This window comes from Chenopodium quinoa, unplaced genomic scaffold (assembly GCF_001683475.1).
Source record: "Chenopodium quinoa cultivar QQ74 unplaced genomic scaffold, ASM168347v1, whole genome shotgun sequence".
Taxonomy (NCBI): Eukaryota; Viridiplantae; Streptophyta; class Magnoliopsida; order Caryophyllales; family Amaranthaceae; genus Chenopodium; species Chenopodium quinoa.
Genome location: NW_018745281.1, coordinates 1568268 through 1639232, shown reverse-complemented (window position 1 = coordinate 1639232; position 70965 = coordinate 1568268). Strand labels below are relative to the sequence as shown.

General features: G+C 33.7%; 8 protein-coding genes and 1 non-coding gene across 13 annotated transcripts; 5 read left to right on the top strand and 4 right to left on the bottom strand.

Moving 5' to 3' along the window:
- Positions 1 to 21077: 21077 nt before the first annotated feature.
- LOC110711779 (E3 ubiquitin ligase PARAQUAT TOLERANCE 3-like) lies at positions 21078 to 30210 on the bottom strand. Of its 4 annotated transcripts, none has more exons than XM_021890200.1 (15): positions 29148 to 30210; positions 28203 to 28302; positions 27911 to 27989; positions 27655 to 27827; positions 27504 to 27574; positions 27301 to 27366; positions 27051 to 27207; positions 26808 to 26956; positions 26041 to 26205; positions 25647 to 25961; positions 25261 to 25305; positions 24823 to 25117; positions 23275 to 23397; positions 22992 to 23067; positions 21078 to 22003 (listed from the first exon to the last, which is right to left on the bottom strand). In XM_021890200.1, the coding sequence occupies exons 1-15, from the start codon at positions 29311 to 29313 to the stop codon at positions 21272 to 21274; spliced, it is 2712 nt and encodes a 903-aa protein (XP_021745892.1). In that variant the 5' UTR covers positions 29314 to 30210; the 3' UTR covers positions 21078 to 21271. The 4 variants fall into 4 exon arrangements, with proteins under 4 accessions (XP_021745892.1, XP_021745894.1, XP_021745893.1 ...); XM_021890202.1 differs by having other exon boundaries at positions 21078 to 21997; XM_021890201.1 differs by having other exon boundaries at positions 21078 to 21997; positions 22992 to 23070; positions 29148 to 30209.
- A 1871-nt stretch (positions 30211 to 32081) lies between these two features.
- On the top strand, positions 32082 to 34284 carry LOC110711757 (glutathione S-transferase T3-like). Its single transcript, XM_021890175.1, has 2 exons — positions 32082 to 32231; positions 32940 to 34284. The coding sequence occupies exon 2, from the start codon at positions 32949 to 32951 to the stop codon at positions 34092 to 34094; it is 1146 nt and encodes a 381-aa protein (XP_021745867.1). The 5' UTR covers positions 32082 to 32231; positions 32940 to 32948; the 3' UTR covers positions 34095 to 34284.
- Positions 34285 to 34504: 220 nt separating this feature from the next.
- Positions 34505 to 35851, top strand: LOC110711566 (protein ALP1-like). The gene has a single exon (XM_021889976.1). The coding sequence runs from the start codon at positions 34505 to 34507 to the stop codon at positions 35849 to 35851; it is 1347 nt and encodes a 448-aa protein (XP_021745668.1).
- A 2315-nt stretch (positions 35852 to 38166) lies between these two features.
- On the top strand, positions 38167 to 40987 carry LOC110711518 (probable aquaporin SIP2-1). Its single transcript, XM_021889923.1, has 3 exons — positions 38167 to 38608; positions 40036 to 40296; positions 40398 to 40987. The coding sequence occupies exons 1-3, from the start codon at positions 38315 to 38317 to the stop codon at positions 40557 to 40559; spliced, it is 717 nt and encodes a 238-aa protein (XP_021745615.1). The 5' UTR covers positions 38167 to 38314; the 3' UTR covers positions 40560 to 40987.
- A 463-nt stretch (positions 40988 to 41450) lies between these two features.
- Positions 41451 to 44763, bottom strand: LOC110711517 (magnesium-protoporphyrin IX monomethyl ester [oxidative] cyclase, chloroplastic-like). Its single transcript, XM_021889922.1, has 5 exons — positions 44200 to 44763; positions 43108 to 43172; positions 42589 to 42916; positions 42332 to 42430; positions 41451 to 41867 (listed from the first exon to the last, which is right to left on the bottom strand). Exons 1-5 carry the CDS (start codon positions 44647 to 44649, stop codon positions 41604 to 41606), a joined length of 1206 nt encoding a protein of 401 aa, XP_021745614.1. The 5' UTR covers positions 44650 to 44763; the 3' UTR covers positions 41451 to 41603.
- Positions 43329 to 43400, top strand: TRNAC-GCA. Its single transcript has one exon. It is a non-coding gene; the product is annotated as a tRNA-Cys (tRNA).
- A 792-nt stretch (positions 44764 to 45555) lies between the features above and the next one.
- On the bottom strand, positions 45556 to 50992 carry LOC110711516 (probable protein S-acyltransferase 4). Its single transcript, XM_021889921.1, has 6 exons — positions 50436 to 50992; positions 49189 to 49362; positions 48466 to 48771; positions 47353 to 47574; positions 46419 to 46897; positions 45556 to 46046 (listed from the first exon to the last, which is right to left on the bottom strand). The coding sequence occupies exons 1-6, from the start codon at positions 50487 to 50489 to the stop codon at positions 46022 to 46024; spliced, it is 1260 nt and encodes a 419-aa protein (XP_021745613.1). The 5' UTR covers positions 50490 to 50992; the 3' UTR covers positions 45556 to 46021.
- Positions 50993 to 55519: 4527 nt separating this feature from the next.
- On the top strand, positions 55520 to 56152 carry LOC110711564 (zinc finger MYM-type protein 1-like). The gene has a single exon (XM_021889975.1). The coding sequence runs from the start codon at positions 55520 to 55522 to the stop codon at positions 56150 to 56152; it is 633 nt and encodes a 210-aa protein (XP_021745667.1).
- On the bottom strand, positions 56153 to 62807 carry LOC110711706 (probable protein S-acyltransferase 3). 2 transcript variants are annotated; one of them, XM_021890122.1, is made up of 7 exons: positions 62253 to 62807; positions 60432 to 60611; positions 60045 to 60347; positions 58592 to 58813; positions 57899 to 58154; positions 57681 to 57799; positions 56153 to 56732 (listed from the first exon to the last, which is right to left on the bottom strand). In XM_021890122.1, the coding sequence occupies exons 1-6, from the start codon at positions 62394 to 62396 to the stop codon at positions 57711 to 57713; spliced, it is 1194 nt and encodes a 397-aa protein (XP_021745814.1). In that variant the 5' UTR covers positions 62397 to 62807; the 3' UTR covers positions 56153 to 56732; positions 57681 to 57710. The 2 variants fall into 2 exon arrangements, with proteins under 2 accessions (XP_021745814.1, XP_021745815.1); XM_021890123.1 differs by having other exon boundaries at positions 56153 to 56726.
- Between the last annotated feature and the right edge of the window lie 8158 nt (positions 62808 to 70965).

Sequence of the window (70965 nt, the reverse complement as noted above, 5' to 3'; positions counted from 1 at the left end):
ACTAAAATAAGTAAATATATTAGTTATAGATATTTTAGCTAAAAATAAGTCACAAGAAGAAAATAATTGATTTGATCAAATAATATTATAATTTTAGCTATAACGCCTATTAAATAAGTAAATATAAGCGAAATGATAGCTAAGAAAATCTAAAATTAGGGATTAAATTTAGGGCTTACATTAGCCTTTTGAAAAGTGACTACTACAAGCCTAATGACGTGGCATAATTTGTTTGGATGTTATAAGTCATGTCATCTTTGACTTTTCAAAGCTTTTTTTTTTTAATTAAAATTCATTTTTTTTATTTATAATTTTTTTTTTAATTTTCGAAAATTATATTTTTTCATTTTTGATTTTTTTAATTTTAATTTCTTAGTTAATATCAGAAAATCAAAATAAAATTAAAAAATTAAAACAGAAATTGTTCTTCATTTTCTTCATCCAAAATCAAAACTTTCATGCAAATTTGTCACTATGATTCACTAATTCGTTCAATGTTTCACTGTGAAGTTCGATCTTTAATTTCGTTCATCAATTCGTTTTGTAGCATTTTGAATTTTTCAGTTTTTGACTTTTAGGTTTTTGTTCTTTATAAATCTCAACCAAAATCGCATTATTACGTATTTGTTAAGGATGATCAATTACCCGCATAAGTGTTTGGCTATATCGCGGTGGCTAGTGGCATGGTGGTTAGGCTGAATGATTGGTGTTCTTTCGAATGTGTGATTAGAGAAGACAACTATTCGTTTTTTGTTTTCGTCCCTGTTTGATCCGTAAAAATGGAAATAATTTGTCACGAACTTGTTTGTGGCTTAGGTAATGACCTTATTATATTATGGACATGACTATACTGCTAATAATTATACACTCACACATGGATATTAAGAAAATTATAAGTGAGTTATGCTCTGTATATTAAGTAAATTAAGGATATTTTTTATTTTAACACATGACAAAACCCGAAAATGGGTTTTAACACCTCAAAAAAAAAGTTTTATTTTAACACTAGACATATGTTACGAAAATGGTTTTTACCACCATTTAACGGTTTTCGTCCAAAAATTCCGTTAAGTGGGGTCCATAGTGACACGTGTCACCATTTTACTTGTTTTCAAAAAATAAAAAATAAAAATAAATAAAAATAAAACAAAAAGAAAAAAAAGATTTTTTTTTTTAAAAAACTCAAACAACCAGAAGGCAGCCACCAACGGTGGCCCTTCTCCCCGACCAACTCCCAAACGACCCTCTCTCGGCCCCCCGCCACTGGATTTCGCCATCGAACTTGACCGAATCTGCCCTACACCAGAAATCAGCGTACCCTCGCTTCTCGTAGCCCAAAAATCGGGAACCACCACCGAAAATCATGCCCAGAAAACGGCGACGAATTTCAGGGGTGGTGGTTTTGGGGCTGAGCAACCTTCCTTCCCCAAAAACGGCGACGAATTTGGCCATTAACGGCTGAAATCGACCGGTTTTGGGGCTGAGTGGCCTTAACCGGCCGATTTCGACCATCAACGGCCATATTCGTGGCCGGTGATGGCGGTGGTCGGGCTAGGGTGGTTTAGGGCTGCGAGAAAAGGGTGTAGATGGGTTTAGGTCGGTCGGTGAGGGAGAGGGAGGTGGTGCGCCGGTGGTTGCATCGGCGGCTGTGGGTCAAGGTGAAGAAGAAGGTGGCAGTGGTGGGGCTAGGGTGGCTGGGTAGTTTTAGGTTTTTTTTTCGTTTTTGGCTAATAATAAAGCGACATGTGGCTCATGACCCCGATTAACGGATTCCCAAACGGAATAAGTTAAGTGGTGGTAAAAACCATATAGTTTTTGTCAGGTGTTAAAATAAAAGTTTTTTTTTGGGGTGTTAAAAACTATTTTCGGGTTTTTGTCAGGTATTACAATAAAAAATATCCGAAAATTAATGATTAATTTTTGCATTTTATGTTAAAATTAATGGAAAAAAAAAAGTTAATTATCTATTTTTTTGGTTTTCTCTTGATTGGAAACCGCTAAGTCAAGTGGCGATTTTGTACTGAATTGTAAAAAAAAAAAAAGCGGTTTTATGCTTTAGATGATGACGTGAAGTATAATTTGGGAAATTATAAAAGAGGAGTTGTATAGTTGGCTACATTTTCATTCAATAAGTAAAATAATAATTGGGCATAGTTTTAAAGTAGAAACCTTGTAGGAGAATTTTTTTTAGAAGGTAAACCTTTCCAAAATGTTATTACTAGCTAGTAGTAGGTTTAGAAGATGTATGTGAAAACCTAATTTTTAAGGGAGGTAGAATTTTTTAATAGTAATTGCAGTTGTTTAGGAATAAAAAAGATAGTAGGTGTTATATTTGGCAAATTATTCATAGAAGTGGTTGATTATTAGCTACAAAATCCTTGTGCATGTATATGTGCTATTCTTGTTATTTTTGTTGTGTCATTCCCAACAGTTGTTACTCGGCCCTTGCCAAATCCTAATGAGTTGTGAGTTATTTGATTGATTCGAGTACATAGATAATAATTAATTTTCAACTTAACTGTAACTTTAACATAAAATATAAGTAAGGGTTTGTGTTTGGATTGATGGAATGGTTATTTTCAAAGAATAATCACTCTCTTATTTTCAAGCAATATGAGAGAAAATTCATTTAAAACCACAAGCTAAGGGTATCTCATGCATGAAAATAACTAGAATTGGCAATATTGCAATAAATTAAAGTTATAAATAGTTGCAAATTCATTATTATGCATGCTGGTATGTAAACATGTATATAGTACAAGATATTCCCAACTAGCTAGCCTCAGGTATACTGTGGTAGATGGGATGAAACAACCAAGCATGAAACACTCGATATCACACTCAATCAGGTAACGAAATCAACCCAATCGACAACAAACAAGTAACATTGTAACAACATTAACAATCATAGTTGATCGTCAGAATTGATCAACATATATAGACGGAAAGAAAATAAATAAAACGTAGGTTGGATCGATGGTGCTATCACCGTGCATCGCGAAGCCATAAGATGCACAACGACAGTTTAAAACAAACGTACACATCTATGCGCAATGATAGTCATCACCGCCGGTAGAAACACACTGATATGGTGTAGTAGAACAACACTCACGAACACCAGGAATGCACGAATGGAATTGGTGCGACTCGCAATCGACGCACACGCCATCAATACATCCATGTTCTTCACAGCATGGATTTGTATCGCTGCATGCGGCACCATGGCATGCGTCCACAGAAACCATTTGCAACATCACTTTGGAAAAAATAAAAAGTTAGATATAAATTAATTATTAGTATATGGATGTTTCTACTATAATCATCCTTAAAATAACCGTGACTATTCTTAAATTCTATTGGTTGATTCTTTTTTTTATTTCCTAAATAATTAGTCAAACCTTTTGTTTTTTTTATTATTGTTTTCGATCTTTAATCATTTGTATTTTTTCAAAAAGATAATGTCTAATTTTTCGAAAATCTTTTTTATTTTCATAAATATTTTAAAAGATTAAATTAAGAAAATTAAAATCAAAATATTGTTCTTCAATGTTCTTCATCCATGAATGAAATTAGCTACCAAATCATGATCTTTATCCCTTAAATTCACTCACTAATCAATGGAGAATGAACCTATGCCTCAATCACACACCATCTGCAATCTTTTTTTTTTTTTTGTAAATCGGGGTTCGCGCGAATTCGAAATACATTTTAATTAGACTATCTCAATCAAGGGATGCGAAATCGATGATTATATGTCGAAAATCTTAAATTTTTATTTTTTCGATAATCTGGGTTTGTGGGGAAAATCTGGGAAAAAACCGTGAAATATTTTCTTCAAAACCCTGTTTGATCCAAAAAAACAAAGACGAAATTTTTAAATCTTGTTTTTGTAATAGATATTCACCAATATGCTTATAGGACATTACCTATGACAAACAGTTTTACACTTTATTCATCTATGACCATAAAGAGTTTTGTAATCATATTGAATGATATATGATTAGGAATTTTTTTTATGTTTATGTTATTATCAAATATTTTTCATTAGATTATATTATCAATGCGAATTCAATTTAATTAATAATAATTGATCTGAATTACAATGAATACTTAAAACATGTTTATTATCAATAGAAGGTTATGACCGTATATATTATATGTCATTTCATTATGAAATGATATATGCTAAGTTTATGTCATGAAGTATTTATTTAGTAATGTCAAATGTATGTGATTCTACTAATTAAATATCAACGAAGTACAACCTATGAATTATTCATTTAATCTGGCACTAGCGTGATTTTTTAGAATTCTAAAAATAATACTATAATATTGTTTTTCAAAAAAAAAAAAAAAAAAACTAACCAACAATTATATATACGGATAACTTATTAACAATTGAAGTCTAAATGCCTTTTAATATTTAACATAAGATACAATCTTACAATATACCAATTTAAAAAATCACTCATTGAATAAATCGAGTTATAATAATTGATTACTCATCATCATAAATTATATTCCATATATATATTGATAATATCCTAATAAAGTGGCAGAATGAAATATTTAGTGATTCTAAATTAGGTTCATATAAAAGGGATACCAATTAATATGTTTCTAAAAATAAAAAACAATGTTAAAAATTAAAGCAACTATTTAAAATTAAAATTTAGATTAATAATGGCAGGTGTTCAATTTAAGATCAATATATACAAAATTTCCTTTATGACGATAACTTAATAAGTGGTGATTGCTTATTTTTTGGTAAATTATATAGTAACATCTCATATAATTTTGTTATTTCAACCGTATCTAGTATAATATTCCACTATAAAATCTACTGCCTTGTTTAGGAGATAAATCGTCTAAATTGGTTTAGCATACAAAAGTATACACCGGACAACTATCTGTCATAAGCTTTTTTTTTTTTTTTTTTTTTTTTTTTTTTTTTTTTTTTTTTTTATAAATTTAAAACATTTAGTCAAACTTTATTCTAACAACTCATAACAAATAAACCATCCTAAAACATTGATAAATTCCAAAGCAAAATAATACAACAATATTCAATGACTTTAGTATTAAGGAGTAATATTCTTGTAAAAAAGAAAAGGAGTAATTAGATAATTATTTCACCTGTTATTTTATAGAGGTGATCAACAATGGCCCGGCCCGATCCAGGCCCGAAAATAGGGCGGGTTTGAACAAGCTAAAAATCAATTTTCAAGTTAAAAGCCCGAACTCGGCCCGAAAAAGCCCGTTTTAGTCTGACAAGCCCGTCATTTTTGGGCGGGTTTGGACATGTCATTTAATATTAAGGCCCGGCCCGGCCCGAATTTATGATCACCTCCATTATTTTATAAATACAGTATATACCTTAGTCAATAATATTGTTAGACTTAGTCAAGGTTTTTGAGTTTGTTTCCTTAGCCTTAGCTTAATTATAGCATTATGTTTTAATTTTTTTTGTAAATAGTTTTATTTTATATATATATCTTTTTATAAAATTCTACTATGGTCATTTTAAGCATGACCATAGTAGAATTTTTAATTATTATATACTTAATTTGATCAAAATATATTTTATAACACACATGTAACATAATTAAATTAGAAGTATTAATAATACCTGTTGCTAGGAAGAAAAGAGCTGCTAATTTGATCTGCTTGTTGTTGGCCTTCCTCTCCATTTTTCTTTTCTTTTCTTTTTGGTTAGAAATTTAAGAACAAATTTTGTTTGTGTTTAAGTATGCTTAAGGAAAATATATGTTTGTTGGTGTATTGTCACGTTATTTTTGGTTCTATTTATACTGGAATTTTCATCGATCGATAACTAACTATTGTTTTTAGTTATTTTATGTTTATTATAGAACAAGTCACTCTACATATATAATATACTACATATATCGATTTTTCTATTGATACTAAATAATCAACTCTGTATATGTTTTGCTAATATGTTGTCATATGTTCATTTTAAATAAATTAATAAAGATATACATAACTTATTTTTAAATCCGAAGTAGTGTTATTTTGTGCCGTCCAAATAGTTTACACTTCTTATCATTACTGTAAGATGTTGTTATGAGTTTTTAAATCCATCCAAATATGCTATGTATATTCTGTTTTGACATTTTATACGCATTGGTCATATTGAGAAGTACAATTATTATAGATAGGGTACGGTACGAGAGACACTTATAATTGCAATTCTTATTACTCACTTTGTCCTCAAAAGAAAGTTTCATTTATTAATGTAACACAAGTTTTAAGCAAAGTGATGAATAGAAAAATACTTCCTCCATTCCACACATATTGCAACAATTACCATTTTAGAAAACTTCACAAATATTGCAATGTTTTCTTATATGCACATGTTTCTCTCTTTCTCTGTCTTCACATCACATGAGTGCCTATCTTTATTTCTCTCTATCTCTTTCCTCTTGTCAAAATTCGTGTCTCATCCCCTTGTTGCAATATTTGGAGAAGTAGGAAACGGAGGGAGTAAGATACAAGTTACATTTGGTTGATTAAAGATGAGTATAAAAAACAAGCGACAGCAATGGGTAGGAAGCTTGATTTCATTAATCACTTGACCACTAAAAAATGAACTTTTTTTTGTTTCAATTATACAGCTATTTCAGTTATATACTTGTAATTAAGAGTTGCAAAGGTGGTTTCAATCAGTAACTAGGCATCTCAGGTTCTATTAAGGCGGTTCAAATTAATAACTAGGCATCCACCAAGATATGTTCGTTGGTGCATGGATTGTTTAAATCGACTAAACCCAGCGTTACCATTATTGATTTTGGTTAGTTGTTTACGACTTCTTAGTAAAGCTTCTGTGAAAGTGATGATTTTAATGTAGTCTTGTGACTTTTGACTATCACAATTTTTTAAAATGAATAGCTGAGATTATTAATTTTTTAATTTATTTTTAATTTGTAATTTTAATTAAAAATATTTTTTTTAATTTTTTAAAATATATTTTTATTTTTTAGAAATTATTTTTTAATATTTTTGAAATTCTAGACAGAAAAAATATATTTAAAAAAATCACTTTTAATTAAAAATAAATTAAAAAATAAATAATCTCAGTCGTTCATTTAAAAAAATTATGGTAGTCAAAAGTCATAAGACTACATTAATATTTTCATTTGTGAAAGTATCCAAAATGAGGCCTTAATTAAGGAATCTTATGGATGATTGGCAAGTATATAATCCAAACTCCATCTGTCTTGCTTTTTTATTTACGCAATTAATCATCTATATTTCACTACCTTATATGTTAGTTACCTTCATAAACTTATGCTAAATGTAAATGACATTTTTATTTGGGGACAATGGAGTAATAGGAAATGCAATTATAAATAATGTTCCTCCAACTTAGATCAATCTTTTGTAACTGTACTTCTCAAATAAGTCTTCCAAATTAGATCAAGAAAAAAAAAAGTGATCCAAGCTTGAGTTATTCATTAATGAAATATCTATATATTTCATTAATTGAGCCGATCATATAGAAAGTAATGGCTTTATTCTATATACTAGAAATTTATACCTTTTAGCTTTTTTTCCCCCAAATAATGTAGCTCATAAATAAGTGTTAGAGATAAATAAACCTAAATACATTATTCTCTTAATTAATGATATCTATGAAAAATATATCACACATATTTTCCGATATCTCATATCTCTAACAATAAGCTATATACTTCTCCCCCATACATGCATCTTTTCAAAATTGTGCACAATCTCATTAAATTAAAACCGCAATATTAATCAAACAATAATTCACGTTTATTCAAAATTGTTTACAATCTCAACTATTTTGGGACGTAGCAGAGTAATTTATTTCAGTACATGACAATATACAAAAATACTACTACATTCGTTACATATTAGTTGCAACTTTGGAATATTTTATGTCTCACAAATAATACCCCAAAGTTGCAACTAATATGTAACGGAAGTAGTACGTAAAATAAACACCATTATTTTTTTTATATATTATACAAATAACAAGAACAATCAATGATATTACAATAGCAGTCTTTAAAATATATCTAGAAGACCATTATCATTAAGATTTAAGAACAACCCTTAAACAAAAGTGCTGAAATTACAAAGTCATAAAATTAGAAATGGAACTATCTCTTCCTTATACATCATTACTAAATAGGGTTTTGTCATTACCAAGAGTGACAATTCTCTTTTTACTTTCCAGTAGGGTGCTGATATGGCATATTTACTTCTCTATGCTGATGATATTATATTAGCTACCTCATCCACAAGTTGCGTGCAAGGATCATATCTCGGTTGCAAACCGAGTTCCCTATGATTGATTTGGGGCCTCTGAGTTTCTTTTTAGGGATTGTAGTGACCCGTAAACCCTCCTATTTGCTGCTTGCACAGGAGATTTTAGAGCGTACAGTTATGGCCTCTTGTAAACCTGCAGCGACTCCAGTTGACACTAAGTCCAAACTTAGTGCAAATGCAGGACCACCATTTTGGGATCCTACTTTGTATCGCAGTTTAGCAGGTGCTCTTCAGTATCTCACCTTCACTAGGCCAGACATTGCCTACGCGGTACAATAGGTGTGTCTTTTTATGCATGATACCCGGGAATCTCATTATAATGCATTGAAACGCATTCCGCGTTATGTTTGGGTACCATTGATCATGGCTTACATATATATCCATCTGCTTTTCATCATTTGACTACTTACACTGATGCTGACTGGGGAGGTTAGTTGTCCCGACATTCGTTGATCCACATCGGGTTATTGCTGCTTTCTTGGGGACAACCTCGTTTCTTGGTCATCTAAGCGTCAGCACACCTTGTCTAAATCAAGTGCAGAAGTAGAATATCGAGGCGTCGCTAATGTTGTCTCCGAGGCATGTTGGCTCCGTAATCTTTTACTTGAGTTACACTGCCCTTTTCGACAGGCTACCATCATTGTCTATTGTGATAATGTCAGTGCTATCTATCTTTCTGGCAACCCGGTTCAACACCAACGCACCAAACATGTGGAGTTAGATATTCATTTTGTTTGAGAGAAGTTTGCTTTGGGTGAAGTTCGGGTTCTACACGTTCCTTCTAGATATCAGTTTGCGGACATTTTCACGAAAGGCTTACCACGAGAGTTATTTTTGGATTTTAGATCAAGTCTTAGCATACGACCTCCTCCCGCTATGACTGCAGGGGTGTGATAGATATTATAGTTATGATAATATTTGTCGCAGATTAGGATAATTATTGTATATATTCTGTATCCTTATCATATTAGGATAACTTTATTTGTAAACTATATATATATATATATATATATATATATATATATATATATATATATATATATATATATATATATTGTTCAGTGGTACACACTTCATAATTGAGGGGTTTTCCCGAAATCTAACAGTAACAACAAACCAAAGAAGAAGATACTTTATTTAAAGCATGATGAAGAAAATCAAGTACGTACTTAATAAACCAATACCAAGTTTAATCTACCAAAATTTTATCAAACTTTTGGATAAAAATTTTGGCATAGGTTTATTAGTTGATGCATTTTGGCTTAATTAAAGCCCCTTAAAAAACTCGGGTAAAAAACACAGACAAGGTACACCACTGACGATCTTGCGAGCCCTAACGGCAACTTTACTGACAAGTCTGCCGGTATTAACGTTGGCCCAAACGGAGCAACCGTGAATGGGAAGATGAACAATGGCCCTAAGTTTAGAGATGTCATTTAGGTTTTTTTATTTTATTATTTTTCTTATTTTGTTTATTATTTTTTTAAATATATATAGCAACCGCGAATGGGAAGATGAACAATGGCCTTAATGCAACGCGAAGAAAGCCTTGTGTTGTTGACCTTGTTGTGTTTGCCATTGTAGGAGTTAATTAAGAAAATGCGATTTTTTTTTTCTAATATAGGAAATTTGACTTTAGTGATTGTATTTTGTTGAAGTGTGAGGAAAAATTTAAGGGTGAAGGGAGATTTTTATAGGGTGTGCAATATGCAAATGCACAAGGATACGCGTAATAATTGCAAATGTGTGCAATTTTTTTAGGTGTTCGATTTGTGCAAGTTTGCTACTTGTTAGATTTGATTGCCTTCCACATATATCACTCATTCTAAATAATGATAATGCGCTATAAGTTTTAAGGAAGTAACATATTCAAAGTGATGCACTTATTTAGAAATGAATGGAGTATAAAATATAGTTGTGATTTTTAACTTTGAGTTGTACTCGACTTATTTAGGTTTCTACTATACGTACTCTCTATCGACCTCCACTTGTTCCTACAAAAAGTTCCATAGTTTTGATTGAAAATGTAGTAGTGGTAGTGAACTAGTGATGTTTTTTTTTTTTTTTTTTTTTTTTTTTTTTTTGACACAATGATGTAGTCTTTGTGTTTAAGCTATTGTCAACTATATGTCTACTCCAGTTATCTCGATCTGATTAATTAACTTGTAGGCCTTTAGTAATAATATTCACTACATGTAGCTCAATCTATTGATATTTAACAAATCGACAGACCCCTATTTGCAAATTTTCTATGGGTACAAATTGCAGGCACACCACATAACCGACGTGATTGTACGTGTACACGCTTTAATACATGACATGTATATGTGGATAGGGGTTATACTGTGTTCCTCACAGACACGTTAAAAGACATTCATTATGGGTTTAGTGGGTTTAGCTGAATTCATACAAGATCCAGATCGAAATATCTCGCATAGGTTTTTTTTTTTTTGTAGGAAAAAAAAATAGAAAAATAAGAGGGATAGAATCTTCGTTGCATGGAAAACTTTAGTTAATCTTAAGGATCGGAAAACATGTACATAAATTAGAAAAGTAATGATAGTATTACAAAGCAAACTCCCTCTTCCTCATACATTCATTAGTAACTAATTTAACTAGTTAAATTAGTTACTATTTAATTAAGAAATTGAAGGAGATACATATATAATTTATTGAAAGCAAGAAGAAATTCCAAGTACTTGAAACATGTACCTAGTTTAATCCACCAAATATTTTTGGTAGAAGCTTTAGGTACAGTATCTATAATTTGATTAAAATGTTATGACAAACTGGATTAATTAACAAGACTCAACGCGGGCACTAGAAGGGTAGCAACTCCATTAAGGATGCTGCCAAGCTGCAAGAGAGGGATGCCTTCGAGGTGGCCGGTAGAAACGGCGGCCCAAATGGGACAACCAGCAATGGGAAGTTCAATGAAAAACCTAAGGTTAGAGATATCAACTAGGTTATTTATGATGCTTCCCACATTAATAGTGATCTTAAAGGAGCCATCAGGGCTAGTATTGGCTGCACCAATTACATTGCCATTGAGTTTAACCGCGACTTTGATGTTGGACAAGGGCGCGCATATGGTGCAGGTAGAGGTCACGGTAGGTGAGCAACGACAAGTTCCGATTATTGCTAACACTTTTACGTCTAGGCCGTTGATTATTAGAGCATTGGTTTCGGGTAAGGTGGTGGACATGATAAATAGGGTTAGTGCAAGAGAAACAAAGACTGATTTTGTTGTGTTTGCCATTGTATTTGGAGTTAATTTATTGTTGTATGGTTTGGTGATCTATTTGTTGAAGTGTAAGATTGGAGAATGACAAAAATGAAGGGAGCTATTTATAGGATGTACATACCATTTGCATATGCATATATTTCATACTTCATATAAAGTTTGAATACTACGAGTATAATAATAATAATAATAATAATAGTTATTTTCTTTACTTGCCACCTTACCTTTCTCTTATGGTGGATTGGGTGTCTATTCAGCGGGTGATGTTCGTCAATATGCTTTCCTTGCATCGCGTTTGCAGTCTTCTGGTCTTCAGACTTCGCTTCTTCGCAATTCTGGTATTGATGGTCCAGGTCCGCCTTCGATGGCGTTCTTAGTCTTTTTAATAGGACTGTGGAGACTGACCTTTTGCGTAACCCTAGTGAGATCGCTGCCCCTAACCTCATGAAGAAATTGACAGATATATATTTCGCGAAGGTCACTGCATCTGTAGAATCCACTTTCTCCTTATCTCCGCGTCATGTCGCCTTATGGAAGTCCCAGCAGGGGGATCACACATCTGTCTGGTTGCGAGCGGTCTCGATATCATGTTTAGGTCAGACTATGAATGGTAAGACTTACCGTTGTGTTCTTTGCTACCGGTTGAGTGTTCCCTTGTTCTTCGTTTCGACTCCGTGTTCTGCTTGCTCTAGGGTTTTTGATGGGGATATTTATGGGGATCATGCAGTGTCTTGTGCTGGGATGGTGGGTATTAAACATCGGCACAACGTTGTTCGTGATACCCTTGTTGATATTTGTTTCCGCTCTGGGATTTCTGCAAGGAAGGAGGTTAACGTTGGGTTGACTGGAGGGAATGACCGGGCTCTTTGACCGGCAGATGTGTTGCTTTATTCCTGAGAAAGAGGTCTTGATGTATGTGTTGACTTGACGGGGTCTTCTCCTTTGACTCAATCTGGGTTGTCTGACTTTGTTCCCGGTCGTGTTGTGTCAGCTGCGGCTCAGCAAAAGCGGGACAAGTATGGGGCGCATTGCAGGGCAATTGGCTATGGTTTTCTTCCTTTCTCCTTTTCTTCATTGGGGGAATAATAATAATAATAATAATAATAATAATAATAATAATAATAATAATAGTTAAATGATAAATCCGGAAAATGGGGATTTAAGGGATGTGTGTTTTTGTGTTCTTCCCTTCAAATTGTGCAAGTGTACGTGTTGTGCAACTTTTTAAATTGATTCGGTGACCTTCTTCTAGCTACTACGTATACACCATGCATGAGTTGCATGGGTTTTAATTTTCTTTTAAAAAATGATGAGCAACTAATTAACTTAGTCATGATCAAGAAATTGGGGAATAAATTAAAGAGATGGATGTCTCCAACTTAGCTTGTTCTGATCTGGTGGTCTTCCATGCATACGTACGTGATTATTCTTGTCCATCATAAACAACCAATGCATCAACAAAGGTGGGTGGTGATTTGATAACCCTATGAAATAATCCTAACACTTCAATAAAACTCCAGGACGTCTATTATTTTAGCCTTTTAGGTGATTAGAACTCTAGCATATAGCTCATAACTTACAAGTTACTACAGTACAAATAAATTTATGATATAGTCATATAATAAGACCAAACTCAGTGAGACTTTACAAACATATTGGTAAGGTTACTATATGGTTCAATCCCATGAGATTGATCCAAGAGCATGGATTTTAGACGTCTATTTTGAAAGATGATTCCTAGTTATGTATGTACCCATGGATTGGAGCCCCTAGAAGATCACTTGGATGGTTGGATCCATCCACCTAATTGTCTCTTAACTACTAATTTAATCAGTTTTGTACATATCTCTCATCAATAAATCAAGACCACCACATGTCTTTATGTGACTGACTAGCCGGCATACACGACTTCCTAAAGCATCTAATTAAGATGCATCTCACACCATGTGATTTCGTAGATTATAGCCTTCAAAATTATTCTCAAAACAACATTTGAATCTGACAAGTGCGTAACAGCGTCCCCAAAGCAAAGGACGCTGATTGAGAAGCTTATTTGGTGCTTAGTGTCACCTAATTAACTCACTATTATTTTGTTATCAATTTAATTCCCAAACAAAGCCTCATACACAAAATTGAATAAATTCAATTCAATCACCTAAATTACAAGCGGATCAAAATATTGCATCTAAAAAAGGTATAATATGAGGCTTGTTAACTATTATATTGGTGTTGACACCCTTTATTCATTTAACAGTCAATATGACTTTATCTTAATTATTTTACCAAACACATATAATAGAAAAAATATATAGAGAGAGTTGAACTGAACTAAACTAAATGAAATGATGTACGTATTTACATAGAAATAAGTTAATCCGTGAGCTAAAATTCTTTTAAAAAAGAAAAAAAAAAGTCTAACATAACAAGTTCTCAAAGATATAGGACTTTGGGAATACAAAATGTGATACTAATTAACAAAAACGTGAACACAACGTCACAAAATAAACAATCATTTACGCACATTCATAACAAACTCTCGGTATGGATTGCAACCTTATCAAATTGCACACTTAATAAAGGGAAGAACACAAAATATAGCCATCCCTCAATTCCCAATTTTCCTCATTAATGATTTACTAAATTTAAATTCATCCTTATTACTGTATTATTATTATATAATAATTAATGTTATTAATATTATTATTATTCTATTTTCAATATTCAAACATTATGCATACAATTATACAATAAATTGCATATATGTCTATAAATAGCTTTCTTCACTAATATCATTTTCCTCACACTTCAACTAAATACAAAATACTAAACCATACAACAAATAAATAAACTCCTTACTTTCTAAAAACCCTACTACATACAATGGCAAGCACAATAAAACCAACCTTTGTTTCTCTTGCACTAACCCTACTAATCATGTCCACCACCTTACCCGAAACCAATGCCCTAATAATCAACGGCCTAACCGTGAACGTGCTAGCCATAGTCGGAACTTGTCGGTGCTCACCCACCGTGACCACTGCTTGTAGAACCTGCGCACCCTTGTCCGACATTAGGGTTGGAGTCAGGCTCAACGACAACATACTTGCTTCTGTCAAAACTGCCTCGGATGGCTCGTTTAGGATCGAAATTCTTAATGTTGGTAACATCTTAAATAGTGTACTTGATATCTCTAGGCTGAGGGTCTTTGTTAACCTTCCCATCCTCGGTTGTCCAATTTATGCCGCCGTTAGTACAGGCCAACTCGAGGGCATCCCTTTGCTTCAATTGGGCAGCATCCTTAGCGGAGTTGGAACCCTTCTTGTGCCCGCGTTGAGTCTTGTTAATTAATACAATTTCTTTTAACATAATCAATAATCTAACTTTACCTTAGCTTCTACCAAAACTATACAAAGTATAAGTATAATGATATTTTGGTAAATGAAACTTGGTAATAGTTTTATGTAATTGATTTTGTTTAATTATGCTTTTGTAAATGTATGTATCTCCTTCCTTTATTTAATTAGCAACTATTTAAATTAGTTACTAGTGATGTATGGGGAAAAAGGAGTTTGTTTTGTAATATATACTATTTTTACTTTTCCTAAATTTCTTTGTACGTGTTTGTAAGATCAATTATTGATTTTCCGTGCAAAGAAAATTCTATATATCTTAAGAAGGATGCTTTTCTTATTGTATTCAATTGAAGTCCCCTAAACTGTCCATTTAATAGCCGAGTTATAAATAAATACTGATTAGACCTCCCGTGGTCGCCACTACTAAGATAGGACCCACTCTTCTCTTTTGAAGAAATTTTATAAGATGCCCTTTGAAATATAAACCCAAGCTAAGCTCCTCGGTTAACAAAGTCCAAGTTATTAATTAGGTCCATGAAAGCCTCCAAATAATATTGTCATTCTTAAGGTTTCAATCCCTATAAACAAGAATATATATCATTCGATCTTTAGTGTTTAATATGAAACCTTCATTATTTCCCTCAAGCACCCATAGGTTCTTTGTATTCGCGCACACTGCCTTTCCTGGTTGCGGAGAAGGCGCTGAGGTTGCTTAGATGCACCTAGTAGCCACCTCCTATAGGATATAAATAGAGTTTTATTTTGTTTTGGATTTAACTTATATTTTCAAAGAATAGTAATTGACAATAACATAAAAATGGCTCAAAACTCATAACATTGTGATAGTAACACCTTTTTTGGTGTTGAAATCTATACTAGTATGGGTATTAGTTTTGACAATTTTTTTGGGTAAATTAGCTATTAATTTCCTTACTTTTAAATACATCAGTTCATTTTTACCAAAAGAAAATGGCGAAAATATCTTTCTAGGCCGAGAAGGAATTCAATCAATCAAAGCCTTAATCTCATAAATGGGGTCGGCTACATTAACCAAAAGTGGTTATTCCGTGTAGTCATCGACAAAAATCTTCATCCTCCATCCCTTACGATCCAATGCATCATCCTCATGCAAATCCATATACTTCATATCCTTCGCAACTCCTTCCAACCAAGTCATTTTCGGTCTCTCTCTCCCTCGTTTAACCCCTATATGGTCCCACTCTTCCAGTCTTTGGACCGGTGCACCCTCGAGTCTCCGTCTTACATGCCCAAACCAAGGTAGGCGATGTTCCCTTAGTCTGTCTACAATGCTTGCCATACCCACTTTCTTCCGAATTGAATAACCTCATTTCTGATTCTATTATGTCTTAGAAATATGTTTAAGCGAGAAGGTTTTGTGTGAGACCGGATTCACCGTGAGTCCAATATGTCTGACAATAATATTCTAATATCTGACAATGATATTCTAATATTTGACAATAATAATCTAATACCAAACAATAATAATCTAATACCTGACAATAATAATCTAATACCAAACAATAATAATCTAAAACTTGACATTAATATTTTTAGGGCTTATTTCCCCACACTCTCTTCTGATTTTCTCTCTCCTCAGCCTTCTCCTAAATAACACTTAACCACTAGAAACAGTTTACCTCTAAAAAAATATCTCTCTATCGGAGCTGTTAGAGTGGATCACGTACGCACTGAGAATAACTTGGCTGATCCTTTGACGAAAGGATTAGCTAGGGAGAAAGTCCATTTTTCCTCTAAGAAAATGGGACTATTGCCATTGAAATGAACCACACATAATGGTAACCCAACCTATGAACTGGAGATCCCAAGAAATAGGTTCAAAGGGTAATAACAAGTTATGGTGTGTTATGAGTTGAATATGTTCAAAAGACATAATTTCCTGAAGCGATCAAGGATGAGTTAATAGGAACTCTTAATGAAATCTATACTCCAATTTGGAGTGGAGTACCAAGCTACAGGAGTACTCTTGATAGATTCACCTATGTGAATGTGGAAGTTAGGCCGCTTCCTATGAAATGTGTGGCAGCATTTCTAGAGCATTCACTACACTGGGATAGACGTGCATGGCCGAAATAGCACGGGTCTAGAACAACACCAAGAGTAGGTTGTGTGTGGTACGTTGTCAGAGATAGGGTTCAAAATTTCGAGTCACCCTTGTTGAATCTGAATCGTACTCACTACGTCGAAGTTCAAGTTGAAAAACACTTCTGTTTATGCGCAACCTATATATGTATGGATTCTGCTCGAAAATGTTTTCAAAAAATTCAAGTGGGGGATTGTTGGAACAACAAGTGTGTAGTGTGTGAATTTTGTGAAAAAACTCAAAGTCCCACATTGGTGGGAAATGAGAGTTTTACTCTCTTTATAATATAGAGAGTGGGCTAAAGGGGTGTGGCCCTTGGGCTACCCACATTTTGTGGAGAGGGAGGACCTATATGGTAAACCATCTATCACACACACGCGCGCCGAACCGAACCGAGCCGAGCCGGGCCGGGCCGGGCCGGGTTGGGTCGGGTCGGGTCGGGTTTATTAAATAAACTTATTTTTTGGACAAGGCTAATTGCGTGATTAGTTCCTTGATTTTTGCTAAACGTTTTTTGACTGATTACATTTGACCGTTTTTTCAAAACTGATTAATGGAGCGTTAATCATGCAAACGTTTTCACTGATTTTTTGCTAAACGTTTTGCCACGCATTAATCTTATGTAACCGTTTTGAACGTTCAACTTATGACCGTTTTAATTGCGTGATTAGTGCCTAATTAAACAGCAGCAGTTACGTTGCAATTTTTCCTATAAAAGGCGTGTTGATTTCCTGTTTTTGAGACACAACAACATACAGAAAGCAATCTTCTTCTCCTCTCTATTTTTCCTCACAAAAACAAAAACCCTCGAGCAGTTTCTTTTCTTTTTTTGGTGTTTAGTTGCCCGGTGGTTTTGTGCAGTTCCACCGGTATAATTACAATAGAGGAAGGCTGTTTTATCCTGGGGAACATCCGGTTGTTGTACGAGCTGCTTGCACAAATTAAAGGGCAGTACCGTTAATGTTCTAAAGAGAGCGACATAGTCCGCGACTCAGTCTATTTCCCGGTAACTTTGTTCTGTTTTTATTGTTTACAGCAGTTCGGTTACTAACAGCTTCCACCACCTTAGTTACGTTGTCATCTTGCTCCTAGCCCCCTTCCCAGCGAGGTCTTCTACTTTGGCTGGAGCCTCCTTGTTCGACTACACTACGTGCAATAACTTAAAGGGAGTGTTGGATTTTTGGCACTAACAACATTTTTTTTTTACCTTTTCAATTTATTGTTATCTTTATCACAAAATGAGGTGGAATTTGTCATTCTCTAAATCCAGCCGCTACTTGCTTTAATTTGGTGGAATTTGTCTTGTTTTGTAGGTCAATTTTTTTTAGAGGTAAACTGTTTCTAGTGGTTAAGTGTTATGGGATTTAGGCTATCTTATTTGTTTTTCTTCAATTGTGATTTCCCATAATAGAGTAGTGTTTTCTTCTCGATGATGGTTTAATCCCTTAGTTTCTTCTTTTCTGGATCTGCAACTTAGCCCAAGTTTGTACACCGCTCTTCTCCTTCTCCTCCGGGCTAGTAGCACTTATCTCTACTCTACATAGGTCATGGCTATTGCTTCTCATCGTCATCACCGGCACACGTCTACTACTTCTCTTTTGATCATAGGTCACCATACTATCCTTACCGTTCGATGTGTGATTCAGATCCATTCTGAGCATTCGATTTTCTCCCGCTCCGACTGCGGGGGTGTGATAGAGAATATTCATAGAATATTCTCATCCTAGATTTAGGATATATTTTGTATAAGTATATCTTTATGATATATGTACATATCTTGTTAGTTACCTAATATGATTAAGATTCTCATTGTATAACTCTATAAATATTGATCAATGAAAATCACTCTAATCAAGGAGTTTATATAATCTGATATCCAATTTTCGATGAGTCACGATCGTATTTGGGTGGCGGACTCACGATCAGTCCGTCTCCCTCAAAATTTTTCGATACGGAGTAGATTGCATGCAATTCGTGTATGTACATGCATGAATTGCAAAGGGTTCGATTTTATATCAGAGAGAAAGTAATGATATCGATACACGACACGTATAAGATATTTGGTGTTATCATCCTCCAACTTGATCTGGTTTCCAAATGTTAAAACCATCTTCTTTATTATTGAATGTTGTGATTTTCTGTGCCATGCTTATATCATCCATTATATATTCGTTATATTCCAAGATTTGAACATTGTAAAGGATTTTTACTAATACGACGTTTTTTTTTTTTTTTTTTTTTTTTTTTTTTTTTTTTTTTTTTACAAAAGAGCTGTCAAATAAAAAGTAATACAACAAAACACAACAACTGACAACTAAAGCTTAAACTGAAAATACAACAACTGACGACGCCGAGCACAACCAGCCAACCAGTGAGGTGGAGTAACCCACCAAACGAGGAGCTATTCGAACTTGGCAACCCAAAAGAGATTGAACCGAAGCCCACAACTCCTGAATGAGCCACCAAGCAGAAATTTCCATTGAATCAGAAGGAGGAAGAAGAGCAAGGAGGGCAGCAAAATCTGTATAAACTTGTATTTTCAAGAAGCCTTTATGGATAGCAAACTCCAAACCCCAAACACTGAAGCTCATACTGCAACGATGAGGTAGAACAATCCCAATACCTCAAAAGAATGAAGATCGCGAATTATCCAGCCTGCTCCCGCCCTATAAGTAGAACAATCTCAGGCCCCATCTACAATCAACAAGCCGTTGGAGAAATATAAGGTAAACCCTGCAGACAAAGCCACTAGACATCCTGCCTAGTCTCCAAACAAACCAAACTAGAAGACTTCGAAGACCTCTTCCAATCCTGTGCTTGCATACTACGAAGAAACCAATCTGACGCCAAACCAACAATTGTCCCAGGCGACCAAATAACTTTCCAAAACCTCAGTTGATTACGAGAAATCCAAATCGCCCAGAGGAGAGCAAATAACTAAGTAATACCCTTCCAATATCCTCCTTTTACTATTTGGTTTTCGAGTACCATTTCTCACTTTTCTTCATTGAGATAATACTACGAATTTTTAAATAGCCTCTTCATTCGTTTCATATTTTCAGTCAAAGCTAGAAGTTAGCTAGGTTAATTTTTATGCTACAACCATTACGAAATACTCCATATGTTCCATATTACTCCGTATTGAGTACGTTTTCTATTTTTAGCGTTCTCTTTTGTTGTTTATGTTTCAATAATTTCCTAAAATTAAATAATTTATTTACACATATTTAGCTACTTCTAATTCTACTATTCCCATTTTCTTCAAAAAATAAAAATAAATAAATAATTCTACTATTCGGCTATTCCCATTGACCAAAACCAAATATTTACCAATTTCCAAATTATTTTTTCCCATTTATCCAAATATTTATCTACTCTCAAATCAGATATATTTTTATTCTAACTACTCCTAAAGCATTTAACGTAACCAACAACATAAAACGAAGAGAGTATGTACTTTACCACCTGATATAAATATATTCTATTCGTTTTAAAATGATCTTTTCACTTTAACTTTACACGCTTGCAAATACATTACTTTAATCATTTATTTTTAACTGCATATTACTAAAATATATAACAATTGAATTTTAATAAACTATTCATTGAGAAGAATCAAACAAAATCCAACATGACTATATTATATTTTATATATCAAGAGTAATTTAAAAGATTTTTTTATAGTGTTAAGATTCCAAGTGAGAAAATCTTTTTAAAACGAATACATTAATATTGTTTCATTAAATCAAAATAGTAGATCAAATTACTACGAGTATAGTTAACCGACCCCCATGCAGCCATGCTCACCCGTAGTTTCTAGTACTACTACTAGCAACGGATTAATTAGTGTAAAAATTTGGGAAAATAATATTATTACTTGCACAAACTTATACAGGAAGGTAGTAATAATTGTATACTCACTAAAATAAACACCATATTCCAAGGTCAAGTATAACCAAGAAGTGGAGTATAAGCAAAAAAAAATCCATTCAAAACAAGACTTGTAACAAAAGATCATCAATTTAGACAAACATACACGAAGTACTTTGTATGTAAATTGCGTGGATTTCATTGATATTTGATAGAAAGAATGAAGATGGGAAAGGTACAATTTTATTAAAAAAATCATCAAATCAAAGTTTAGAAAAACAAAAGATTACAGTGATGAGTGATTTGCCCAAACAGGGAAAATTGATCCTCTTTCAACCTCACAATATCAGTTCCCTAGTATTAATTCTACCGGTGCTTACGATGCCGCCTACCATCTTCCTCATCTACACTCATCCACTCCTCTCGGCGTGGGGGTGATGGCTCATACCTTGAAGGCTTCCTCTTAAAATGTCGCTCATCATCACTCGACTCATAATCCATAGCTGCCGCTGCCACACTCTTCTTCCCTGCATCATGATGGTGCCCATTTGCTGTAGATGATGATGCCACTGCCTTATGATGGTGGGCATCATGGTCCTTGCTAATGGGCTTAGGCTTGGGCTCAGCAGAAACCTTTTGCTTTTTGGTAACCTCCTCATCCGGGAAGCTTATTCTCGAGAACACACTTGCCTTATGTTTCTTGTCTAATGACTGTTGAACCACATCTACCGAAGATGGTGGCTTAGAGGACAGCTTCGAATGGCGTTCAGATTTATGGTCACGCTCACGGTGGTCACGGTGATCGCGCTCCCGTTCATGGTTGTGATCACGCTCATGGTGTTCAGATTTTCTTTTCAGGGTCGGACGAGGGACTTCCACATCACGTTTGGTTCTGTCAGGTGAAGCCCGTTCAGATCTGTGACTGTGGGAAGTCCGTCGCTGGTGGCTCTCATGGTCACGATCCCGGTCATGTTCCCGATCACGATCGACAGAAGCCCTTTCCCTTGTCCTCGCTCTCTCCCTCTCCCTCTCCCGGTCCCGGAGACTATCATAACGGTCTTCACTTGGGGACCTGCTGGCTGGTGGAGGCCTCTGCATCTTTGAAAATATAAAATCTGTTAATGTCGTGCTTTTACATTAAACACACAACCCCAAATGTATTGTGAAAACAAAAATAAGAAAAACAATTTAATATCAGCTATACTACATTTTCAAAAAAAATTTAGATTTAGACAACAGGCAAAACTAACCAAAAAATTTCATTTCTCATAGCTACAATCACCCTTCATCACCTATTTCATAATCAGTCAATCAAAATCAAATTTTTCTTTTTCTTAACAAAACAACAAACACATTATATACATGTGGTAACTAGAAAGAAAGAAAGAAAGAAAACAAAAAAAAAAAAAAAAAAAAAAAAACAACAACAACAAAAGCCAAATACAAACTTTTACTCCCACATTCAGAGTAGATCAAGCATATAAACTTTGTACCCAGGAAAATAGTTTACTCGGGTTACTTGTTCTTCAACACAAATTCACAAGAATTTGGTACTTGTATAGTAACTAAAATTCCCGGCATACCTTTATATTACTGAAAGACTATAAACAGTAAATAAAAATGTATTCAATCTGAAAAGTATATATTCAGAAGCATTCCCAAAATTAAACACTACATCGCATAATGTCAATTACTACAAACATGAATTCAAAACAACCAAGTCAGCGAAAAGGGATTTTCTTAGGGTAGTCAATGAGATACAAAAAAATGTATTATCCCATAGCTTTGCTAAGACAACCTTTTGTTACACAACCCACAAAATAAAGTCAACCGCTTAAAACTAATTATTCACAGTTTTTCCTTGGGCAACAAGAGAGCAATCAAAACAGACAGAAAAAATGAACCAGAAGAGTGGGAATTTACTAAGGTGGGCCTGTGGCTACAGCCCATTTATACAACCACAAATTGAAAAAAGTCATCCAAATTTATCAAGAGATGGAAAGAAGTTTGCTAACCAAATTGCAGCCTCCTGCTACACTAAAGGCCAAAACCAAAAAGAACAAAGATTGACAACAAAATAACATACAGGTTTTGACTTCATGGGTGGGGGGTTGGCGCTGCTGCTTACTTCTCTGCTATAATCACGATCTCTGGGAAGTTCCCTACTGCAATGAATATTCACATCAGACCAACACACTCAATCAACTCTTCATACATACAAGTACCAAGAATTCTTCAAATGCAAAAATAGGCTACATGCTAATACTACACACGGAAACACGCCTTTAATTTATTAATTGAAATAGCCAACTATTTCCTTGTTTAGTTTAAAAAACGGTTAAATCAAAATATCTTAGACCCGTTCTCACCTCTCAACCCGTCTCTCCATTTCTCGCTTTCTTCTTACTTCAGCCTTCCGAGCCTCAAATTCTTCCCGACTCATCAAAGGTGGCCTGACATTCATGCCCATTCCAAATTCTGCTGCAAGATCCCTATATATTGAAACACAGCTCAATTTTTCAGTCTTTAACATAATCAATCAACCAAAGCCTTAATCCAATAAGTGGGGTCGGCTACATGAACCAAAAGTGATTATTCCGTAAAGTCTTTGACATAATAAAAAGTAAAAAATTTCATGTGCCAGCTCATCACAAGCAGATTATTCAAGTGCGTAAAAGAGAACACAATAAGTATGAACTCTATTGCACAAGAACCAATAAAAATCAGCTTCCATATTAATATCACCCCAATGCCTCTAGAGTGGCTCATGCCTACATTAGGGTAAGAGGACTGGGTGTATCAACCTCACATCCTCAGCCAACAAAGGGGAGTTGTTCCCATGTATACCCTGAATCTGTAACATGAAAACCATCTACTACGGAGTACTTCACAATAACTAAAAAAAATATGCAGAGTTTACTGCACCATATTTGTTTTTAGTAATTGCTTAAAGGATGGGAATAAAGTCCTCAAATTAAATCAAATAGGCATCGTACATAATGACAATTTTTTATCCTTGTTCAGTGTTCCCTTAGTAGACTACTTTCTTTCCCCCCCCCCCCTTTTTTGGAAGAAACTTTCTTTCCCATTTCTCACCGATCATACATGACAAATTTTTGTTTTGATCTTGGTTTAACAAGTGAATTCCTGTTTTTGTGGGAAAGCAATGTTTTTCGTTTTTTGAAGTCTATTTAAATTTTCTGTGTTAGGGAAATATATATTCAGAAATAGAACTTGAGATGAAAATCTAGGTCAGATGCAAAGCAGATAAACAGTGAAGATGAGCATGAGAAGCAACACATGTACATAACTACATACGAAGTATATAAATACACAGTAAGCTCAAATGAAGAAAGCGTCAAAATTATACTCCCTCCGTCCTTAAATATAGTTCCCATTTGCCATATTTGGTGGTCCTAAATATAGTTCTCATTTGCTTTTTTAACATTTATGGTCCCTTGGAAATTACCAATGAATCCTCTTTTTTTTTTGTCTTCATTATGTGAATTGCCAAAAAGTACCATCTTATTTTTCTTATTCTTTGTGCATCATTACTCCTTTTTAGTACTTTATTCTTTTTTGTCATTGAAAATAGTAAAAAAGTACCTTTTCTCTCTTTTTTATACAAATGCTCGAGTATTTGGGTTTCCCATATATTTTTAGACTTCCTCCCTTTCCTTAAATTCTCGTGAAATTAGTCAAACGGGAACTATATTTAGGGACGGAGGGAGTAAGTCATACACTCATACGCCCACCGAATAGCATCAATGCCATAGTATACATACACACACCCAACAAAAAAAGGAAAAAAAATACTGCTATTAGCAGAGTCCAATATACGACAAACGGATAACAGAGCCAAAGACAAAGTAAAGAAACGGTGTGAGAACAAAATATCAAAATTCTGCAATTTATACCTTTGAGGAGGAGGAAACATCGGGGGCATTCCGGGCATCATGAACCCTTGTGCTCCAAAATGGTCTGGAGGCATAACGTTCCCAAAAGGATCAGGAGGGAAAACATTCCCGAAAGGCATATCCATAGGCCCTGGACCATAACCCATATTGTAAGGCAAGTTACCACCATGTCCACCAAATGGGCCCATGAATCCATCCATTGCAGGCTGCATGCCAGGCCAACAGGGATTGAAGCCATTAGGGCCCATGTATCCATCCATCCCAGGAGGCATGCCCATCCATTGCATGTCTGGAGCTGCAAATTATCAGTTCAAGCCCGGTGTCAGAAACCAGTACCACAAACAAATACATACAAAATATATATAATGACTCAGGGAAACATCCAGAGAAGTTGTAGCATTAAGAAAGACATGAAAATTGAAAAGAAAAAGGGTGTACCATTTCCAGGCATAGGCATCTTCTTCTTCTTCTTCTTTTTCTTTACTGGAAGACATGGAAAAGGCAAATGATTAGGATAACAGCCAGCTGCATTTATATACAAAATGTGTTTCATCTACACTTAAATGCGAAAATATTCTGAAAAAGTTTAACTGGTGCTTTTTCACCATAATCACGAGGGCAAAATAGAAATAAGCCTCTGTTACACTGCAAACCCCCCGCCCCTAGCTCCACACAAACCAAAGAAAAATAAAAGACGGCTTCAGACAGAATAAAACAAAGTTGCACAAACCTAAAACATATTACAGAGAGCTTAAAAACTTTTATAAAACAAAATATAGTCACAGAGAACAATTTCAACAAAACCAACCATCTGTGCAATTTACCTGCTTCACCAACAGCCACCTTTTGTTGAACTTCTTCCTCAACAGGTAAAACACTACCCTGTGACACAGGTTCCTTCACACTAGCCGACTCATGAGTAGCTTCAGACACATCTGGAACTTTTGTAATCTTGTCTCTTTCTGAGTTATGCTGCTGTAGTTGCGACTGGGAAGCATGGCTAGGCTTAATACCTTCCACACTCTCTTTCAAATTTGAAGTTCCTTCAGTACGTGGAGGAAGCATTTGCTCCCCTTTTGAGGCAGCAGATTGAGTAGGTGATGGAATCCTAGGCTGCGGGCAGCGAGCAGACTCCATATCTGAGGAAACAAGATGATGAGATCTTTGAAAAAGGACAGGAAAGAATTTGTTCAGCATAGGAAAAAACAATTTAACTACCTTGAACATGGAGAGCACTCCCTCCATTGTCTGCGCTACTATTACCAGACTCCAATATACGGTTAATGGTATCCCGGAGTGTCTTATTTGGCAGAAGATCATCTGCAAGTATATCTCTTGTCCCACAGACACATATAGACTTTGAGATAATAAAGTCCCTAATACCTGGCCATGATTCAAGGAAAAAAAAAAATACGAAATAAGCAATTTTATGATCTAGAAAAACCAGTATACATCAGCTGAACAAATTGCACTAATACTATAATCTTCAAGGCTAATTTTATTTCAAAATATGTCCATGAAAAAAATGCAATATAAGTTAATGCTGTTCATTAAAAAAAAGGTCCACAATTTGCATAGTAAATGTGAATGTTGAGAGCAAATAAAAAGGCCATTACAGAATACACCATGCTCCAGCACAATGAGACCCAAAGAATATATAAATTACTAGGAGATGCAAAACCAAAAACCATCAACTTTTTTTCATGTTCCAAAAATATCCCAAACAATAAACCAAGCACATAATTACATCAAATTCTATATGACAGCCACTTAAAGATCATTATGCTACTTATATCCTATAATTAAAGAACAAGATTATCTCAATAATCTAACAAAAAAACTTGCAATTTGAAACCAAAGAAGAGCTATTCTTTGAAAATATTTACATTCATCAAACCAACACAAAACTCTAACAATCGTCAAAAATCGGCACACGTCATTATTACGATAATATGAAGGCACTTTACAGTATACAATCACCCTACATTTATCACAGAAACTATTGAAACAACATTTGCTGGTTAACACGGCATCCTTCATCACTTCCTTGCACAGCGGGCAATGGAGCTCTGGTGGAAGATCTCCAACAGAACGAGTAGAAGGTAGACCTTCAATTTCTCTCTCAAATGCAGCCCTGTTAAAAGTAAAAGTGCTGTCAGCTCAAGAATTCTGCACAAGATAAGAGCTGCAAAGAAAAAATTACAATAATAGTAAGAAAGTGAGCTTACTCATTTGGTTTCAACACAGCAGATGTGCCACTTGGCAATGCATAGGAGCCATCCGGTGTAGCTACAAGCATTGACTTGGGAATGCCAGTAGGAGGTTTCACTTTCCTGATGTCAAAATTAGGGTCACCATTTGTTGGGCAGTGTTGAATAAAATGACCTGATATACAAATTTATTTAAAATCAATCAGCATCCATGACAATGTTCGAAATTGAACAACCAAAATTAAAGAAAAAATAAATAAGAACTTACCAGGAACCTTACACCTGTGACAGATATAGCCTTGTGGAGGTGTTTTCCTCTCCATACCACCTCGACCTAATCAAGAGCATGCAATAATAGAATTAAGTCATTTACATCACTAAGACTCATCACCAATAACAAACAAATTTGTCAAGGCATCAACAATATACTATATACACTAAGCAGGTAAGGATTTATTGCTTTAGACATACCAAAACCTCGACCACCCCCCCTCCCACCTCTTCCAAATCCTCTCCCAGTGCCAAAACCATCACCAGGTTGACTGCATATTCACACATTACTTCACATCAGTACTGGGTAAAAAGTTATCCGGTGACAACCAAACCCAAAAAAAAGTCTCACCGCTGCCAGTCAAAACTAGAATTTTCAATTAAAGCCTTAAGCTTGCTGTCCTCATCAGCTTTACTAGCAGGAACTAAATCCTGCATCGGATTGCCTGATTGTCCTGGTGTCATCTCAGGTATTGTTGCATACAGATCATTTCCAAATTCATCATCCAGTTCTGAAGCTTCAAACTGATACATATGATCTAACATGTTCGTCATGTATGAATTTTGTAACAAATATATATATAGACTAAGAAATGCTGGATATATACATCTCCAAACCCTGAAGAATCAGCAGCAAAGTAGTTTTTTGCATGTTGCTCATTCTCAACCTTATCCTCCACCTTTGGCCTACAGAACAAAAGCAGAATTCCAACTCAACAAGCGAACAAATTGGCCACCTCAACACAATTTTTTTTCAATGAAAATTTCAGCAAACATACATATACAAAATACAACAGGTAAATATGGTGAGCCCTAATGGCACCAATACAATATTCATCAGGAAAAGTAGTATCAGCAGAAAATGATTCAAGGATAAAAAACAGGAGATTGGATCAATACTCGTCCGGTTGTGTAACAATGGGCATGCGAGGACGTCCTGGTACCCGGCGTATTAGAACAGAAGTGTTTTTTGGAATCAACATTGCTTCATCTAGATACTCTGAAATCGCAGAACAGAGAGACAATCCATGAAAAGCTGCAAAAAGACATAAAACAATACAGCCAAGAAGCATTGCCCAACTTTGACCTGACAAGACTTGGCAGCTGTTATTAGTGGGAAGTCAAAAGGCCATCTCTGCTATGTAGCAATGAAACAAATCCCCAAAACAAACAACCTAGACAAAAGTGTGAAATTTCGATGGCGAATTGAACTTAAACCAGAATGTGGTTATAACCTAACTCAACTACACAAGGAAAACCTAAGTATCAGCTATTTGCTTCTTGTCAACAAAGTAAGACATGTCAAGAAAAGAACACTGAAGCAAATATTTAAGCAACTGGGGTACTTCAGTCTGGTGTGATTTGGGTATTAAAGACCACCATCCAGCATCAGGGATTGGATCATAAGTCCCATTCAACGTCAGCATCTTAGACATATCGTTATCACCCCTTCCCATTTCACCACTTCATCATCCTAGTCTTAATTTAACTTGCAGAAATATAGTTTATGCAAGTTGGTGATGTGGTTTCTTGTGACATCATATGAGACCAACAAAATGAGATAGAAGATCTCATTACGGACTCTATTCTACGTCCAACAAGGACCGGTGTAATTGCGTAAAATCAGAGGCTCACATCAAGACTTCAATTTTAGCACTAAAAAAAAATTGCAAGAGCCTCTGATTTCACACAATCCAGATAAACCTAAAGCCGGTTTCGAATCCCCAAGAAATAACAGCTTACACAACTACAGGTTCAAAATTGAGCTAGAATGCAATTCATAAACTTAAAATCGTCGAAAGCAATTCAATTCAACTTATAAGTTAGACCAGAAAAACAACCAACCTTCATTGGTTTGAGCGTTGGTAACAACGAGGTCAAAATCAGTACCCCTTCCCAAATGCTTTGATTCAAAAATTCTTTCTTTTAAATTGGCAACCGATATGAAATGACCGTCGATTGAAATTGAGTCGTAATCTTTAGCACTTTTAAACTTATAATAAACTGCCATAATTAATTTTTTTTTTTTCACTTTTCTTTCCTTCAAAAAGAAATCAATCAATCGAACAAAATTATATCGCACAAAAATGCAATCAAAAACCCTAACTACGGATATTATGAGGCCTTCAAATTTAAAAATAAAGGCCTCTAATTGAACTTCAAACTCAAATATAACAAAGTACAAAGTAAAAATTTTATCTCTTTGCCGCCATCAATTCCTCTCCTAGTACACTTCTTCGCTGCGAAGTCCTTCGAAAGCCGCCGCCGCCGCTCTGATAGCTGAATTCTCGAATTCTGAATCGTAACACTTCAATAGAAGCAAAATTAAGCTTCAAAGAAGATCAATCGGATGATATTGAATCCAATCAATCATAGATTGAACCGAAATGATACGATCTCACAGATCGAAGCCAGAAATCCAGAATTCCTTCATTAAAAAGGAGAAATCCTCAACACCGAAGACACCGACTTTTCACAAACCCCGAAAATCGCAACATCACCGCCGCAAGAACCTCCGATAACAGATGAAACAGCTTTTTTCCCGATAAATTGCTACAAATAGCCCAGAAATCGAAAGTTCTTAGATTCAGCGACTAAGCGACGAACTAGAGAAATCTTCAGCAAAAATCCACCGGAACACTGCGATTTGGAGAACAACACAGGAGAATCGGATGGTAGAACAAGTTGATTGGAGGAGTATCAGTGATAAAATTGGATAAAGAAGATTGAAATTTGAGAGAAGGATAGGAATTAGGGTTAGGGTTTGGGTTCACAGAATTGCAGAAAACGAGAGAGAAGTTTGGGGAAAATGAGGAGAAAAATAAAGGGTACGTTTACGATTTTACGCCCAAACTTGAGATAATGTGGTTATGTGTCGCCATTTATACTATGGACTGATGTTAAAGTGAAGTGCATCTTCTTTCTTTCCCACTTGTTTATCAACTTACCATGTCTAAACTCTAAACCTAACTAGCTAATCCTTCATTCTAAAATGTCTAATTCGGGTCGAGTTGACTTATGAGAAGTTTTAGACTTTAAAATTGGTAAAATAGTTCTTACTTTACTTCAACAAATGTTCAAGCCTAATACATATTAGAAGTTTTTGTAACCCTGTTATTCAATTTTGAAGTTACTTGGACGTCTTTTTGACATTTTGCGATTTATTTTTTTCTTAAATACTTGTATGTGATTTTGAATGCTGAAATTGGTTGTTGTATTACTATGTAATTGCTCTTAATTGTCGACTAGTGGTTGCTTAAGAAGTTGTCTAGTTTAGATATTCGACACAAGCTAAATGTTGAGAATTTGGATAGTCAAGTATATACAGAAAAGAGAAGGTGTTATGAAGCTTAATTTTGTCGTTTTTGTCAAAAAAAATGATGGTTTTATAAGTTTTGTCAAATGTATTTTAAAAGTTACAATATATCATTCACCACAAATATTCGAAATTATTGGAGTCAATATGCTAAAAAACCTTGACTCTATTATTACAAAAAACATAAATCATAATATCCACAATTATTAATTTCATTTTCTAAGAATAGTTCATTATTTTGTTTAATTAGGAGTGTGATGAGAATACAACTCTCATGGTGGGATTATAACGAAGTAATCCAATGGTGATATTATAAGAAAATGATTACTCCGTATTAAGCGTTTGAATAATATTAGATGCACTTAGTTAACACTGATGAATAGTGTAATAATGTTTGTCATCTCACAATCAAGAAGTTGTGAGCTTCAAACCCATTAGATACACTTTGGGGCGAAGATTTTTTTACCCTTCCCCCTACTCCCAAAAGACCCTTATGAGAGGTTTTGATCTAGTAAGACCCTTCTTCTTACCTTGTAAAAAAAAGTGTAATAAACAGTATGAGCTTGAGTTAAGGTTAGCTCAATTTGTTTTGCACTAGCTTAAATCTCACGTTCAAGCTTATTGGGCTTTAAATTTTCAAGCTTATCCTAGTTAGTTATGCTCAAACTTAAGAGGAGCCCAATTTAAGAAAATACAATAGATATCTCTATTTTTTTTTTTTTATGTGTAATATCTAGAGGTATGAGCAACCAATTCGCTTAAATATTACTAGTTGCTACTCCCCGCTTCAGTTTCTTAAAAGCTCATCATCACACAATACCATTCACGTATATAATCACAACTAAAATATGAATTATGAGTGCTACTAATTTCTCTATCAATTTGACAAAATATTTATGTGTGCAACTATTCTTATATTATCAAGCATAATAACAAGTGGGTGTTGTCACAATATGTGATGATATTACCCTTCCCTTTCAAAAGTTACTTAGAGCAATGCCAATGGTGAGCATTTTATTTGCTCATGGGCAAATTTGATGGGAAAATAAAATGCTCACCATTGTAGAAGGTGAGAAAATTTGATCAAGCCAAAAAAAGCCCATGGGCAAAATGAAATTTGCCCAAAGAGTGAGCATTTTCGTGTAGCTACAGTGAAGGAAGTGGGCCCCACAGCAGATCAGACGCAATTAAAAAAATTTGGCTGGGCCCTTATCAAAACGACGCGTTTTGATGGAGTGGTCTGAAGGGCCGCTTCCAAAACGCGTCGTTTTGACGCTTAGAAAATAAAAAAAAAAAAATTCGCTGGCAGAGGCGCGTCAGAATTGCTGGCGAATCAGAGCGCGCCACGTGTCTTGCGCAGGGGATTGACCAATGAGAAAATACTAGCCGTTTACAACGGTAATATTATTTGTAACTGATTTTCCGAAAAATATATTTGTTAATAAAAAAAAAAAAATACCAACGGTCATAAAATTAAATTCTCTATAAATAGACATGCATTTTGATATGTTTTGATATAATTTCGTAATCACCTAAAATCCTCCACTTTTTTATTTTCTTAAGCATTTTAAATTTGTAGAAGAATATATTTGTTGCAAAACATCCATATTGAGGTAAATTTTTTTTTAAAATATTTAAATTCAGTTATGTAATTAAATTAGTATATATGTGATTTTTTGAAGAAAAAAAATATTGTAAGCCATGTAATTATATTGCATTATGTAATTAAACAAAGTTGTTGATATTTTCTCCATAAATTACTAAATTTGTAGTTAAAGTGTTGCAAATATTGGTTATTTTTTTAAAAAAAAATATATACATGTAGTTATGTATTAAAATTAGTATATATGTGATTTTTGGAAAAAAAAAAAAAAATATTGTATGGCATGTTATGTAATTGCTTTATGTAATTGAAGAAAGTTGTTGATAATTTCTCCTTACATTACTAAATTTGTAGTAAATAAAGTGTTGCAATTATTGGTTAATTTTATTTTAAATATATACATGTAGTTATGTATTAAAATTAGTATATGTGTGTTTTTTTTAAAAAAAATATTGTAGGCCATGTACTGTAATTGCATTATGTAATTGAAGAAAGTTGTTGATGTTTTCTCCATACATTACTAAATTTGTAGTTAATAAAGTCTTGAAATTATTGGTTAATTTGTTTTTTTAATATTAAAATTTAGTTATGACTTTAAATTAGTATATATGTGAATTGGTTAATAAAGTTGTTGATATTTTTTTGGATTTGTTGTCATTTTAATTTGTTTTTTGAGTAAATCTTAGTAAAAATATTTATCTTTTGTTTTGTGATGCAGAATCTTTTAATGGATCCAAACAACCCAAATTTCCGTCAACAATTTTCTGGTTTTAGTGATGATTTACTAACTAATCCCGAGTTTCAATTGTTCTTGCAAAGAATGGGCAATACGTCTTTGCAACCACCTCCACAGTATCAGACACCTACTCAGTTTCCCCTACGAAACCATGTTAATGAAGAATGTACACCTGAAATTGAACATGATAGCAACACACAATTCGATGACAGCGAAGAAGACAGCGTACCAGAGACGCCGCAATATCCTCCACCAGTTCCGGAACTGAAATCCAACCAGGTTGTTGCACGAGCGACTCGAATTTGGTCAGTTGCGGAAGATGAAACTCTGATTGGGTTGTACTTGGAGATCAGCGAGAATGCTATTAAAGGCACGAGCCAGAAAGCAACTTCCCTTTGGCGCGATGTACACGCAGCATATCAACTTGCTCATGCGGAGAAGCCGCATTTACTTCCACCAAGACCTATGAAGAGTCTGACGTCGCACTGGAGAAGGTTGGCAGCAGACACACTACAGTGGATATCTTGCTATGATGAAGCAGGTACACTTCCGGAAGGAGGGAGTGGTTACAACGAAGCTGACCGTATAAAAAGTGCGTCGAAGCTTTTCCATCTCGCCCAAGGTCGTAATTTCGCTTTTCCTCACGCTGTTGAAATGCTTAATAGAGATCCAAAGTGGAGGCCAAAGCTGAGATGGTCCTTGTCAAAGGAGGAAAGAAAAGCTGTTCGTGATGTTGAGGAGAAAGGTAGTGCTGGAAGTGGAAAGAGGTCCAGAGATGATGGAGGGGATGAAACCCCTACGGATGGTTTTTCATCTGGAGGAATACAACGACCCGAAGGTGTGAAGAAAGCAAAGGCCAAGCGTAAAGGGAAAGAAGTAGCTTCGGACAGTGGTTCGTCTGAGCTTAGCGAACGAATGAAGGAATTGGCAACAATTCGCGAGAGGGAGGCCATTCTGAAGGAAGAGCGGATCAAAATTGAAAGGGAGAAGGAACAGAGGAAAAGGGAGGAACTTGACATTCATAAGATGAAAACCTGGTTTGATATGGTGCAAGCTATGAAGAATTCGCCTACGCCACTCACTCCTGAAGAAGAGTCGTACAAGAATTTCTTACTGGGTAAATTACAGGGCTTATAAGCATGTTTGGTTGTAGTAGGTGTACGCTTGTATTAGTTAAGTTTTTAATTATGCGCAATGTAGTCTTTTAAGTTTTTAATTATGCGCAATGTAGTCTTTTATGTTTAACATGTAGTCACATTTTTGTCATTGTGTAGTCACATGTTTCTGAATTAACTTTGTCAGTATGCTTTAACTTTAGGTCATTCATACCGACATGGTATAGTCACTTTTGTTCTGAATTCACTTTGTCAAGATTTGTCATTGTCAACTAGCATAGTATACCTATTCCGTGGCTGAAAATTTGAATGCTTTAGTTGGTGTGGTCATTCAGATTTGTAACCACATATTCATTTGATTTATTTGCTATATATAGTAGGCATGGCACATATCCACAACCACACCAATTCAGAAAATTACAATATTAATACATGATGTATTCCAGACCATCATCAAGTTCAAGTTCAAGTTCATCTTCTTCCAATAATGAAGAATATGATCAACTCGTTGATGAACTCTTCACATACCAACCCACATCTTTCCTCATGCCCCAAACACAATCCCAACGTACTTCAAAATCACGTAGAGGGGGTACGAACAGAAGAGATTGGGAAATGGGACATGCCAGGCTGTTCAATGATTATTTTTCCGATAATCCTGTGTACAATACCACCCAATTTAGAAGAAGATTTCGTATGCAACGACCTTTGTTTTTACGTATAATGAACAAGGTCGTTGAAGGTGATGTTTACTTCCAGCAGCGTAGGGATGCAACTGGAAAGTTAGGCATATCACCTATGCAAAAATGTACAGTCGCGATACGAATGTTAGCCTATGGCATGGCTGAAGACGCTGTTGATGAATACGTTCGAAACAGTCAGTCAACCGCTCGAGTTGCCCTACAACGTTTTTGTGCCGGGGTCGTTGACCAGTTCGGAACCGAGTACATGCGAAACCCTACAACTGATGAATTGGCCCGGATACTGCATCAAAATGAACTGCGTGGTTTTCCAGGCATGATAGGCAGCATTGATTGCATGCATTGGGAATGGAAGAACTGTCCAACGGCTTGGAAAGCGCAGTACGCCGGTAGGAACAAGAAAGCAACGCTAATACTGGAAGCCGTTGCGGATCAGAATTTATGGATATGGCATTCCTTCTTTGGTATTCCCGGATCTTGTAATGATCTTAATGTGTTGTACCGTTCACCAGTGTTCGATGAGGTTCTGCATGGTCGAGCTCCTCCGGTAAATTTTACGGTTAACGGCCATGAATACAACATGGCTTATTATTTAGCCGACGGCATTTATCCGAAGTGGGCAACTTTTGTTCAGGGTATCACATTCCCTCAACTGGCCAAAGATAAAATGTTCGCTGACCACCAGGCTGCCGCTCGAAAGGACGTTGAAAGAGCTTTCGGTGTGTTGCAAGCTCGATTTGCAATAATACGAAAACCGTCGCTGGCGTACGATGAGGACATACTGCGGGACATAATGAAAGCATGTATCATTATGCACAACATGATTGTTGAAGATGAGCGCCACAACTACACTCGAGCCGAAGTTCTAAGAGCCTTCTACGAAGAAGATCAACAAGAATCAACACCAGCATCAACATCTACAACGCCACCGTTTGAATTCAACGTAGGCCGACCTACCAACTTTGATTTCAACGCATTTCTACAGCGAAAAGCTTCCCTCCGTGACACAGAAATTCATCTATCTCTGAAACGTGATTTAGTCGAACATATTTGGCAACACTACGGGCCACGTAATTAGGGAGAAATTAGCACGACTTAAATAAAGCCAAGTACTATGGCGTAGCTACTTTTACTTGTTGTGTTTATTTTATTTCCTAAGTTTAATTACGCATGACGTTGCAAATGTAATTGGTTTCTAGTATTGTACCGCTTTTAAAATAAATAAAAACATTTAAGAAATTTTGAGCTTTTTTTAAATTTTTTTTTATATAACGTACTTAATTTTACGACAAATTTTAACGATAAAAAGGACAAAAATAAAAAAAATAAGTTACACAAATTTTAACTAGTTTTTATTTATTTGGAGTAACATTGTTAAAATATAAATGAAATAAATAAATAAAGAAGTGTTGTGTAGGAGAGAGAAAGTAATGGTGGGGTATTGAAAAAGTAAGAGAGAGAGAGTGGTGGGTGAGCAATTTTTTTGCTCACCATTGGGAGAGAATATGTGAAAAAAATTTGCCCATGAGCAAAACTTATTTCTTGAGAGAGAAAGTGGGTAGAGAGAGAGTGGGTGAGCATTTTTTTTGCTCACCATTGAGAGTGGTCTTACATTAAGCTCAAGTAAAGTCCATTATATCTTCAACTAATACCACTTCCCGCCCATGCAAATAGTGTAATCATCCAAAATTATCGTGTTCACATAGCAAAACTATGCTTTTTAAGATGTTGTCTCATTCAATATAATTTGAGTGAAAATAATTGATAGGAACCTTAGCTAATGCAAAAGGGATATGGGCACATGGTATTAAATTTTTCACAGTAATTTATTTATTTATTAAACTTTTTTTTTTTAAGTTCTACCCGGTATACCCTTTAATAGTTAGGTCTCAATCTTAAGAATAATAGTCTTACTTTGTGTATCTTTCTTTATATGTTGGGTAAAATTTATACGTTTATTCACCTTTTGAATGAGTATCTTTTTTTTTTTCCTTCACATTAACCTACTTTATCTTCATTTTTCTTCAGTTCTTCACCGGGCTTGGACCCCATTATGTTCTAATCTAATAAGAAAAAAATGACGGCTCATTTAATTTGTTGACGACTCAGTACATGGATCATCCAACTCATTATTTTATAAATTACATATGTACTTTATATATGAGTATAGGAGAATACTTTTTTTTTTTTTTACTAGTAAAGGAGAATACTTTGTTGGTGATAAAACCGCAATTAGTTGGGTAAGCATTATTGAAAGAAAAGATTCCATTTTAATTTTATTCCTTTCCCTAGTGTAACATAATGTCAATGTCAGCCCAAAACTCACTTTCCAACTTGGCTACTTGCAAATTTGCTACATAAGCCGCCAAATAAACGACCAATGAATTAGGCTCATACAGTCCTACCATATGTATTTATACATTTATACAATTATATTTCTTATTTTAAATTTAGTAATTTATGAACATATTTTGACTTTTGACTATTTAATGTTGTAACTTTCATACTGATTTCGTTTTAAATTATTTGTAACGATTTGACATAAGGGTAATATTATTAGGGCTGAGCAAAATTATCCGAAAATCCGAACCGTAACCGAACCGAAAATTAGGGTACCCGTTCCGATAACCATAACGGTTCGGGTACCCGATCCGATAATTTGTTATCGGGTACGGTTATCGGGTATCATTTTATAATTAACAGTTACCCGATCCGTTCCGATAAGCAATTTTTTCTTTTTTTTCGTACTTAAATCTATTTATTCAAAATCTAAACGATTATTTTTTACTTCGTAATCACTTCATAATTTAAATGATTAGTAATTATTAGTAATTTGATCATGATCATGTGGTGTTATTGCTAATTAGTGTTGAATGATATCATAATAACTATATTATAAAGTCTAAATTTTTATTATTGGATATCATATTGGGTACCCCGATAACCGAACCGAAAATCCGGGTACCCGAAGTTCGGGTACCCGAACTTATTGGTTCAGGTAATGGATATCATTTTTAGTGTTATTGGTTATCGGGTACCCGAACCGATAGTGTTAACGGTACGAGTACCGTCCCATGCTCACCCCTAAATATTATACGTAGCATTAAAATAAACATTTAGTACGTTTCCTAATTTGATATTAATTTAGGAATGCATGATAAAATCACGCGCAAATTAGTGTAATTAATGTTATAATTTCATTTATTTTTTCCATTTTTAGTTCCTTGACATAATAATTTGAAACGAAAGTATTGTAATACATAACAAATAAGAAAATATAAAGTATTATGAAATTTTGTAATTATCGTATTTTTAAAATATCAACTTCTAAATATGATTAAGAAACCGAACTAATTTGAAACCGAGAAAATAAAAAGTAAAGTATTTTTAAAATTTTAACTAGGCACACCATAACCACTCCCTCTCGAACAAAATATAATTTGAAGATATGCCAAATACAGAACATTTTCTGAAAGTCCAAAGATAGAGAGAGATATACTATCATAAAAGCCTATTGATCAGGTAATTTTTTTACATAAAAATGGGAGAAACTAGAAATGGGTCGTTGTTAATCTCGGATTTCGTGCTCTCATTTATGTGGGTATGTTCTGGTGTTCTTGTGAAAATCTTTGTCTTCCATTTTTTGGGATTTCAACATAATTTTATTGGAGAAATTGTGAAGCTGTGTTTCTCTGTCCTCAATTTATTCTTCTTCGCTTATTTGGCTAAATTTGCGAGAGGTGCTACTTATAATCCTCTTAATATATTGGCTGGCGCTATTTCTGGGGGTTTTAGTCGATTTTTGTTTATCATTGGTGCAAGAATTCCTGCTCAGGTATAATTTTTTTTTTTTAGCAATTTTTTTCAGCTAATTTGATTGAATAGTTATTGGGTATTGAGATTTTTTAATTTTTGGTTTATTTGGTTACATAATTTATGATGGGTTTGTTTTATATTGTTGCTAGAATTGATAAAGTTTTGTGCTTTAAATTGATCTTACTTTGATTAAGTTTAATTTGAGGTCTTATTTGACTAAATTAGTGATTATATGACATTAAGATTGTAGTTTATCTTCCTTTGTTGTGCAGTATTTTGCTTTGAAATTTTTTGTCAATGGTTAAATATGTCTTAGATTGAGATTTGTGAGATGAGAAAGATTTGATTTTATTAGAATTAGGACCTTAAAAACATCTAGTTGAGTATTTAATTGATGTTATTATTTGTGTGCACGTTCTTTTTGGTATGATGTCGTTCTGCATTTGCGCTTGTATTTGAAGCAAGATCATTGTGCTTGTATATGAAGCATTGTTGTTATATGAAGAAATCTTTATTTGTCGGGACTAAATAGGAAAATGCTTAATTGCATGAAGCACGAAAATAGCATAGCAATAAGGACAATCCGAAAATCTTTTGCTTCGAAAATTGTCCTTTTGCCTTGTGAGTTTGTTTGCTTCATTTCTCCTTCCTTTCACATAACTCATCCTCGAGATTGACTAATTAGGCGAACACTTCTTAGTATTTTTCTTTTTCTTGTAGAGTTAAATGTTGAGAGGGTTTGCTTTAACTTTGTAATTACTTTCACGATTACTTTCGCTTTAGATCTAGATTGAGCATCACAGATTCACAGTGTATTCGCTTAATTGAATGTGAAAGTAGGGGAAATTGGATGCATTTTCATGTTAAGGTTCTAATGGAGCTATGAAGAAATTAGACCGTGTTTTGATGTAAACTAGTGGGAAATTAAGGTTCTAATGGAGTTTTAGAAGGGGTTAGATCGTGTATCTCTGATACCCTGTCCCCCAATTTCCTGGCTCTAGGCGTGAGCCTTTTTAGGATTGTTGGGACAATGTTGATGCAGATGATGTTTTGATCTTATAACTGTGTTGTTTCATCATACGAGTGTAGACATTTAGCAAATCTTGTTTAGAACCTGGATTGATTTTATAGTCCTTAAAATTTAGATGTTTGGAGAACTTAGATTTCACAATGTATGAGGTGCAGCCGTGCAGGTATTGTTTAAATGCCGGTCTCTATAATGGTTGTTATGCAGTTTGGAAATGCTCCATTGTTACTAATCGAGTTGAAATCAAAGTTTCCTGTTATCTGAACTGTATGCCTTTTGCCGTATATGTTAGTAGATATGGTGTATGACAATTTCCTTTTCTCAAATTGCTCTTTTTTTTTTGTGATTGCCTTAGTAAATAGTCGGTCTTTTTCAGAATTTATAGTTCTATCATATTAATCCACTCATCTCCATTTCAGGTGCTTGGAGCCATTTATGGGGTTAAGTTCTTAATTCTTATGTTTCCTGAAATTGGCAAGGGACCAACACTGAATGTCAACATCCATCAAGGCGCGTTGACCGAGGGAGTCCTAACCTTTATGATTGTTTTCATCTCTTTGTCATTAGCAAGAAGCATTCCTGGGAGTTTCGTGAGGAAAACCTGGATTTCTAGCCTTTCGAAACTTACACTCCATGTTCTTGGTTCCGACTTAACTGGTGGATGCATGAACCCGGCATCTGTATGTATCTTTACCATATATATGGTCTTTGTCTTGTATGCTATATAAACTCAGATACTGAACTCTTTTTTAACTGTCAATTTTGCTGCTTGCCTATGCAGGTGATGGGATGGGCTTATGCTCGTGGTGACTACATAACTAAGGAGCACATTTTTGTTTATTGGCTTGCTCCAATTGAGGCAACCTTATTGGCTGTATGGATCTTCAAGGTGTTGTTTCCGAAAGCAATAGAAGAGTTGGACACAAAGCCAAAATCAGAATGATTTTTGAACAATCTTGACATTTTTTTTTCTTCCCCTTTTCTCTTGTGTGTGTATTTTGTTCCTTGCACAGGTAGATATGAAGATAGAAAATTATAGAAATTGTTAAATACTTAGTAGCATGGATGGGAACATTTCCCTTTTGTATCTCTTCCACGGTTCCACCAAAACTAGCTGTAAATTTATTTTGAGTATATTAATGCAAGAAAGTAGCTTGCAATTGGATCTTCATCTGTTCCCCATCTACTGATTCTGGTGTGGATCTCAAACTTAATGACGTTACAAATTAACCCTCTCAAATCCAATTAAGGAGCTTTCGCTGCTTATCAGAAGCCTGTCATCTTCTGCTGACTTAGCTTCATTTTATCTGCTGTGTAACCTAGAATTGTGCAGAATTGTTGCTCATATATTGTGTTGATTGTTTTTTAGTAGCAGGAATCCCTCAATTTTAGCCATAGTTTATGGCTCAATGTCTCAACCATTCAGTCGTTGGCTGGCTTTTAGTTGCAAAACTTGCAACAGGTATTTTTTTTTTTTTTTTTTTTTCTTTTGGGGTCCAGATTTATGCAAAAAATTGCTATGCAAGGGATCACACTTGTATATTTTGACACAATATGTTGATCTAGTGACTACTGATTAGTCATATTGTTGAGAGGTGCCTTTTATCTAGTACTTAGACAAATTTAAATACTAGTATTTTTAAGGGTGAGTGAGACTAGATGCACCCAAGACGTAATTTAATTCATGTGACTTCGCAGATCACTCTTATTTTGTACCAAGTAATTCATCAAAATTATGGTAAAATTCTTCATATATGAAAGTTTATTTTGCTACCACAGGCCCGCAACTGCCTAGATTTTTATTTTTTATATTTTTATGATAAAAGAATTATCAAACATGGAATCAGGGATATTGCTGAAATGTCAAAATCTGCAATTTATAAGTTTACATACTGTTACAGATTCTCTGTTCTCTGGCAATAGCAATTTAAGTCATCCTTGAGTATTAATTACTAGAAGGAACACAATACAGTAGTACATAGGAAGACTAATATACAAGCTGTGGCTCAAATTCTGCAAAATCAACCGAACCAGATTCAATAGGTGGCATCAGATATGCAGCCAAGATCTCTGAAACCAGAGCTGCTACTAATGGGATCCTCTTCAAATTCTTCACAAAGCCGATGCCATCGGTCTCCCCAATAGCGATGATCTTCTGGTTAATCTCCACCATTCGGTCAAGCTTCCTCTTGAACTCTGGGTTCTCCACATCTAGCACAGCTGGGAATATTCTGGCAGTTGTGCGGTTGGTCTGCAAAAAACCAAAGCATCAGAAATCCAATCTCTAATTTTCACAAGCACAATAGAATCACCGAATATGGATGGATCCTCTGGTCTACAGGGTATCACAAATTTGCAGCTATACACCTACTTAGCTTAGATAATTGGATTATAGTAGAAAAGTGTTTGAAAGGAAGTAGTTAAACAAGAAATTAACAAAGTAACAATCTTCATTGTACTTTAAATAAGCAAACTACATTGAAGTTTGCTTTTCAATCAAAAGCTTAAATTTAGCTCGAGTGCTTCTGTCAGATCTTTAACTTCCTGACATGGGTACAAAAACCTTTAATACTTTCTTTGGACCAAAAGAAACATGGAACTTTTATGTAAATCATCGATTTTGACACTTGGAGACATACCAAACACCAAGATTCAAATGTGAGGAAGATAGAATGTACATGAGAATGAAAGCATTCTTCAATTTCATTGTCTCACCTCAATAATGACATGCATGTCGAATTCTTTGGTGTTGAGCCCAATGCCTTCATAGAATGCTGTCCTTTGGCAATCGTTGAGGTACATGGTCACATAAACCTGTGACAAACATAGATATAGAAGTTTAAAATAAATGGTATCATTACAGACTTACAGTACTTGTAGTCCAATATCCCCTAAAATTGAGTGCTTGCTTTCAGATCCCACAGCATAAAAGTAGATATAGCAAAGGGATAACTTGTGAATGTGATGATTACCGAGAGGCAGAAGAAACGGGACCAGAGTTTGGCCTTCCAGTCATTGAGGAACTGGGGCTGCGCCTTCATGAGAGCAGAGAAGAAATCTCCGTGCCTGTTCTCATCTTGGCACCAGTTCTCAAAGTACTTGAAGATGGGGTAACACTGGTACTCAGGATTTTCCTTAAGGTGCCTGTAAATGGTAATGTACCTCCAGTAACCAATCTTCTCTGATAGGTATGTCGCGTAAAAGATGAACTTTGGCTTGAAGAAAGTGTATTTCCTAGCTTTGGTCAGGAAACCCAAGTCCAAGGCCAGATTGAAATCTGACAAACCCTTGTTCAAAAACCTGCACAAGATAATAAACAGTTCAGGTGAAAAACTTTTGGTACCTAATTAACATTCAGAGGCTGAAATTACATTGCAATAACATCCACAAGGACCATCCGCAATGCAATGGAACCTTGTGAATATGATCAAAGTTCTGTACAAATAGAACGAACTGGAGAAGTTTTAAGGTAAAGCGTTGCGAAGAAATACCCAGCATGCCTGGCTTCATCTCTAGACATAAGAGAGAAAATCTCTGCCACCACTGGATTTGTTTTCTGCAAAATTAAAGGACATCAAATATCAATATGTCACATTGTTAGAACAATATCTTACACTAGAATAACTAATTCTATGTCATAATTAAAATCATGCAGATTGTATTAGTGCGATAATTCAATTTAATTCACGGATTAGCATAAAATAAACACTGAGGGTCCATAGCTCAGTGGTAGAGCATTTGACTGCAGATCAAGAGGTCACCGGTTCGAACCCGGTTGGGCCCTTTTTTAATTTTTTGTTTATTTTTTCGTAAATTTTTTAATTTTCCTAATAGTTTCCCATTTGCACTTTTTTGAGCTAAGTACAAATCACAAGTCCCAAAATTAACAGACATGAACTTCAAAAACCACCAAACAAACACCTAACTTCAATTTCCTAATAATAATTAAAAACTGAATACAATTAGTTCACTTAAACCCGAATTTTGCCATTGACAAAAGCAGAGAAAATCACCAAATAAATTCACAACTATAAATTGAGCCACAGTGGCTGTTACTCCTGTTAGTAATACAGATACCCACAAACAAAATTCTCTACAATTATAAATAGAGAACCATCATACTAGTTAGTAATATAGACAAAATTCGATCTAATATCATATGCTATCCCACGACACGGCTATAAATTACTCACAAGTAAACTATAGTAATAAGCCACTTAATTAGTCACTATAGTCAACATGCTAAGTGATGTAGACTAAATATAACACAACTTAAAATTGCTCACAAGTAAACTAATAACCCAATTAATTAGTCTCTATAGTTGGCATTTGAAGTGATATAGACGGAATTTGATTCAATGCATATAACGCGACTTAAAATTGTTCACAAGTAAGCTAATAACCCACTTGATTAGTCACTATAGTTAGCATTTGAAGCATTATAGACGGAATTTGATTACGGAATTTGATTGAAGGTCACGAGTACCACCCCACCACAACAAAACTTAGAATTGCTTACAATTAAACAAACAGCCAACTTAATCAATCAAAAAACATTAAAAAAAAAAAAGAGTAAAAATTACCTTAAGCCTCCTACCAAGCTCCTTGTAAAGAAGAAACCCAGAAAACTCAGCAGTACAAGACCTTTCCAGAAACTCAACAAAAATCTGTCTCAAAGGTCCATCAAGCTTATCAGCAGCTTCCTTAAACTCACTGTTTCTAACAAAGTGAGTTTGATTATAATCAGTCTTAAATTCCTGCAAAAGTGCTTCAAACTCAGCTTCATTAAGGTTCTTGTTAATCTGGGTGTTAAAAAGCTGCTCCATTTCATCAAAATCAGTGGTGTAAAATCTGGGTGTTAAAAGGGTTTCTTGAATTTCCTTCTTATTCCCCTTTTTTGATGTTTTTGTGGGCGTTGATGTTGTTGACATGGATACTCTGAAGCTTTTTGCTCCGGGTCGGGTTATCGGGTTTGGGCTTAGTTTCGGGCTGAACTTTGAAATGGGTTTTAGGAGTGCCATTTCTGCTGCCATTGCTGAGGATTGAGAAGATAGCTAGAGAGGGAGGATAATATTGGTGGGAGTTTTGGGATGGTTAGAAAAGTGATTTATTTATTTTTATAATTTTTATTTTTTATTTTTTGATTTTTTTTTGGGAAATTTTGAGGGTAATGAATCTGATCCAATGAAATCTTGAGGTTGAAGTGGGTGTTTGCCACGTGTCATGTGGTGATGGGTTGGCTTGATTTCTTTGATGGGTTAAGGACTTAGGGGTTGTGGGTGTTCCAACTTGGCCTTGATATGTATGTGGCTCTTCTTGCTCTATATGATTGTGTAAGATTTTTGGAGGTTTTATGGTTTGTATTATAAAGTCATCTATGATTCAATTTGGCTGATCATTTCATGTATGGATAACAAAAATGTGACACTATGATTCCCTCAAAAAAAATGTGACTCTTTGATTCACAATCACTTTCTAGATTTATCAATAGTTCTCGACTTTTATTTATATATGCTCGTATTGTATGGAGCCACGGTGAATAGAGTAAATACTAAATAGGATATGTGCAATAAAGTTTGTGTGACAGCTGAGAGACTTGGCAACGCATACATATTATATATATGTTGGGTGTACCACTACCATGAGATGCAAGTGTTACCATGTACATTTCAATAGTCTTCATATTATACACACATTAAAAGTAGAGCATGGTGCATAAATTTTTTTGCATAGTGTAAAGATAGTTGCTATTAAAATTATGACACCTACAACCAAGGTCATTTTTTGGCCCAATGCTCGCAAAGGTACAAGAAAATGAGCAAAGTTAATGCATTAATTAATGGCACAACCGGTTGTACATAGAAAATTGTCTGTTGTCACTTACCCAGTAATCTTTATTAAACAAATTATAGTGTGCGGATTAATATACAAACAACAAATTAAAGAACAATTAGCTATTTAAAAGATTAAATAACCCAATTCATGTATATTGTATAAGGGTCAAAACTATTTGTCAATAATTTACAGTTGTGAGAAGACAGCAGTGTAGAATGGTACATTTTTTAAGCAACCCTATAAAAATCATGCATTTCTGTCAATTGTCAGCTCTTCAAACCCTACAAAACTATAAACCCCAACAAAAAAAGAGGAAAAACAAAAAAAAGCTAAAAAGAAGTTACAATATGTAATCTCAAGTACATAGAATGTTTGGAAATTCTTGTAGGCAAAAGAAGGGGGAAATTCTGTGTCATTTCCTTGGAGCTCGACTTTTGCTCCACCACAGCACCACCGAGTCTCAATGTTTTTATGTGCAATATTATTCTGAACTTCACAAGTCGATTCAGACAGATTTAGACCTTTCATGGCCGAAACAACATCAACACTTTAGCTGACATCAGTCTTCTGCTATACAGATGGGCGAGGATCATGTCTGTTATACAGAGTTACAGACGTAAAATATTGGTTAGACAAGCAAGATATTATGTAAAGTGAAGCAACTCAGCAAGGGTCAGATATTTTAAAAAGGATTATAAATGGAATACATCAAACAGTATCCAATTTAGTAAAGTCTACTTGCCTAATTAGTTAGCAAACTAACAAGAGGTGAAATGTCTAATAATTTGAATGACCAAACAATAGTTAGACTCAACAAGGACATTATCGATATTCACCCTAGTTAGTTGTCAAATTATTAGATAATTAGCCAGGATTGGGATCTAAAGCCCGAAATAACAAAAAATGCATAACAATGTACAGTATGAAGTTATGAACATCGTAGTAAAGTACAGTAATCACAAAGCACCTGGGTTCTTGTGTGCTAGGCTGTGCGGCACCATAAGAGCTACTTCTTTGGTAGATCCTTTCACCAAACTCATCTTCAGCGACGGAATTATGCAAAAAATTTCTTGGTCCTTCATCAACCAAAAAAGAGCTACTTCTTTGGTAGATCCTTTCTCCACTATTCTTGCTTTTTACATTGTCCTCAATATAATCATAGCTTAAATTGCGCAAAATTTTAGGAAGTGTATAATCTTCATCATCATGATGCTTATCACCTGCTTCAATGTCTATTTTCTCCTTTGAGCTGAAATCCGCTTTAAAAGATGGGTGAACATGCATCCGTTTGTCTGGTACCTGGTCTTCTTCAGACACAATTGCCCGGAAATCATTCAATGAAGGGGCTAGTCGAGTGAAGAAGATTTCTCTTAAGTTCTGGAGTATCCCCTTATTATGTGGATTCTCCTTTTTATCATACCGGTAGCGAAAATTTTCATAAGTTGTCTGCACATGTACAAAAAAGTATATAATAAGACTTGATCCAATAATACTTCAGCCAACATTTCAGTTAAAGATTAATGACAAAAATGGCACTATTCCTGTCAATATGAACGATTAATGACAAAAATGGCACTATTCCTGTCAATATGAACATATTTCAAGCATACAGGCTATTCCCAGCATAATGAGCAACACATTGTAAAGCACTAAATTCTTCATTTCATGTACAGATTCTACATGATATGACTCTTAAGTCAGACTATTATACATCATACAGCACGAAACCTCAGTTCACCTTTCTTATCTCTTCTCCCATTTTATTTTATTTATTTCGATATCTTCTCTTTATTTTACATCGGAATCTAAAGTGTTAAAGTGAGCATCTTACTTTCACAACCATTGACGTTTTTGAAGCTATAAGAATAAATCAGATTACAAACGATTAAACTGGAAATTACCTGGTTGGTGCTCATAAGGTAGAAATGGAAAACAGTTAAGCCTCCAACAAACCAGATAGCTATGAAGCAGTATACAATCAAGACAACAGAGAGGATATCGTGTGCCATAGCCTTCAAAAGACCCTTTGGTTCGTTCACTAGGCTAACCCAAGAAAATATGTGAACATATAGGCATAGGATTGTTGCCGTAAGTATGAACATGTAGAAGAAACGATAGTTCCTCTGCAAAACCAAGAAAGATGTTATAGCTACATATATATGTGTAATTACAATAATGAACAGGTGCACATTTTTAGCCATTTTTAATTGTGTCAGGCACATCTTTTAGTTATTACTCTAGCCCCATCTCTTTGGAACAACAAATTTGCTAAAAGAAGTCTTTTTGTAAAGCTACGTAGCTCATGCTATTGATTCTGAGGTGCATTAGCTAGGGAAAAATATTGCAAATACCTGTATGAATTATGAACTTTCAAATGTGTTTGCATGGGCAACAGCTCTAACAACCACGAGTAATAGGCCATCACCCCATAATTTCCATTATCGTAAAATCAGCTTATTTCCATAGCCATTAAACCAGTGTCTTATTCCCATAAAAAATTAGAAGGCACTACATTCAGGCTAATAACCATCAAGTAGTCAGACTGCTATGAAATTGCACTAAAAAAGCCAAATATAACCCTAGAGATGGGGGTTTGCAGAAGTCTGGGGTTAGAAAACCCGTATAATTCACATAATTACAGATAGATGGATGTTTTACAAATCAGATGCCCAGGAAAAAAAAATTAATCATCACAAATCTGCATGGCTGCATGCATATGGATCAAAAGCATATCTAGTTAAATATCATATGGATAGTTTTCAAAGGCCAATGGGGGATGCTCATTGATTCACAATCACACAAATCACAACCCTCTACTGTCCAACTCAAGTATCAATTTGCATTAAAATATCCATGCCTAGTGACTATATCTATTTATTGTTTCTCTTTTCTGAGAAGGGTAGGTTAATGGAAGGATAACATCATTGATCAAAAGATTAAAGCCAATAAACATGTCACACAAAATATAATATAAACTTAAAAATTCTCATATTCCGTGACAACAGGTTACTTACAAGTCCTATGCACTGACCGACCCAGGGGCAGTGATGGTCAAACCGCTGTACACAGTTGTTGCAAATGGAGCAATGGGAAGCACGCGGAGGGCGATAAAGCAAGCATGTTTCACAAAACTTCACCTTAACAGTGTAACCATTCACTAATACATTTTTCACTCTAGGTATTCTTAAATGAGGGTGTCTTCCATTGACCCACTCCATTGAAGGGTTTGTTATATCAGATTCTTCAGGTTCAGGGGGCCTCGAATTTCTGGGGACTATTCCAGGATCTCTCCCAGATGTCATGTATAGAAACATTAAGTCCTGCAAGAAAGTGTATTGATGATCAGATTATACAATAATAGTCAATTAGACAGCATGCGGTGTTCTTAGATTATCCAAGTGTTTTGCTTGCGAAACCATTTCTATTTTTAGCAATACTGTATGAGTTTTAAAAACTTTTGGGTTGGCAACGAGAATTTGTTTCCCTTATATATTTCTCTTGATCTTGAGAGATAGGTGTTCAGTGGGACTCAAGGAGACGGGAAAACTAGAGGAATGATATATTATCCTCCTGTTCTTCATCAGTTCACAACTGCTCCTTCGCCCTTAACAACCTTATTCTAGGAGAACTTGTGTGCTTATAATCTTTCACATACACTATGAAGCTTTTCACCAAAAAAAACATATACATAGAAGCAATGTGAATAGTGGTGGGCATAAGCACCAAACAAAACTTACCAAGATGGTTAGGAATAGTCCAACTGCTGCTACAGGATACCATTTACTGTTGTCTTTCGCCTTCACAAACACCTTTATACAAAAAGTCAACGCTGGCCCGGCAATTAAGAGATTCGACAAAAACATTGATCCCACATCAGGTCCAAATATCAATCTTCCTCCACAGAGAAATTTCTATGAACACAAAAAGAATATCAATCAGCAAGTATGCTTCCAATTTCCAATTCTGCTCATAAAAGGCTTTGAGCCAAATAAGTTCATACTTCAGCTTTTGCACTAAATAGCATTTGGAATAGCATTGGATCTTTCAAAAATATGGGTTTTGCATCAAGAATTACTTAATCTTTCAAAAAATAAAACCAAAGTTATCTTTTAAAGATCAATTCAAAATCGATCATGACTTAATCTAATTTCTAATGGGTACTAATAGCCTTATACACAACACCCCCACCAAGTGAATCCAATCTTAAGCAGGGTTTGGGAGGTCTATATGTACGCGCTTCTACCCCTTGAACTGGTACAATGCCAGTTTCTATAGGACTTGATAGTAGCAAACCTTATATGAAATCTTAACTAAACCCAAACCTGACAGCATATAGGTCAATTGTTGTTCTCTTCCCCAATCTGATCTTCTATTCCTCAGAAAGCCATAAACATTCACAAGTCCGATCTTATCTGAATTAAGCTTCCACTTTGACCTTGATTCGACCTTCTCCGACACCTATCAAAGGGTCCCTAATATCTAGCAGTTAACAACCAAAGAAAGACTGCTTCATTCATTCCAAGACAACTTTTTGCACAAAGATGAGATTTTTTAATCCCATTTGGGTGTACTGCAGGTTACTCTTTGCATCAATAACCATAAACCCTACTAGGAAAAACCCTGATAATCGTTTTCGAAACACAAGACTAAACCCTGATCATACAGTATGAATAAAAGCTGAGCCTGATCATTATCACCCCAAAAAAACTTAGGTAAATTTCCAATAATATGACAATTCAACCATGATTTGATTTATTAAACATATGAAACCCAGTATTAATATCCTAAAATCATTCAGCTTATCATAATCAACTGAAAATTAATAAACCAAGTAAAAACAGATAAAATCATCGTATCATCATATTCATACATAATCATTAAAGCCCAGAATTTCTAACTAAAAATGAGAAGTAACCAATTCAATATTAGATCAAATAAACAAAGTATAACAATAAAAATTTTATGGAGAAGAAACGAAAATTACATTATTGCCCCTCCAAACTTCAAAGAGCCTCTTGGGTTTGTTGGCGGCCATCATCAATTGAAAGCTTCAAAAGACCCACAAAAAACCCAGAATTCCCAAGAAATTCTCAAAAAATTCTATCTTTTCTTACATCTGCAACAATCTTTAATCACCCTCATAATTATATCAAATGAAATCCACCAAAAAGGAAACAAAAATCACTCAATTCTCTAGAAAAATCACTATTCAATGAAATTTCAAAAAATAGAAAGAAAATAATACAAATCAGAAAATTCCCTCAAAATTTCCCAGCAAAATGATTTCAACAAAAAGATTAGATCTTTCGAATTCCTGAGCTTCTGAGTCTTCTCTCTCTTTTTTATTTTCTTTCCTTTTACTTGTGAAACAGCAAAATAGTTTCTCTTTTCAGAATGTTGAAAAAAATGAAAAATTCCCAAATTCTCTGACTTTATTTATTTTTATTTTTATTATTTCCTTCTTTATTATCTCTCTATAATGGTATCTGGCACGTAGCCGTAGTCCACGCTGGAAAATGGCGGAACTTTCAATTTTCTCGCGGTTTTTCAGGTAGATTATGGATTTTTTTTTATCAATAAAATTAATTGATCATGATATTTAAGACTATAATATTAACATTAAATACATTTTTATGATCTTTCAAAAAAAAAAAAAAAAAATACATTTTATGAAATTATATATTATAAAATCAATTAATTAGATTTGAGAAATTCATGTTAGTTGGTTTTTGGTTGGTCCGACCAATCTACGTGCTGCCGTATACCAATATTAGAATTTGTCTTCACGCGGTTTGGTTGCCTTTCAATTCATCGTTGATTTTGCTACCATCACCATGCATCCACTCCAACGCTAAATAAATAGATTTACAAATACTCTATGATAAACTCGATAAGAATTATTAGTATTTGAGCTAGCTCGAGCTTGAATGATTTTTTAAAAAATTATTTAGGCCTTATTTAATTCAACTTATTTTAACTTATTTGATTATTTTAGAAGAAAAAATTAAGTTCAAGATCAGATCAGAAAAAATAAGTTCAGATCAGATCAGAAAAAATAAGTTCAGATCAAACTATCGTTTTATGTGCAATTTTTTTATCGCTAAATATATTTAATTTCGTAATGAAAAAATTATGAAAATTGCATATTAATAAATTACACATGATTATGAATCTAACAAGACATCACTTGATATATTTTTCGATTTTTTCATCATATACCTCTGAATTTTTTGTTTATTCACTACATACCCCTTAAAATTTTCAAATTCACCATATACCCCTGAGTTGTTAAAAAAATTCACCATATACCCCTAATGACAACAAAATGTGTGGAATTTGGTTAATTATGCATCGAAAACACCTTAGATCTCTCCTTCAATCCCCGAAACCACTCCTCTCCTTTCTCCAACCCTCAAAACCACTCTAAATCTCCATAACCATATCCGTATGATTGATTTTGAAGATGAGAAAAGGAAATTTAGGGTGGTTTTGTTGGGGGTGGGATAAAGGAATGTGGGTGGTTTCGGGTTATAATTAACCCTAATAACTGACGAAGTTAACAATCATTAGTCATTAAGGGTATATGGTGTATTTTTGTGAAAACTCGGGGGTATTTGATGAATTTAAAAAAGTTTAGGGGTATATGGTGAATAAACAAAAAACACAGGGGTATATGATAGATTGTCGTATGCTTAAGGTCAAATCAGACAATCAGATCATACCAGACCAGATCACATCTTATCAGATTATATAAGACCAAATAAGGAAAAATAAGGTGAGCTACACAAGCCCTTACTTAAAGTTTCGTTCGGTAAGAATTTGGCTAGTTTAAACTTGAAGTGAATATGTTCTTTTGTAGATTGGCTATTGAACCAAGTTTATAGGCTTTATAATAGATTATTATCAGATAATGATTTTTTAAGGATTTTATACATTTATTTAATTAAGTACTCCATACTCCTTCTATATATGATGACTTTGCCATTAGAAAATTTTTACAATAATAATAAAAAAAATAGTGATAAAGTATTAATATAATGATTTGCTATCAATTTTACTCTTTTTTTTATTATTTATTTTTTTATTTTTTTTAGGAAAATTTTTACTCATTTGAAATAATAAAATAAAGTTGAAAAAATAAAACTCATGATTCACCTAAATTAACTTTGACACAAAAGTTATGTTTTCATATGATAAGATTGATAACCCTTTTGCACAAAATACCATTGGTTATCGCCATTGTTGGGTTTAACATGATCTTTGTCGAACTTGGACAATTTTTGTACAAGCAATTAGATAGAGTCATGTAGGTATGTTTTTCACCTGATTTTCATTTATCTAAACTTAATCGAATTTATAACTTTTTGATTAATTTTTTAAAAACATACTCCCTCAATGTTTCCATCCCAATTAATAATCACATTATTTGATTTTTGCACAAGTTTTTGGGAAGATAAAATGACTTAGTAGACTTGATTAAAATGAATATAAAATACAAGATAGTGGAGTTTTGGTTAATTGTAGTGAATTTAATAAAAAATACAAGATAGTGAGATTTGTTTAAAAGTGCATAAAGAAATACAAGTGAAATAACAAATACAAAGTAAGATTCTGGTTTAGGACTAGTTTTTTGGGTAAATTAGACTTATATTTGGGGACAAAGGGGTATTTATTTTACCATAAACTTTTTTCCTTAGTGAATTGAAGAGCTTTCAGTGAAAGACTTTCACAATAATTTCATTGTGTGGGAAAACTCTAAACTTATCAGAACTTATTTTTCCTAAACTTATTAATCTTTATCCAAATTTAGCCTATTTAAATACTTGTACACATATCAAATTACTGGTGTTCAAAATGATTACCCAAGTCTAAACAACAAAAGTTATAATGAAATATGCTTATTAGACACAAGTTTGATATTATTGTTAATATTATCCCCTTTCAGTTTATAACTCCCTGATTTAACTACATAGAAATAGGTGGCATGTAGTAAAGAATGATATTTTGCATAAACAAATAATATAAAAATAAAGAAGCATATTACAAAAATTGCGATCATCAACTTCAACAGTTAGATTCTTACATACAAAACTTTGGTTATATGATAGATAAATAATTATAATATCATTACTTTAGCTTCATCTTCTAGTTTGCCCATCACACTAATAATACTTGAAAGTTATTACACCTCCACGGCCCCATAATGAAAAACACATTTTTTTTTCCACGCAAAAAAGCTTTACTAAAATTTCTAAGTTTATGAAAATATACAAATTGGGTCTTTAACCATCTCCATTAGTAACACTCAACTTTGAGTATTGAAATACAAAATGAGTTGTTTTTTTACCTCCAATGCTAATACTCAACCCACTTCTTAATTTAGTAACTCATGTGAAGTCTAATTTTCCAATGGTGAGACTCTCTAAAGTATACTAATGTCACTTTTAATTTATGGCCCACCAAATCCTATTGTAAGTTTCAAAAAAAAAAAAAAACTTAAATAAATTACATTATATATTATAATATTGATAAAGGTACCAACTTATTAGTATCCTTTGCAAAAAATACTCTCTTTCTCTTAAAAAAAAACTCTCTCAAGTCTCACCATTGGACAGGGGCGGAGCCACGGTGGGTTCAAGTGGGTTCATTGAACCCACTGATTTTTTGAAAAAAATTAAAAACTTTTTTTTAAAAAAAAAAAAAAAATCAAAATAGGTTTAAATAGAATATTTGTGTATTATATGGCAACAAGTAAAGTTGTAGCCCAGTGGTTATTTTTACCTCTCATCATACAATGATACAAGAGTTTGTGGGTTCAGGGTTCGAAACCCATAACTCACACTTTTATTTTTTCATTTTGTTTCCTTTCATCCTGCTTCCCCTAATCCCCTGCTTCCAGCTTTCCTCTTCCTCATTCCCCCAAATTGCAAAACCCTAACTTCTTCCTCCTTCTCTTAATCTCTTCCCGTTCTTCCTCCTTGGCTCCTTCTCTTCCCGTTCTTCCTCCTTGGCTCCTTTTCTTCCCGGCGCACGGGCGCAGCACCGCAGAAGTCCGCAGCAGCCACTCAGGCACTCAGCCAGCACCGCAGCACGGCAGGTCAGCAGTAGGCCAGTAGTCACTAGTCAGCCACTCAGCTGACCACCGTAGCTCCGCCCCTGAGTGGCGCCGTGCGGCCGTGGCGGAGCAGACCCACCGTATGTAGGGGTAAGTGAATTTGGGGATTTTTTGCTAATATACATATGCTAAATTGCTAATATAGTAATATACATATACATATGCTAATACTTGAAAATTGAAATTCATATGCTAAATTGCTAATATACATATACATATGCTATTATGCTAATACTTGAAATTCATATGCTAAATTGCTAATATACATTACAAATTGCAGAATTTTTTGTAAATTGCTGAAATTTGGTTATAATTATCTTATATTTCAAGTATAAATATTCTCTTGAAAAATTGTAAGAGTGTTAAATTGGCTTGACTTTGTTAATTACCTCTGAAAAGTTGTAAGAATGTTGAATGGGCTAGACTTTGTTAATTACCTCGTAGCATAAAAACATTCTCTTGAAAAGTTTCAACATATGGCCTCACCTTGCTCAATATCTTATCGTAAACATTCTAACTATTTGTTGATCAAGAATAATAAACAATCTAATTTCTACCTTCTAATTAGCTAGAGTGGTTGATGTTATTGCTTAGATTGGTATGATTTTATTTAGATGATTATAATTAGTCTTGTAGCGACTAAGAATTAAACGTGATAATACAACTCCTCTACATAAGGTAGAGCTATAGAGGTATAAGTACACTTCTATAAGAGCCAGGAGAAGTCACAGCATTAGCCCAGCTATTCTGCCTTCTAGTTTTCATAATTTCATATGTTATTTCGTTCATTCATTGATTTCCTTCTGCATTTATCATGTGTGTGCTGTGTGCAGCAGACTAGTTGCAACGCCCCTGTATACGGATATACGATATACCTATTATACCATGGGTGGGTAGACTTTTTACATCTTGTGGTTTGTTTTTGTGTTAAACATGATGTAGAAGTTCCTACTATGGATGATATGTATGTTCCTCGTGGAAGGTCAAGACGCTTCTTTGCCAAAGTTTCAAATCTTCATCGATTTCGGGTAGAAATGTTTATAAGTGTTATTGATTTACAACTCCAAGAGCTCAATAGTAGATTTGGTGAAGAAAATATGGAGTTACTTATTTGTGTGTCATGCTTAAACCCGATCAATTCATTTGCGGCATTTGATATGCAAAAGTTGTTGAGACTTGCTGAGTTATATCCCAAAGAGTTTCCAACTAATGATATGACGATGACTGCACTTCGTCATGAGCTTCAATTTTATATTAATGATGTGCGCCAAGATGCAAGGTTTGGAGACTTGAAGGGTATTCATGAGCTTTCTATGATGCTTGTTGAAACAAATAAGCATACTACTTACAACTTAGTTTACTTGCTTATAAGACTAGCATTGATCCTTCCGGTTGCAACAGCAAGCGTGGAACGAGTGTTTTCCTCAATGACATACGTAAAAAATAAGTTGCGAAATAGTATGGGTGATCAACTATTGAATGATAATTTAGTCACTTTTCTTGAAAGAGATTTATTTTCAAGAGTTAGTGATGATGATGTATTGGAACGCTTCCAAAGTATGAAGACTCGAAGAATGCTTCTGTAGTTTTTTTTTTTTTTTTTTCTTTTCATTTTTCTATGTGTAATCTATTTGTAATCCATAGTTTGAACTTATTTATGTACTGAATATTTAATTATTGTATTTTTATTCCTTTGTTAATTATGATTTCAAATTTCGGAAGTTTCGAACCCACAGTTCGAAAATCCTGGTGACGCCACTGCCATTGGAGATGGTCTAAATAAGGAAAATTATTTTGGAGGGAAGAAAAAAAAAATGGGGAATTGAAAATTAAACCGAAACAAAAAAGAAAAAATAAAAAAAAACTCCTAAACGTAAAACTGCAGATATTTTACAAAATGATACACCTCATTTCACTGTAAAATTTTACATAATACACTTTTGGTGCCACCAGAACACAGAATTGAACTCTTTCTCCTTTTAGGTACATGATAGATACTTAAGTCTTTTCCTTTGTCGTCTAAATCACGAAAAAAATCCCTCATGATCGATTATGTACCTCAATATACAAACGATTCATGAGCCTAATTCCATTAGAGGTCCATGTATGAGAATAATTCTCACTTGATTTAACCATGATGTTGTGATTACCTGCTTCAACCTGTAACTAACAAGCGGATATATATCAACTAATTAGCTAATACAGATGAACACACTCAAATTAAAACCATATATAACTCAGTAGAAATATAAAGCAGCAAGTCAGCAACATACATTCCACCAACTCGCTTAAATTGCACAACGTATACAAAGAGCATGATTTTACAATAAATCAGTAATTAGAATACTGGTATGATGGAAGATCTTGTAATGATTAATGCATTAAATCTATGGAAGTTGTAGGTAAGAAGATTCTGCATCTGTTGTCTCAGAAATGGCTCAAAATTTTGCATATCCGAGTAATGCTTCATGGGGCAGTTGTTTGAGAAGTGTTCTGCAAATCTCTGGGAAATGCAACCAAAAAAAAAAAATCGAGTGGAGAAGATAGGTGTGATGAAATCTCTTATGGTGGTATGTTAAGGTACAAGGTGGTATGTTGGATGGCTGTGATAATTGGGAGGTGCATTTAGTACCTAATGAGAGTCATATATCAATTTTCTCGGTCTTTGATGCATTATACAGTTATGCTGCAGATATATAGTAAAATCAGAACTCAGATGCATTAATAGTCAATATCAATTAGTTTTGTTCTCCATCCTAATAGAGAAGCAAGCTAGTTGAGCCTTTATTTTACATTAGAATATTATGGCTATAAATAAAAACCGCTATGCCTCATAATGGCTGTAAATCTAAAAAAAAAAAAAAAAACAGACCGTGAAAATGTAAGAATTTGAGAGATTTCAAGAACTAGCATTGACACATCAATAATTTTTTAAACCCTGGAGAATCTCGTTCAGTAATCAGAAAGAAAAGTCCCAACTATCCACTGGAAGAGAAAAATACAGCTATAATAGATATAGGACTTAAATCTAGCATAAACTGTCAATGGTGTTTACCTTGCTAATATTCCTCTTGCATACTATATAAGTTTGTATAAAGTTAGAGTTGAGATTACCTTCACAATCAGGGTATTCACATGGCAGCCTTAACGAACATCAACATTCTCGGATTTCTTTGCCATGTCAGCAGCATCTCGAGATGTGGCTTGATATCCTTGAGGTGCAGAAGCTTGTCCTGGGGCCAATAGAAACTGATCAGTTGAAGTGTCTTGGTTACCTACTTTCTTCTTTAACTGTTCATCACTATCTGCATAATTAAGGTTCTGATAATTACTTTGAAGCACCCAACGCCCACTTTGTGTGAGCCTTTGTGTCATTTCCTGATCTGAATTTTTCCTGAATCCAGTATAGCTTTCATTGTCACTTGGAGTCATAGGTATAACTACGTCTTCTACGATCACCAGCTCTCTGAAATTGATAGCTGAAGGTGGCGTTTTGGTGAATAGGACTTGTTTAATATTTTTGACCACACCAAAATTATGGGGGTTTTTTCCCTTGTCATACCGATACCGGAAGTTCTCATAAGTTGTCTGCCTTGGAAAACATAAAATATCAGATGGTAGTGAAAATGTTATGAGACATTGAGACCAAATATGTGGCACATGTTTAAGTTCTTGTACATGTCTATGAAAATTGAAATCTATGTTACACAAACTCGACTAGAACATTTGGACATGAGTATGTCTTCAAGAGCTCCAAGTACCAACCATTTTATGAAATCTTTGAATGTTTTTGTTCTACTATGTCTTTTAACTGTCACCCATCTAACACAGAGATTTGAGATGAAATGAAAGAGTCTAATTAACAGTCTTCAACTAATATAAGTATGACATAAAGGGTGTGCTCAAGTAGAGATATACCCCATGTGCTAAAGCCTCAAGGCTTTGTAGCCCGAGCATTGTACAACTTATACTTTCTCATAGCAGAAAATGTAAACTTATTAGATTTTTTGGTGTAAGATCATCACCTGATTGGTTGACATCAAGTAGAAGTGAAAGAGGGTAAGTCCACCAACAAACCAGACAGCTACAAAGCAATAAACGACTAGAATGACTGATACAACATCATGCGACATAGAATGCACGAGGCTTTTCTTTCTTCGAAGAAGATTCATCAATGAAAATGTAAAGACGTATATGCACAAGAACGTTGATGAAGATATGAATAAGATGAAGAAACGGTAATTACGCTGCAAAAGAATTCAGAATTCCAGTTAGTAACACTTGTAGCAGGGCAAAAGTTTGAAAGAAAAAATAAATAAAACAAAAAAAAAAGAGAAAAATATATTACAGTCGTGGAGCAAGAAACAACATAGTTAAACCTAACAAAGGCATATTAGCATATGCATGCATCGATCAAAAAAAAAAAAAACAAAGAAATTCAGATTTCCATTTCAAGTGATCAATCATTCAAACCTGAATCCGAAACTGAAAGAAAAAAAATCGTATCATCAACATTCTTTGACATAGCACAAGTTTGACACTGATTGTAGTTAGAGGCTACTGCAACAGATTTATTATTCAGTTCATTTTCATTATTAAGATAATGTAACCCATTGGATAAAAAAGTGGTTGTTTTTCTTTCCCTGTATGTAACATACAGTTATTAATACTACGTATGTTTTCTTTCTTTTTTTGAAGTAAAAGGCCTGCATAATATTAATAAATATCCATACTACGTATGTTTTCTTTAACAGATTGTTGAAGACTATTTCCGTCATATATAGGCTGAAAGCAGGGGTTCTACTTGGTCCTGGAAAAACAAGGACACCTATATAGTAATGGTCGAAGTTATTTACAGGCAATAATTAGTTAAGAATAAATCATATTAAGTCCTTGAAAGATACTTTATCAAGTTTTAGTAGTGAGATGTTCTACCATTCAGGAAAGGATTTTGATGACAGTGTTTTCAATGGTTACAGGAAGTTCCATCATATATAACTTTATAAAGACAACTGCAAATGCATTAGGGTGTGTTCGACATTAGCTTTTGAGTAGCTTTTAGTGGTTTGACTAAGTCAAACCACTATTTAACAAAAAAAATATGAGTGTTTGGCAATGTAAGGGTTACGGTAACTTTTAGTGGTAGAGGTAGCTTTTATCAAAAGTTTGAAATATTAGCTTAGAGCATTCAAATGAACAACCTTACCCTTCTGATTGCAGTAAAGTTGTTACCAAAAAAACAGAGAGAATACAAGAAAGCTAGATATATGTATACAGCCAAAATTACGAGGGAAATTTGACCGAGGGATGCAGATCTTGCTTCATTGGAATATGTAGTATCGTTACTCAAAATTTATAGGCTAAAAATTGAAATAATAAACTCTTGATAAAACCTTTTTTTTAATACAGAGACTTCAGACAATACCATATCAAAGCGTCATATATTTGTATGATCAAGAATAATAGAAATCAACTTACTAGTCCAATACACTGACCCACCCATGGACAATGATGATCAAATCTCTGAACACAATTGTTGCATATTGAGCAATGAGAAGCACGGGGTGGGCGGTATAGCCTACAAGTATCACAAAACTTGACTTTAACTGTGTAGCCATTAATCGTCACATCCTTAGTGCGAGGAATCCTAAGAATACCAGACTTGCCAGCTGCTACCAATTCCCTTGATGAAGAACCTGAACCTTCATCTTCAATTGGTCTATGGTTTCTTGGTATTATTCCTGGATCTCGAACAGATGTCATGTAGAGGAACAACAAATCCTACAAAAGTTCATTAACTGCATAAGACTAACACATATATCAATAATGCTCAAAATAACATAAATCAATCCAAGAAAAACGTACCATAAAAGTGAGAATGACACCTGTGGTGAGCACCCCATATCCATATAGTGGATCATGTTCTTTGATCCTAACGAGCATCCTTATACAGAAAGTAAGAGCTGGACATCCTATCAAAAATGATGATAAATACAAGGATCCCGCATCAGGACCAAGTACCAATCTCCCACCACAAAGAAATTTCTGCCATGCAACAAGTGGAAGTAAATCAATCCTATTCCTTACACTGCTTAGGCATTTCATTCAACTAAGAGCTACACGACATCACATGTAAACATTGATACAGTTTGCATTGTCTAGCAATGATCGAAAAGGATTCAAACCCTAGTAAATCTTTGGTCAAATAAAATGACTTTAGATCAAAACATTCTTAATTTGATCTTCCAATTTTTGCACGTATAAGATAACAGCACTATGCCTATAGTAGCAGATTGTCCATATAAATGAGGAAAATAACATCAATCGAACAAAAAGACCATGGATGCTTGCTCAACCTAAGTTACTTTGATTCTTTACTATGTCTTATGTAATTTTGTTGTATATTTAACAATCCAACATATTAATAATTCCTTAACCTTTCAAATTTCACCTCAACAACTCAGATAAATCATAACAGACATATTATCGGTGAGTAAAAAATATACGAAGTACATAAGAAAGTGATGAAAACACTATGCTATATAACCCTCACAAATGAATTTAATATTGTCTCTGTTAATTTTTAGTTGCAACAAATGAATATTTTATGTCTCACAAATAATACCCCTTTGTTGCAACTAAAAATTAACGGAGGTAGTATAAGAGTTTGTAATGTCTGCCATACAACAAGGGGGGTGTTCACCAAAGCTACTCCTCGCATAGTTTAGGCAATTTTCATGTAAAAAAGTAACTACAACCAAAATTCTCAACTTTATGTAAAAAGGCTTGGAGGATAAACAGAGTTTTCATTCAAGTTAGAGATACACAACATCACATGTAAACATTGATCCACTTTGGCCAGCATGATTGTAAAGGAATCAAACCTTTAACAACAACCAGTAAACTTTTATCAAATAAAATGAAATTACATCAAAACATCCTTGATTTGATCTTCCAAATCTTGTATTTACATGAAACAGCTCTACACCCATAGTAGCATATTGCCAATAAAAATCAGGAAAAATGACATAAATTGAGCAAACAGACCATGAACACATGCTTAGCCTAAGTTACTTTGATTCTTTATTCTAATTTCATGTAATGTTGTCGTAAACTTAACAATCCAACATATTAATTAATTCCTTGCTCAACATTTCAATTTCACCTCAACACCTCAATTTAATCATTAAAGAAATATTGGTGGAGAAAAGAAACATAAGAAAACTGAGATAGAAAAACACTATGCCATATAATCCTCACAAATGAACCTAATATAAGAGTTTCAACAAGAACTAGTTAACAAGTCCACCTAAAATGTTTTCATATGCATTTGTTATGTGAAAGGTTCATGGAGATTTCAGTGTCCAAAGTTGTTAAGAAATATAATCTATGTCTAGAATTCCGAGTCCTAGCATGTCATACACTTGTACCCATGTCAAGCTAATATAGTGCTCAATTAATCACCATCAACTAGCAATTTAGCATCAATGCAAATTCAAAATCATGAAACTTTTCATGTTTTGTCAACTATCAAAACAGGCAATGATCACAATTCATATCAAATGGCTAAAACCAAAATGTACTACATACAAACATGAAAACCCCACATTTCCAAATTCAAAAATACAATGAATAATAACATGAAAAGCATCAATAAGGATCATAGGAAAAAAGGGTAACACATACATTGTTCCCAGGCCAAACTTTATATAGCCTCTCAGGTTTCGACGAGCGCGTCGAATGCATAGATTGAGACCCATAATTCCAAGAAGAACTTTCATCAGGAGGCATGCTATTACGCCTACTAAGGATCTTTCTTTGGTCATCCATGGCTATTATCTAACACCCATCATCAAAATCATACTTATTTGATAGAATTTTTTTCACAGGGGAATTTTATCAAACAGTTGGTGGACAATGCAGCAGAAGGGAAGATTAAGATGTATGATCTTATTATTACCAGCTTCCCCTGCTATTCATACAATACAATTGATTTTACCCCAGATTTTACACAATCCTATGAATTTTTTCCCCTTATTTCCTTCGTCTCTATCTTTCGACAGCAAATCTTCCAAAATCCAAGGAATTTGTAGGGGGTGATCAAATGGTTTGTTTTAGCCTCAAATTTAGGAGGTTGGCATAGTATTAGTATGTCAACATGACCAATAATTCTCATGGGGCAATTTATTTCATTTTTCTCCTGGTCTGATTCTCATCCCTATCTTTTAAAAAGTACTCATATGAGTTAATTCTTGTGAATATGCATTAGTGCTTGGAAAATTATACCCTCGCTCGAAAAAATTTATTACCTAATTGCCCCCATTATGTTAATTAGCTCTTTTTAAAACTCTTACAAATAGTGTGCGGACAGCCGGACATTTATACACCTATAAATATTTATTTACATATTTTCTCGCATTAATACTACTAACAACTAAAGTTATGGTGTAAAGTTAAACCGTAAGAGCTTCCCGAATATGGCTAAGTATGGCGCGCGCATTGCACGCGTTAGCCACCCTAGTCACCTTAAAATAACGATATTGTATAAAAGCAATTTCGGTTCAGTAAAAATAATTTTAGTTTCTTGTTTAAAAAAAAAAAAAAAAAAAAGAAGAAGAAGAAAAAATTTAGTTATTAAAAATAAGTTCATTTAAGCAAAAAATTTTAATTCAATAAAATAAATTTTTTAATAAATACCATTAGTAATTTTAAAAAACATATATAGTAGAGTATCAATAAAATAAGTTTTAATTAGTAAAAATAATTTTAGTTCTGTGAAAATAATTTCAATTCAATAAAATTAATTTTAATTTAGCAAAATAATAAGGTAAAGTGAACATGACTTAATAATAAATTACTGTATAAATGTCAATATAGATGACGTAAAGGGTGGCGGGTGGGGGAAGTGGCCACGAGCCCTCTAGCTATATGTTCATTACATTTCTTTAATTTATTCTTTCCACTATATAAACCAGGGATTAACCATTAATTACATTCATTCAACCCCATATATCCCTAATTACACCCATACATTTAACCCCAATTATTTATCATATTTTAGGGTTTTTGGGCGGAGGGTAAATTAACGACATATAGCATTAAGGTGTGCAATATGGAGTTTAATTGGGATAAATGGGTGCAATTATGAATAATTAGGTCAACGTATAGCATTAAGTGTGAAATATGGAATTTAATTGGGGTATAATGGGTGCACTTAAGAATAATTAGGTTCACTTCAATAATAAAATTCATAGCTGTTAAAGTCCAAAAGTGTTAGCTGTTAGTTTGAAGTAAATTTTTGTTTAAATTGATAATAAAGTCGATGATGGAGGTCATAATAATGATTCGAGAACTGAATATATATTACACCCAACAGGTTACTAAATTATTGTCAAGCATGATATTACATTTATAAGTAACACGAGAGACTCCACACCTTTAGAAGATCAAGAATATAATTTATAAATAACTTTTTCTAAATAAATTTCTTACACCAAGCCAAGCATTAATTATTCAAGAATTACATCAATACTGAAGACGCAAATGAATGGAATTGCATCACCAATTGTTGCAACATTGACGTAAATACACCCTAAGCAAGCAAGACAATGACGTTTTTTCTACTAGTGAATTAAATTGTACTACTATGTATCATCAATGTCGCAACAACATGTAGAGTAATCGATGCAACCTCCATTGTCAAATCTACTGCCTTCAGCTAAGCAAGAAACTTCACAAATATTATTATCGCATGGTGCAACAATAATTGGATACTCAGAACATACTAGTCGACCACCACCACTACCACACATAATACCTGATAATAAAAATATTCACCAATTACAATGAAAAATTAAATTAAAGATATGCTTGTAATTAAGCAAGAATTTTACAAAAATTACATAAAATTTGCTCTAATATTAAGAATATATATACTTTAATAAATCGTCGATAACTTACCATATGGGAGCAAGAACACTAATAATATGATGAACAAAGTATGAAATCTCTTAGCCATAGGTGATTCTTATGATGAAAAAGAAAACAAACAATTTTGTGTGCAATTTAGATTTACTTGTATTCTATTTATATACATAGGCAAATGCTCAAAAATCCTACTTTCCAATTATAATATGATATTACATAATTAGGACTGGTCATATTTAGAAAAGGCTACTAATTAATGCTCAATTTAATTTGTTAAATTATTTGTTAGAAATCAAATGCAATTCCCTTCTTTATTTGTTCCTTCTATATATGTATTATAATAATGATTATCTTCCTAATCAAAAGTTATTTCTTTTTGGACATTGCAAATTTAATTTAGAGATATGAGATATTAAATATTAGGTAGTAAATCTTTAGGATTTATGGTGATAAATCTTTTAGGAGGATTGTTTCCTAGCTTATGTACGTTACATTATGTTTTGTACTTCCCTCCATTTTTAAATACTTGTCCCATTTCTCCATGTGTGGAGCTTTAGGAGAAACTTGAGAAAGTAATAAAATATTGAGGTAGTGGGGTTAGTGGAATGTAAATTGGAGGAAAGAGAATCTAAAGGTAATAAAATATAATTCTATTAGACCCCACTATTTGAGAGAAATGAATTAAATATTGTAAAACCTTTCCAAATAAGGAAATGAAGCAAGTATTTAAAAACGATCGGAAATAAAAAATAGAGTAAGTATTTAAAAACGGAGGGAGTACTAAGCTAGTATATGCACGCGATGGTTGATATGTGAAACCTTAAAAGTTTTCATGTGATGTTGACCTATGATTTGGGAAAACATCTATTAATTGTGTCTAGTTTAAAAAAATACAGAGTAATGTTATTAGATTATAAGGGGAAAATATTTATAAAATTAAATGAATTATATTTAAATATATAAGGGAGATGTATGTATTTTATACTATCTTCATTCTTAAGAGATGTTCAAATATAAAATCTTCATATTATTCTGATTATTTGGTCGAAAAATATATACAAGCAAGAAATACTCTAAATATATTTGATAAATATTTTTTTTATTCATCTAAATTTTTGGTGTTATGTATACATTCTCATTAGAGATTGCTATAAGGCCATGTTCAGTTCACCTTACAAAAATAATATTCAGTAAAAATAATTTCAATTCAGCAAAAATAAATTCAGTTCAGTAAAATTAATTTTAATTTAGTAAAAATAATTTCAGTTCAGCAAATATCAGAAACTCTAAAGAAGAAATATAATAGAGAATCAGAAAAAATAGTTTCAGTTCAGCAAAATTAATTTCATTTCAATAAAAATAATTTCAGTTCAGTAAATATAATTTAAGTTTAGCAAAAATAATTTAAGCTCAATAAAATTAATTTCACTTCAGCAAAAATAAGGTGAAGTGAACGGGGCCTAAGTCTATGACTAATATCAAATTTCGTGTCTTATAAATATTTAAATTTTTAATTATGAAACTTTATATTATTAATACCTATTTAACAACATATCTTAGATATAATTTGTTTTTAATAAGTTATCTTTTAAAAAATTATAATCAAAATAAAATTAATACTTCGTATATGAATAGTGCAAAAAATTTCAAACGTATCCATAATTATTCTAAGACAAAGGGAGTATTAAACCGTTCAGATTATGATCCACAAGCAAGTAACATAAGGAGACTCGACACCCTCATCAATTCATTAATCAATTACATTTGCATTACGTTTTATATTCTAACGAGGTCACAACAACATGAATCGCTATCTACCGGACTTAGCTAGGCAAGCATCTAAACATGATTCATACGAGCAAGATGTTAGAGGAAATGGATACTCGGCACATACTTTTAAATCGCCTGCATGTACGGTATCTGATATAGAATATTTCAAATGAAAAATTAAGTTGTTGATATACTTAAAAAATTTACACATCTCTAATAAAAAGATAATTATAATAATATTAATATAATCACAAATAATTACCATATGGGAGCAAGAACAATGACATTATGAAGAACAAAGTAAAAAATCCCTTAGCCATGGATGATATGATTTCGATGATGAAAATGAACAATTAGAGAATTCTCGAATGTAAAGAATTTTGTTTGCAATTTTCATAAATTTTAATCTAGTTTATGTATCTCTATTATACATCCTCTGTTCCACAAATATTGCAACAAGGAGGAAATTACGCATCCCAAAATACATTTTATATGATAAATATTGATCTATAATTATATAAGAGTAAAAATTAAAAAAAGTTGATATTGTGAAAGTATTTTACGAGACGAATTTAACAAGTCCGCACTTGACTACATTTTACTTTACGTAGTAATTATAATATGTGGTCAAACAAGTTTGATGAATAGTGTAAAAGTCCAGTTGTTGCATTATCACTAGAACGGAGGAAGTGTAAGCCAAGAGAGAGTGTGGTATCCACGTGATATCGCATCAATATCCTTACTCATCCTTCTTTATGTTTATTTAGATAAGATGAGTATTTTAGATGATCGAATATCTCATAAATTACAATAACATAATATGGAATCAAACATGATTATGTCATAATTGTTAATCAAGTAGCAATCAAATTAGATGCTTTCAATCATCTATAGTTGCTGCAATCTTAATATATATTATGCTAAATATGAGGATATACTTATTGTGAAATATTTTTCGAATTTTGTATTTAAATCATGCTAGGTGCAGTGGATCAGTGAATATAAATAATGTTCATTACGTACATAACATCTTGTTCTTTATTAGTATTACAAATATTCTTTAGATATAAACGTCAATCATCAATAGAGAAGGTCCTATAAGAATATCATCAACCTTCATAACCCTAATTTAAAAAAATATATATACACAATTAGATGATGATTAATATACAAAAAAAAAATTGATAAAATTAATAAATGATATTGAAGATTAAAGGATCAAATTCAAAAAAAATATAAGAGATAAATTCAAATTGCGTATATACTAAAACACATACAAGGTTAAGCCAAAGAACATAAAGGAACAAACGAACATGAGCTAGAAGAACATGTTATTTAAGTAAAAAAAAAAATCGTAGTATTTTGTATTATTGAAACCCAAAGAACATTTTTAATCTTCATACATTAAAAAAACATATTATGCTCACGTTCTTTGTAGCTGTATGTAATGTTCTTTTTTTTGCTCGCATTCCTTATACACATGTGTCGTGTTCTTTCCAGGTGATGGTGCATTTGGGTGTACCATAAAAATTTCACACCTATCACCGTTTTGCTTCATATATATTTCAAAATTTTCATTCGTTATTTAAATCGATCCACCTTTTTATGCAAATAAAGATGGAGATATTAGAGTAAGATAATATTTAATTTGTCGCAAATTTAGGATATATTTTGTATCCTTATAGTATTATGTTTACTGACATGATAATTAGGACTAGTATTGTAACCCTATATATTGATCGTAAACACTCCAATTCAAGGAGTTTTTCCGAAATATAATTAACATGATATCAAGAGTCAGCGTGACACAAAGGTCACGGGTTCAAATCGCATCTACTGGACCCCCTCCTTTCAAAGTAAAATATTAAGCGCAGGGTATGAAAAGGGTCCATGTTGCATCTACATTTCAAGCCCAACAAACTCTCGTGTGAGGGAGCAAGATAGAGTATAAAACCAACTAGTATTGGCTGGTCCTTCGTTGAAAAATAAAAATTTAATATAACAAAAATAAACATTTTACAACTGAACATTTTTTTCAATTTTCTTCATTATAAAATAAATATATGTATCCATTTTCATATGTTGTATGTTCATTTGTGAATAATTTACTATTAAAGAGTATATGAATGATATTTTAGTTAATATTAGCAAAATGTTCATAATAAAAAAAAAGTGTATGTTTATTTGTGTATCACGTTAATTAAAAATTTATTATTTTTCATATATTTAAATATTCAAAAATATGAAATTAGACGTTCATTTGTCTTAAGAATATTCAATTACATATGTATTTCTCAATAATTAAATATTCATTTACATGCAATATGATGCTCATTCTTATAAAATAAATGTTCATTTTCTTTTTTAATTAATACATATTTTTGAGTTTGCTCAAATGTATAAAATGTTCATTTTTATAGTAAAGAATGTTCAATTAACATTAGCATTAATAATGTTAGACACAAGCTTTTGTTCATTATTAAAAATCATTTTGATGATTTAATTAATTGGTATTAAATCATACTTCCTCCATTTCTTTATAGTTGTTGCAACACACACTTTATCACGGTATTTAAGAAAATTGGACTTCACATGATATAATACACTTAAAATGGGGTTAAGATATTGTTAGAAGTATAATTAAGTGGGCTATGAGCTTTAAATAAAGGTAATAGTACCATTTTCACCATAAAAATCTTCCTTTTATAGTGTGTTGCAATTATAATAACATTTCCATTTTAAAAAAGTGTTGCAACTATAAAGAAATGGAGAAAGTATAATTTAGCGAAATGCAAGACATTCATTCAAGAGAATTGAACAAATCAAGGTATTTTCCTTTTAATAGATGTTCTTTTAACTTTGAAAAGCACATAGTTACTGTTGTTTCAATGAATACTAAAAGAGGGGGGTAAATTGTAGTATGACAGATTTGTCAAACTTTTTGCGGACATAAATCGATTAAGCTTAAGGACTTAAAAGTGCAAGAGAGATTTTACGTGGAAAACTCCTTGGCCATAAACAATAAGGAGAACCACGACCACAAGGAATCTTAGGAAAAGATTCTTTACTAGAATAGGGCAATGGCCTATTACAAACTAAAGACTCTTACTTCAAGTTCCTCAACGAACTCAAAGCCCCAAGCAACAAGTCTCTCAACCTGTTACTCTTCTCTTCTCATTCTCTTTCTCTCTTCTCTTCTCCTAGCTTCATTCCAAGCTAAAATAGAAGTTCACTCAAAACTTCCCAATTCCCCAAAATACAACTCGAAAAGATTAACTCTAATATAAGAACATAATAACACTCTAATTCTCTAGTGTGGAATAGGACTCTTAACTTTGTTAATAAAAGATAGAATATATTTGAGCAAGGGTGAGTTTTTCCAACAGAAATATATAACTAACTGGCTATTTATAGACTCGTTTAGCTTAGGAAAAACGCTTTGTGTAGCTTAACCTTGACGCCACTACTCTAAACCCACTAAGCAAGTCATGTCCTAAAATTAAAGACATGATCTCCCTTAATGTGCAAGACCATGACATGGACTAAGTCATGGAGGGTAGTCCGCAAGATTAGGAAAGCATAAACTGATTTTATTTTTGCACCATATTTTTCGAATAAAAAGAAAATAAAATCTTTCCATACTTTCAAAAAGATAAGAATTAAACTCAACTGTTTTCCTAGAAATAAGTTACATAAAAATATCTTTTAGACCAATTCCACACAACTATTAGAATATAGACTTAGTTCTTATACTTACATAAATCCTAAAACATAAAATATTTTAGTCCTCATGTTTCTCCGATAAAGTATCTACTCCGACACTTCTGTTCCTGTTAAGGAACTTCTCTTCTCTGGTGAAACTTCTACTCCGAAGCTTCTGTTCCTTCAAGAAAACTTCTCTTCTCAAGGCTCCAACTCTGAAGCATCAATTCCTATTAGAGAACTATTCTTTTTTGGATTGTGTGCTATCTTGTTCCTCATGGAATCTTCGCAAGACATCTCAATTCTCCTAGTCAAAGCTTCTGATCACACACTTAAACAATCAAGCACTTATTAGTAAGTAAATAAGTTAGGCTGAGTCATCATCAAAATCATAAGGTCAACAGTTACATAAAGCTATATTTTGCAAAGTTAAAAAAGAGTTGGATGTTCACATATTATTCATCATAAGGGTATTTATTATAAATTGTTTCAAACTTTAACTTATTACAGTAAATCAAGATAGAAATATTTGAGTTATGGACAAATCGATAGAAAAATGTAGCCTATATTTCGGGACAAAGATACTCGATACTCCCTCCAATTTTTTAAGTGTCCCACTTCCTAAAAACGACCATTTTTGTAAGTGTTCCATTACCAAATTTAGAAATCCCACTTATACTATATATATATTATTTCTCTCTTTTCCTTTTAACTCCACAAGCCACAATTCATTTTATAACATTTCTCCCTCTCACATTATATCTAGTGATTCCCCATTCATATTTCTCTCTCTTTCTTTTCCAATTTATTTACTACCTCCGATTACTTTTATATGCAACTTTAGAATATTTTATATCTCTTAAGTAATACTCCAAAGTTGCATATAATAGTAAACTGAGATAGTATTTATATTCTTTGACGGGAATTTATTTATTCTTAACTATACCCACTTATGTACTCCGTACTATTTTACTCTGTTGCCTAAAACTCCGCAACACCC

What these genes read in the sequence shown, in the direction of transcription:
- LOC110711779 (XM_021890199.1), bottom strand. Translation starts at nt 29,313, where the DNA reads ATGGCAGTTTATTATAAGTTTAAAAGTGCTAAAGATTACGACTCAATT. An exon ending in TCTAGTTTTGACTGGCAGCG is followed by an intron (nt 27,575 to 27,654) that starts GTGAGACTTTTT and finishes GTGAATATGCAG; the next exon opens with TCAACCTGGTGATGGTTTTG. An exon ending in ATGTTTCCTCCTCCTCAAAG is followed by an intron (nt 23,398 to 24,822) that starts GTATAAATTGCA and finishes TTCAATATATAG; the next exon opens with GGATCTTGCAGCAGAATTTG.
- LOC110711566 (XM_021889976.1), top strand. Translation starts at nt 34,505, where the DNA reads ATGATGTATTCCAGACCATCATCAAGTTCAAGTTCAAGTTCATCTTCT.
- LOC110711516 (XM_021889921.1), bottom strand. Translation starts at nt 50,489, where the DNA reads ATGATGGCCGCCAACAAACCCAAGAGGCTCTTTGAAGTTTGGAGGGGC. An exon ending in GACTATTCCTAACCATCTTG is followed by an intron (nt 48,772 to 49,188) that starts GTAAGTTTTGTT and finishes ACTTTCTTGCAG; the next exon opens with GACTTAATGTTTCTATACAT. An exon ending in TCGGTCAGTGCATAGGACTT is followed by an intron (nt 47,575 to 48,465) that starts GTAAGTAACCTG and finishes TTGGTTTTGCAG; the next exon opens with AGGAACTATCGTTTCTTCTA.
- LOC110711564 (XM_021889975.1), top strand. Translation starts at nt 55,520, where the DNA reads ATGGATGATATGTATGTTCCTCGTGGAAGGTCAAGACGCTTCTTTGCC.
- LOC110711518 (XM_021889923.1), top strand. Translation starts at nt 38,315, where the DNA reads ATGGGAGAAACTAGAAATGGGTCGTTGTTAATCTCGGATTTCGTGCTC. An exon ending in GTGCAAGAATTCCTGCTCAG is followed by an intron (nt 38,609 to 40,035) that starts GTATAATTTTTT and finishes TCTCCATTTCAG; the next exon opens with GTGCTTGGAGCCATTTATGG. An exon ending in GATGCATGAACCCGGCATCT is followed by an intron (nt 40,297 to 40,397) that starts GTATGTATCTTT and finishes TTGCCTATGCAG; the next exon opens with GTGATGGGATGGGCTTATGC.
- LOC110711757 (XM_021890175.1), top strand. Translation starts at nt 32,949, where the DNA reads ATGGATCCAAACAACCCAAATTTCCGTCAACAATTTTCTGGTTTTAGT.
- LOC110711706 (XM_021890122.1), bottom strand. Translation starts at nt 62,396, where the DNA reads ATGGATGACCAAAGAAAGATCCTTAGTAGGCGTAATAGCATGCCTCCT. An exon ending in ACTTGATGTCAACCAATCAG is followed by an intron (nt 58,155 to 58,591) that starts GTGATGATCTTA and finishes TTTCCAAGGCAG; the next exon opens with ACAACTTATGAGAACTTCCG. An exon ending in TGGGCGTTGGGTGCTTCAAA is followed by an intron (nt 57,800 to 57,898) that starts GTAATTATCAGA and finishes TATTGGCCCCAG; the next exon opens with GACAAGCTTCTGCACCTCAA.
- LOC110711517 (XM_021889922.1), bottom strand. Translation starts at nt 44,649, where the DNA reads ATGGCAGCAGAAATGGCACTCCTAAAACCCATTTCAAAGTTCAGCCCG. An exon ending in AGCTTGGTAGGAGGCTTAAG is followed by an intron (nt 43,173 to 44,199) that starts GTAATTTTTACT and finishes TTAATTTTGCAG; the next exon opens with AAAACAAATCCAGTGGTGGC. An exon ending in ACATGCATGTCATTATTGAG is followed by an intron (nt 41,868 to 42,331) that starts GTGAGACAATGA and finishes GGTTTTTTGCAG; the next exon opens with ACCAACCGCACAACTGCCAG.